This window comes from Psammomys obesus, unplaced genomic scaffold (assembly GCF_907164565.1).
Source record: "Psammomys obesus unplaced genomic scaffold, mPsaObe1.curated_primary_1811, whole genome shotgun sequence".
NCBI classification, from domain to species: Eukaryota; Metazoa; Chordata; class Mammalia; order Rodentia; family Muridae; genus Psammomys; species Psammomys obesus.
This window is the reverse complement of record NW_026586173.1, coordinates 10164811-10236899: the sequence shown is the minus strand read 5'-3', so window position 1 is coordinate 10236899 and position 72089 is coordinate 10164811. Positions and strand designations below refer to the sequence as shown.

Below are 72089 nucleotides of genomic sequence, written 5' to 3'. Positions count from 1 at the left end.
CGAGTCCCGAGACGGATCCCGAGCCTGGTTTGGGTTTAATTTTTTAGGAAAAAGGGAAAGTGGAGGTCTGGGAAGGGCGCCCCCCGGAGGAGGTGTAAAGGATGGGAATGGTGCCTGGAAAGGGGAGGGGATTGGGTCGACAGGGACTGGAGAAGTTTAAGGAAATTAATTTTTGAAAACAATTTTCAGTATTCTGTTTTTCTCTTAAGCCTTTTCATTTCCTTTCCTCCCCCACATGCTGGAAAAAGAACAGGCCATCTCATTCATATTTTCCACTCCAGAGTTCCCTTTAGTACTTTTTATGTAGTATGAAGTAAGCATTTGAGTGCTTTTTTACACATTTCTTTTTTCTAAGTTACTTTTTAGAGTACTCTGTTGCATATCTGCTTCATTTCTGTTCTTTGGGATGGACTCTGTGATGACCAGATGTTTGCTAAGTTACCGAAATCAGTACTTACTGCTTACATCTTGGCAAAGTTTATTCCTAAGTAGTTCAACTTTAAGAGCTACTTATTTTGGGTCTCTAATTTTGATGATAAAGAAAAAATATCTTTTTGATTGCCTATGAGTATCTAGAGGAACAGGTAATCTAGAGTGACAAGTATTTCTTTTTTTTTTTTTTCTTTCTTACACATTATGTGCATTCAGGTAGTGAAAGGTTGAGGAAACTCCAGATTTTATGCATACAGCTGGAATGCAACTTGTGGAATCCCGATAGACTAAGGATGGACATAAACAATTTCTTTCTGGATTTTTTTATATCTCCAAACAGCAAGGGAAAGAGTAGGGAATGATGGAGTTGAGGCAGGAAACCATCTTTCATTATATTCAGCTGAATGTGACTAAAGGAGCTAGAGCTTGAATGGTACTATAAAAGAAATGTGTTAACTATATTGGTAGTTTACATAATAGCATTTGTCATTCGGTGGTAGGGTAATGTGATGGAGCCTGGTCTTCCTTATACTGCTATTAAAAATATCATGTATGCACTCAGGCTTACATAATTGAGAACAATTTCTGTGTGTTGATGGGAAATTGATGCATGTTTTCCTAATTTAGCAATTTCTAGGTCTGCTGGTTATGTTTTAGAGACAGTTTTGCATAACCACATGGAAAGTCGTGGTATCAGTTATTTCAGAAGTTAGAGAGAAAATCGATTATATGGATTTGTGCATTGTTCCCAAAGACATAATCTTTTGGAGTATTTGAACTAATCTAAGACCAGGTAGGACTCCAAAGCAACCTTAGGACAGTTTACAGGATTATGCTTCAACAACAAAAGTGTTAAGGAGGAAGTAAAAGAAGAGTTAATTTGTTGCTTTTATGACCAGTTGGAATGAATATAGTTGTAGAGCAGGTTGGTTTCAGACATATAATTTGATGGTATATATATATTCATCATAGACTGTATGGTCGGGACTGGCCAGTGGCTTGATTGAATTGCTGGCAGAAAGCTTAATTTCATATTTTGGCTTGAAAAACTGTCTTCAAATATTTATTAAAATTTGAAATTTGTTAATGCATTTTACTGAGCTTTGAGACAAAAATATGTAGATTCCATTCTCTGTATTGTGGTCAAAAAGTGCAATGGGTCAGAAGTAAGGATTTTAAATATCATGGGGATTAGTGGTCTTGGTATGAGAAAAGACTTAAAATAAAAGTTATTAAGTTCATGTTGCATTTTCTTGTTTTGGACTCAGTTATTCTGCACACCAGAAACTGGTAGGGCTAGAGAGGCCTTATTTATAATTACCAGAAGAGGCCATTCTCTAAACCAGACGGAAGCGAGGGTGGGTCCAAAAAGACCTTTACTTTTTGAGAAGAAATCGTATTTTTTGTTTTCTCTTGACCATTTGGCCATCAGATTTCTAGACTGTTAGATTAGCATCTGTGAGGCCTTGGGTTTGATCTTCCAGCAGCCTCAGTCCCCACAAAGTATTCCTTTTCCTTTTTTTTTTTTTTTTTTTTGTGCTTATTATTTTTTTCCTTTAACATAAACCTACTTATCTTCATGCATGGGTCCACCATGCTTTCAGAGTAGTTAACTGGATTGGGGTGTTGTGCAGTACTTTTCTCGGTAGCTAAAGAAGGGTCTTATCAGCTGTGCTAAAGATTATGTATTGCAGACAATAACTTTAAAAGTGCTTTGAAAGCTGAGAAGAGCAATGTATACCTTGTGTTTCAAAGAATAGCAGGAGGCTAATGCAATTTACATTATTTTGAGTTCTAAGTCGTGGCTATTTATGTATTTGTGTTTTAGTCTGTGCTCAATTTACAAACAGTATAAGAGGGGATTATCCTTCCTCCTTAATCCAAAAGTTACAAGAACTCATTTTTTATTTTTAGAATTAAAAATGTTTGTGTATGATTGTTTATGTCTGTGTGTATGTGTGTTGGGGCATGTGGAGTTGAGAGGACAGTTTATTGGAGTCAGTTCTCTCCTTTCACTGTGTAGGTCATAGAATCAAACTCAGGGTGTCAGGCTTAGTGGCAAGTGCCTTTGTGCCCTAAGCATGCTAATTCTATATCATTTTACTCAAGCCATAACACTAATTTTGGTAGCTTCACTTGAGATGAGATTCCACTCAGTTTCTCAACCTTGGCAATATTAACATGAAGAGTTTATTTTTGTTATGTGAGTACAACCTGTATGTGCATGAATGTGTGCATATGTGATGTGTATATATGTGTGCATATATTATATACTTAGTATTTTCAAACTTGAAAATTAAGATTATCTAGGTAGCTATTTTGCTTTCTTTCTTTGTAAGTTTATATTTGATTGTTTGAATTTTTTTTTTTTTTTTGGTAATTACTCGACATACATGTGCAAGGTCAGTCAGATCCCAGAGTATTATTTGTGATCCTTAAACAAACACAAAGAGTCAATCATGATCTTATGTTTAAAAGAACAAATTTTCTGGGTCCCAGTAATATTCCTTGATTCATAGTGTCTGGGAGAGGAGCTTAGGAAACTTCATTTCCAGGTGTTTTCCAAATTAGTAAGTTTATTAAGGTATAGTTTTTATAGTATAACATTTACAAGTTTTAAGCATTTACTTTAAGGAACCTTGATATTTAAGCACAGATGCATCTTGTATGTAGTCTTATATACCAGTCAAGATTATTGAACATTCTAACATCTTAACATTTCCTCGTGCCTTTTCACAACACTGCACTTTAACCTTTTTGCTCCAGGTACCACAGATATAATTTCCGATAGTCATTGATTAGATTTTTAAAAAGTTTTGTTGAGATACGTATTTATTGAGTATATATGTTTTACATATATATTCATTTGAAATAATTTTTATGGGTAGTTTTTAAAGTCTTTTCCTTCTCTTTTTGTATCCGGTGTATATGTGTGTATGTGCATGTGAGTGGCCATCTATGTGTTGCTGCCCATCCATTAAAGTATGACAGAGATCTGTCAGTGGTGGATGCCTTCTTCTGTGGTCTCCACCTTTTATATTTGGTACATAGTCTTTTTGTTTGTGGTTATGCACGTGGCTGTGGGTGCATGTGCCTATTTGCGTGCATGCAAAGGCCAAAGAGGGACATTAGGCGTTGTGATCTATCACTGTCTTTATTACACTGGAACAGGGTCTGAACTGAAGTTCACTTGTCTCTTCCTCTCAATACTGGGGTTAGAGGCATGAGCATCCAAGTCTAGCTTTTGTGTGTGTGAGTGTTGAATTTAGATCCTCATGCTTATGTAGTAAGTGCTCTTATCTACTGACTCACCTCCCCAGTCTATTTGACCTAATTAATCAGTTACTTTTGAGGCTGGGTCTCTGGGAACCTGGAGTACACTATTGACTAGACTAGCTTGCTACCAACCCCTAAGCATCTTGCTGTCTCCACCAATCAGAACTGGGGTTGCAGATGCATGTGGCCACACATGGATTTTATATGTCTTGTGCTTGGGTATTGGGGATCCAAACTGAGGATCTCATACTTAGCATGGCAAATACTTTATTGAGTAAGCGATCTCTCCAGCTCTTTTCTTTATGAAAATTTAAAAGCATAGAAAAAAAAAATTAAGTTAAAAGGTACATTAACAGGAACACAATTCTAGTTACTTTCTAGAATTTGATAAACAGGCTTAGGTTGGACCTCTGGAAATCTGATTAACTTTTTTGCCATTAAAAAGCAATTTTTTTATAGTGTCTGATCTTCGTAAAGTCTTGTAATAGCAATTTGATAGTTTATAAGCCTTTTCATTGATTTAACAAATACTGCTTATGGAAGTCTTATGCACAATGAAATCTAAGATACCTATGGCTCCAAAGCCTTGTGTTTATTTCTGTGTTTGTATTTTTGCTTCTGGAATCCCTTTGTGTTCCTCATTTTTTGAGGTAGTGTGGGTGGGAGTGTCTGACTGTGTGATCTGGGCAGGCTTGGAACTCATTATATAGACCAACCAAGCTGGCCTCATCCACTCAAGAGATCGACCTGCCTCTGCCTTCCCCTGGAGTTAAAGGTGAGCACACCATACCCAGCTTCTCCTCCTGTCTTTAAAGTCACCCAGTTTCCTACTCTTAAGGCCACCTATGTTACTAGTTTCTTATATGTTAGGCTGAAGGACATTTTAAAATATGGAATTAAAAATCATAGAGACTTCCACCCTATGACATCTATTCTCTCTTGCCTTGTTTTCCTCAACTAGTGTATCTTAGATTATCAGTGTGTAAAGATCATTCTTATTTTGTATTGCTTTGTAAATCCATTATATGATGTTTTAGTCTATGTGTGCTGTGATAACAGTAAGATTGAATCGGTTATATAAAGAACAGAAACTCAATTCTTACAGTTTTGGAGACTGGGAAGGTCACGATCCAGATGCCAACAGGTTCATTAGCTGGTTATAGCCCAGTCTTTTAAGTTGGTGCCTTAGATGTAGCTTCTTAAGACAAGTGCCCTGTCTTTGTGGTGGAAGGAGTTCAGAGTAAATAGCTCTCCTGTACCTCTTCTCAGTAATACTTCTATTTTTTTTTTGAAATTATAAAACAGTTACGTCATTTTCCCTCTTCTCTCCAACCCTTCCCTTGCACTGCTCTCCATTCTCTCTCAGATTCATGGCTTCTTTTTTCTTTAATTTGTTATCTCTCTCTCTCTCTCTCTCTCTCTCTCTCTCTCTCACACACACACACACACCTAAATATAGAAATACAACTTGCTCCATCTCTATAATGTTATATATATGTATATATATATATGTATGTATGTATGTAATCTTAGGCTGATAGCTTGGAATTGTATAACCAATTGGGATTCTCTTTGTTGGAGAAGAAGACCATTTCTCCTGCTCTCAGCATTCCCCTATTGCCCATAGTTCCTTACTAGGGTGGAGGGTCTGTGAGCTTTCCCCGTTGGTTAGCATGACCATTGGTGTTATTGTTTAGGTGTTGTTAAGGCAGCCATGTTGATGAGACTTCATGGGTGTAGCCTCTGATATTTCTAGATGATGCAGCCTCCCAGCAAACTTCCTGTTCTTCTAGCTCTTCTTACTCCTTCTTCTAGCTCTTCTTCCTGTTCTTCTAGCTCTTTTTACTCCTTCTTCCAAAATGGTCCCTGAGCCTTAGGCTCAGGAATTGTGTTGTAGTTGTATCAGCTGGGACTGGGAATCACAATTTTTTATTTTTCATATTTTGATTGATTGGTCATTTTCTGTGATAATATTTGTTGCAAGGAAAAGTTTCTTTGATGAGAGGTGAGAACTACACTTACTTGTAGGTATAAGGGTCAATATTTAGAATGTAGTTAGGAATTTTGCTGGTTTTGTAAGGTGACAGTTGTAGGTTCTCCTCGAAGATTCATGACTTCACTAGTCCTGGGTTGTTGGCTAGTACCAGGCATGGTTTCCCTCTTGATAAGAGGGTCTTGAAAGAGTCCAATTAGAGAACTGTTAGTTACCACCAAGGTGTGCTTCCCATTAATGCACCCTTAGGGTTATCACGCCCATGCTTGGCTTTGTTGTGGTTCATAGTTAGCATAGCTGGGTAGGACTATTGGTTGCTTCCTTCCTTTGGAAGCTGACATGGCATCTTCTGGTACCATGAAAGCTAGGTCTCATAAAGGAAGCTTTCTTTCATGTCATTTCTGTCTCAGGTTCTCTAGGTCCTGTGTCTGAAGTGAACTATGTCTTCAGCAGTAGGGACTTAACATTCCACTTCTAGGGCAGCAATATTGTATAATATTTTGTAAGTTCCTTGGGTAGCCCTGGCAACAACTTAAAGGGGGCATCTCATGCTTTTTGTTTTTGTTTTGTTTTAAGATAGTCTATGGCTCTTGAGGAGCATTTTGAGTCCAGATGGGAAATTTAAATAAATTTCATTTAAACAGTATTATGTATATGTAGACTTACGTGCTATATTTAATTTTAGGGAGATAGGTAATATGATTCCTTGTGTCTCTTTCAGATAGCTTAACTATTTGCCTTCCCCCTCCTTTTGTATTAATGTTTATTCCCCTCCCTAATTAAAGCCCTATGTTTTCCCCATTTCCCCCTTGAACTCACTTATACCCTGCTATTATCCTCCTTCCCCCTTTACTTCCTTGGTTTCTGCAGTTACTCTGGATTGTACTCTGGATTGTACGCTCCTCTCTAAAGACTTGGAACTAAGAATTGCAGAGGAGAGAGAACCTGTAGTCATTTGTTTTTCTCTGTCTGGGTTACATCACTCAATCTGATGGCTTCTAATTCCATACATTTACCTGCAGATTTCATGATTTAATTATTCTTTACAGATTAATGGTGTGTACATGCCACATTTTTATTTGTTAGTTGAAGGACAATTAGGTTGTTTCGATTTCCTAGCTATTGTGAATAGAGAGTGCAAAGAATTTGGCTGAGCCAAGTATCTGTGGAGTAGTATGTTGAGTCCTTTGGGCATATGCTGGGGAGTGCTGGGTCATGGAGTGCTGGGTCATGTAGTAGACTTATTTTTAACTTTTTTGAGGGTTCCTTCATATTCATTTCCAGAGTGACTGAAACAGTTTGCAGTCCTACTGACAGTGAATGTGGGCTCCCTTTTCCACACCTGCCCATGCCCTCCAGCATTTGATTTTGTTGTTGTTGTTGATCTTTGTCTTTCAGACTGTGATAAGATGAAATTTCAAAGTTGTTTTGATTTCTTTAATTGATAGGGGTATTTGATAGTTGAGATAATTAATACTTATTTTGTATGCATGTTTTTTGTTTTTGTTTTTGGCCTCCATATATGTATGTGAACCATGTGAATTCCTAGCACCCATGGAGGTCAGATTCTTTAACTAGAATTACTCACGGTTGTGAACCATGAAAATCCAGGTTCTGTGTAACTTTTTGCATTTGATGCAACATACTATTAGTTAAAAAAACTGGTGTAGTCGTTTATCTGTACTGTGTTAATGTTTATTACTGTTATGTTGATGTTAAGTTAGTTTGGGATTTTGAACTACAGGTTCATTAATTTGATTTTATATATATATAGCTTGTCTCTTCTATTTGTGTGCTTGGCTATGGGAAATTGAAGATAATGCTTTGATAGAAACAGCCATGATTAAGATTTTAGGTTATAAAATCTGACCTGGATTCACATTTCAAGTGTCTGTGAATGCCTAACTGAATGCTTGTTAAGTGAAGTAGGAAAATCTAACATGATGCCTGATAAGTAGGAATCATTCAGATAACTACCTTATGAAATATAGTATATATCACAGTGGGCTGCTCCACCATAAGTTCCTAATCTTGTCTTATTGACTTTTGTATCCCCAGATCTGACTTGTACTTAGTAAATAATTTGTCATGTGATTTAAAGGCCTGCAATGTATACATATACATAGTTTCTTGAATATATTACTGAAGTGTTTTTTATTAAAATTTGAACTGTTGCATTTTAAACTAAGGCTCCCCCCCTTGCCCTTTTTAAGGAGTAGTGACGTTGTGTGTGTGTGTGTGTGTGTGTGTGTGTGTGTGTGTGTGTGTGTGTATGCTGTGCCCAGATTGCCTTTTTCAGACTGGAGGAGAGGACTCTTTTAGGGGTAGATAAGAGGAAAGGGATGGTTATTTTGTTACATGCTGAGAAATCATAGTAGTATCAGATTATGAAGCTAGAGGGATAGACAATTTAAAACAAAGTCCTTAATAAAGAATTCTAAAAGAATGTCAATGATGAGAATCATCTGGGTAGTTATCAGTGGAAGATTAGATAACGGCATCAAGTTGGGGCTCAAGTGATTGGAGAGGTCATTTGTCTTTCCCAGGACTAAGATAGAATTAGAAGAATCATAAGGGAGACAAAGGTTGGTTGGGAGATATAAGGGAGGATGGTAATACAGACAGAATATTTGAGCCCTTTGACTGAATGGTTCTGAGTAGGTACCATTTCCTGAAATGGACAGTTTAAAACTTGAGCTAGAGAGGCTTAGAAACATTTAAGTGTGTGTGGCATTTCCTATGTTATTGGTAACAGGTCACCTAAGATAGAAATGAGTGTGTTAAGATTACTCTTCATTTGTGCCTTAAATTTTTATGTTTTGCAAGTAACCATATTTTCATTCTTGAAAAAAGTGGAATAAATGATTTGGTGAAATTTTCATGTTCTGATTTAGGCTAAGGTCCCTAGGTTTGTTTATTAAAGTTTTTTTTTTTTTAATTAAAATTTGAACTGGTGCATTTTAAACTAAGCCCCCCCCCCCATTGCCCCTTTTCATTAGGAGTGACATTTTGTACTTTATAAAAGTTTTTTTTTTAATTACCATTTTTTTTTTTAAAAACTTTATTTTATGTGCATTGTTGAGAGGGTGTCAGATCCACTGGAACTGGTGTTACAGACAGTTGTAAGCATCTATGTGTGTTTTGGGAATCGAACATAGGGTCATCTAGAAAAACAGCCAGTGCTCATAATTGTTGAGCCATCTCTCTAGCCAGACAATTTGTATTCTTTATATATAAAAATAAAAAAAGCCAGAAGAAGAAAACAGGAAATAACCTAGGAACCTGCCACAGAGGGCCTCTGAAAGCCTCTGCCCTGCAGACTATCAGAGCAGATGCTGAGCCTGATGGCCAACTGTCGTGCAGAGTGAATTGAATTTTATGTAAGAAGTGGGAAATAGCAAGAGCTGGAGAGGACAAGAACTCCACAAGGAGAGCAACAGAACAAGAAAATTTGAACACAGGGAACTTCCCAGAGACTCATACTCCAACCAAGGACTATTCATGGAGATAACCTAGAACCCCTGCACAGATGTAGCCCATGGCAGTTCAGTGTCCAAGTGGGTTACATAGTAATGGGAAGAGGGACTGCCTCTGACATAATCTGATTGGCCTGCTCTTTGATCACCTCCCCCTGAGAGGGGAGCAGCCTTACCAGGCCACAGTAGAGGACAATGCAGCCACTTCTGATAGTCTAAGATCAGAAAGAAGGAGAGGAAGACCTCCCCTATCAGTGGACTTGGGGAGGGGCATGCATGTAGAAAGGGAGTAGGGTGGGATCGGTAGGGGAGGAGGGAGGGGCTTATGAATAAATGTAATAAATGTAAAATGACTAAAGTGTAATTAATAATAATAACATACTATAAATAAATAAATATTAAGAAAAAAATTGTCTTAAGGTTACAAAAGTCTCTTGAAAATTTTTTTATATTTTGTCAAGTTTAGAGAATAAATTTTTGAGTGAGATTATTTATGTTAAGAGGAAAAATGTCTTTATAATTTTATCTATGCTTTTAATTGATACTGTTGTTCAAAAAGTAACTAGAATACCATACCATTAGCTATACCATTCTGAACTATGATGTGATTTCTATAAGGAAAAACTGTCCAGTAACTAATGTGTTTCTAATCATTGACATTCTAAACCATTTTAAATAATAATTATAAAAGTTTAGTAAATAGACTTTTATGACTAGGTTAAATAAATTAACTAGGAGCAGGGAAAACAAGTAACTTCAATCATTGTAGATTAATTCATGTTTATTCTTAGTCATTGTAATTAGTGGTATTATGCCCTGTTTTCCTGTTGGAAATATTTCCAGTGTGTAACTCACTTGGAGGTTCATTAATTCACTAGGTGAGAGAAAGGGACCAGAAATTTGTTTTTAAGTATATTAGGTGATTCTGATGAACAGCCAGGGCTGATAATCTTCCTTCTGTTATGAGGTAATATATGTGAAAATATTCTGTAAATGCGCTATGTGAAAGGTATTTATTTACTGTAGTCTTTTTTAGCGATAAAGCTATTAGTATATTTTAAATATGTATGTGGCATCCCAGTGTTAAAATTGCTTACCATTTTGCTATTTCTGGACATCTTGTAGCTTCAGTATTTTAAATTATAAATAATATTTTTAAGAGAATGTTTTATAAACTTATTTCATTTCCCCAGTTATTGTTATGGGTGTTTATTAGGACTTTAAGCGTGTAATTATGTTTCTTATAATTATTGGGAAGAGCTGTTTGTTATATATAACCTAATTATTTTTCCCTGCTTTTAGAACATGCAGGACTTGTAAAGACTGTTATTTGGTTTATTTGGTTATATGCTATGCATTATATGCAACATGGATTATTAAACAATATATTACTTTTAAAACTACATGTAACTTTTTATGTTTTTGTGCTCTGTGGAAATATCTACGTACTTTTTGTTCTTTTTTTCCCCTATATGTGTGTGTGTATAATATACACATATATATGTGTATATATGTGTGTGTGTGTATGTATATAATCAAAGAGCTACCAAACCCATTTAGGCTATTAACTGAAGATGTTTAGAATATACAACTGAGAAGAGTGAATTGATTTCTCTAGTTTAAGTTTGGAGAAATGAAAACTTGGCACAAGTGGATGGAAGTGGTGAAAGCATATAGAAACTAGTCATCCCATTCAACCAAGGACCATGTATGGATATAACCTAGAACCTCTGCTCAGATGTAGCCTGTGGTAGCTCAGTAACCAATTGGTTTCCCATAGTGAGGGGAACAAGGACTATTTCTAACTGGAACTCAATGGCTGGCTCTTTGACCTCCCCACCCCCCAAGGGAGGAGCAGTCCTGTTAGGCCACAGAGGAGAGCTTTGCAGCCAGTCCTGAAGATACCTGATAAAACAGGATCGGATGAATGGGGAGGAGGTCCCCCCATCAGTGGACTTGGAAAGGGGCACAGTGGAGATGAGGGAGGGAGGGTGGGATTGGGAGGGAATGAGGGAGTGTTACACGGCTGAGATACAGAGTTAATAAAATGTAACTGATAAGAAAAAAATAAATAAAAAGAAACTAGTCATCCTTGTCTTGGCATTTTTTGTTAGACAGCAAAAGTTAGTTGAATACAGAATAATCAAGGAGATGATCACTCACCCCGTGAGACAAAAGATAAGTAGAATCACTTAGCTGGTGACTGGAACCACATACAACAAACACCACTTCAGTTTCTGTTACAGCATTGTGGTAAACTGCCGGAAGCTCAGTGTATAGTGATAGCCTCTTTCTTGAAAATTCAATATAACTTTAGATTTTCTGAAGTGGTATAGGCCCTCTAATTAGGAAAGTTAAATTTTGGTTAACATGTAGAAATAATATCATACTCATTAGAATATAGCATGAAGTGATTGTTCACTTTAGTACTGGCAAAGATTAAAGGAAATGTCAATTGAACACTTGTTTTGTATTTGATAAAAAAAGTTTTTTTTTTAAAGATAGGATCTCAGTAACTCCGGTTTTCTTTAAACATGTTACATACCAGAGGTTAACATGAAGTACTGATTATGCAGCTACTTAATGCTGCAATTTCTGACACACACCACCATAAAAGCTCAGTTAAGTATATCTTATTTTAATCTGTGTTGAACATATTTTAGTAGAGGTTGGGGTCATTGCTCTTTTGATTGAAGGTTGGGTATTCTAAGTATAGTTGGTTACTGTAGAGCATGTTTAACAAGTTAGAATCAAGCTCAGATAAACAAAGGACCTTTGTTCCTGTAACTTCTTAATTGATTTTACTGTTTTGTTTTTTTCTAACTAACATATCTGTGTTAAGAGTATTGTAAACCTAAAGCTCTGCTTTAATAAATTAATTTACCTGTCATGGAACTTAAATTGCTTATAAAATGGGTGTCTAAGGTTATTATTAAAAATACTACAGTATTTTGTATTTTGGGCTCTACTGGTAGGATTTTAATTGTCTATTTCTAGGCAGAAGACTAGGTGTATGTTTTCATCTAAAGCTTCCTAGGAACTCCATATCCTCTCAAGCTAAAGTTAAAAGGCCATGGACCTTAACAATAGAGTTTGATGTTTTGATATATTAAGTTATTTTGATTGCTTCAATACAAAGTAGGTTTTTCAAATCTTTATTTGTAGAGTTAGCTTATAATTTTATAGAAAACTTTATAGTTTGTTAAGAATTGAGCTAATAATTTTGTGTGAAAAAAAATTAAGTCACTTTTCAGTTAACTGCATTAGTATGCTAGGTCTCCCATACCCCTCCCCCCCAAAAAAAATTAGATGTTTGTTTTCTCACAGGAATGCAGTAGGGAAGCAATACAAAAATATACAGTTTATTTACTTAAACATTTTCATGTTCAGAATACTACAGTAAAGTACAGAGTGCTTGTATATTGTATGAAGAAAAGATACAATGATGACTTATCAAAATGGAATAAAGCTAATCCCTAAACTTTTGGGATATGTACCTGATAATCTTCTGATACTTTCATGAAATCTCAGAATTGGAAGATAAATTATTTAGTCTTATCATGGAAGCAGCTCACCCTGCAGTCTTCACTAGGTGGTTCCTTAACCATGAACTGTCCAACACAGTAGTAACATATATGGCTGTTGAACACTTTATATGAGGTTAGTTTGAATTAAGATATGGATTATGATATGAAATCCATATTTTTACATAAGATACCTTGTTAATTTTATATTGATTGTATTTGGAGACAATATTTTGAACATCTTGCATTGGTGCAATATGTTGTTACAATTAATTTTAGTTGTTTCTTTTTGCTTTTCCCCCCTATATTAATTAATCACTTTACAGCCTGATCCAAGCCCCCTCCTTCCTCTCCTCTCAATTCCACCCCTCACGCTCCACTCTCTCCATTCTCCCCTCTTCTTCTCTGAGCTGGGGAGGGTCCCCATTGATACCAGCCTACCTTGGCACATCAAGTTGCAGCAGGACTAAGTCCATCTTCTCCCACTGAGGCCAGATAAGGCAACTCAGTTAGGGGAAAGAAATTCAAAGGCAGGCAACAGAAACAGAGAGAGGCCCACTGCAGTTCTTAGGGGATCCACATGATGACCAGGCTGCACGCCTTCTATGTATGTGGAGGCGGCCTAGGTCTAGCCCATGCATGCTCTTTAGTTGGTTATTCAGTCTCTATGAACCCCATATGCCTAGGTCAGTTGACTCTGTAGGGCCTTGTGTAGTGTCTTTGACCCCTTCAGCTCCCCCAATCCTTCCTCCCACTCTTCCCCAAGACTCCCCAAGTTCCTCCTAATGTTTGGATGTGGGTCTCTGCATCTGTTTTCATCAGCTTATGGATGAAGCCTTTCAGAAGATAGTTATGCTAGGTCTTGTCTCAGTCATAGCAGAGTATCATTAATAGTGTCAGGGGTTGGCTTTCTCCCATTGGATGGGTCTCAAGTTGAACCAGTCACTGGCTGACCATTCTGTTGCACTTGCTTTTAAAATATTTTATTTGGGAGTATTTAAGCCTCTATTTCCCTTTAATCAACCCTTTAACCCTAGATAAGAGAGAGAAGGTTAATGGAGAGAGGTGATCTAGACCCTTTTACTTCTCCTGACTGTTTAGGGTTAATGGGTTCATTTTGGGATTATATCAATCTTAGTCAACAGCAAATGCAACAAGCGGTTTCCTCCAAGTCCCTGCATTGAAGTGTTTCTCTCCTTCTCTCTCCTCCAAGCCACCACACCATCCGCCTCTGGTCTCTCCAAACTGCTACCCCTTCTCTTTCTGGGATCTTGGATATATATCCCTCAGAGTCCTTAGACCATGCCCCTCTCCATGCTGTATGAGGCAGGCTGATACCATCTGGCAAAGGCCATATCCTGTAGGAGGCAGTTACCAGCTGTAGACAAACTAAAGCCCAAACTAAAATATCACACTTGTGATTAAAACAAAAACGTTGGGGCTGGAGGGATGGCTCAGTGGTTAAAAGCTCTGCCTGCTCTTCCAGAGGTCTTGAGTTCAATTGTCAGTAACCACATGGTGGCTCCTAACCATCTATACCCTCTACTGCCCTCTTCTGGCATGCAGATGTACATGTAGTTAGAGCATTCAAAATAAATAAATCTTAAAAAAAAACAAAAAAAGTAATTGCATAACATAACTGAGGTTTTTGTTTTTTTTTAAAAAAAACTTCCATTTTGCCATTTCCTCGATCTCTGCTCCATTTTTACTCCTATACTTCCTGTAGGCAGGAAAAATTTTGGGTCAAAGGTTTTATGGGTGGGTTGGTGTTCTCCTTCCTCCACTGAAAGTCTCACCTAGCTACAGGAGGTGGTGACTTGAGGCTCCGTATCACCTCTGCTAGGAGTCTCGGCTAGGTTCACCCCATAAACTCTCTGGAGGCCTCCCTCCTCCCACAGGTGTCCCCCCTCACCAATTTTCATTCTTTCTCTCCTCCCACACCTGTTCCCTACTCCCATTCCCCTGCTCACTTCCTTTTCCACCCAGTTTCCTCCTTGCATCTACTTCAGATGTCTATTTTATTTCCTCTTCTGAGTGAGATTCAAGCATCCTCCCTTGAGCTCCTTGGGTTCTTTGGGTATGTGGATTGTAGCACAGTTATCCTGTACTTTATAGCTAATATTCACTTATAAGTGAGTACATACCATGAATGTCTTTCTGGATCTGGGTTATCTCTCTCGGGATGATATTTTCTACTTTCATCCATTTGCCTGCAAATTTCATCATTGCCTTGTTTTTGATAGCCGAGTATTTCATTGTGTAAATGTACATTTTCCTTGTCAATTCTTTGGTTGAGGGACATCTAGGTTTTCTCTGTTTCTGGCTATTATGAATAAAACTATTATGAACATAGTTGAGCAAGTGTGGTGGTATGGTGGAACATATCTTGGCTATATGCCCAGGAGTGGTATAACTGGGTCTTGAGGTAGAACTGTTGCCAGTTTACTTATTTTCTTTTGCTTTTCTAATGTGGCTACTAGAAAATTTAAAATTACTTAGTGGATTGCATATATTTCTGGTAGAGTGATCCATCTGTCCTGTATTAGAACCTCACTATTCTCTGAGAAAGTTGTACTGCCACTGTTACATGGCTGGATGCTGGTATTAGAGGTTCTCATTTGCTTCTTAGATTACATGGTAATTTTTAAATATTATATAATCCTCTCGAGGCAATCTTCTGGCTTTTCTGAGGTTTTTGTAGTTTGTTTTCCATTTCTAGTATTTATGAGGTGGAGAACCAGAGCTCTTGTGCCATTGCTGTAACTACTTCTCTCTGCTCTTAGCCTTTCTTGGGGCTATGTTCTAGATAAGTATGCTAATGGATTTTAAAGTCAAATAACTTACTAGGGCAATTTTATTTCCTTATTGCTCTATGTTGTCAACTAAGATATTTTCATGTTCTTGGGCTGCTTTAGTTAGGCTTACTCATTCCCCCCCCCCCCCCCTTAAGTTAGGAGAACTTACTGAAAACATCAAGTGTGTCTGCCATTCCTGTTTCTTAAGTTCTGACCTTCATTAAAACTTTGTCTTTCAGATTACAGTTCGGGATGAGAGAAAAGGCACATGTTTTTGGCTCCACATATTTCCATATTAAATTTTATTTTGGAGTCTTAAGGGTCTTAAAAAGTAATTTTTAGCTTTCTTAGCTTTTGTCACTTATAGGTGTCATATGTGTACCTTCAATATTTTCATAAGGTATGAAATAATATGAGTTAATTGAGGTTTTTAGACTGTTAGACACTTGGGATGGGTAATTCTGCTGTAGATGTTATACAACTAAGCTGCTGTTTACCTGTCTCATTTTATTCATATTACAGCTTTTTATTTATCTACTTACATTCTCATTATGGTTAATCTTAAGGTTCTTCTTTTGTAGTCTAATGAGTTTGTAAAAAATGTCTGATTTATCTGTTAAAAAGTAAACCTATGATGGCTTTTCATGTATATAGTTTCATTTTCTTTCATTGTGAATTTTTAAAAATGAAGATGCTTCTGATTCCTTGGCAATAACTTGGGAGATAGCAGAAAAAAGAATTGGCATTAAGCCCATCTAGCAAAACAACATTGGCGTTAAAATTGGAGTACTGCTTTCTTTATAGATTGTTTTTATTATTTTTTATTATTTTACATTTATTTCTTCATTGTAGGTGTTGGCATACTTGTGGAGGTCAGAGGGCAACTGCAGGAGTTGGTTTTTATTATGTCATGTGGGTTTGAGGAATTGAGCTAACATCTTTAAAGCACCTTTAAAGAGCTGTCCAGCTGTTTGGCTGTTAATTAACTTTAAAAAAATTCTGTAATGATGATAGCTTATGGTTCCATTTCTTTGGTCTGACTCAAATCCACCAATGCACATGCATATACACACTTCTAAGTTTTTAAGCTCTTACAAAACCTTTTCAGCTAGTAGCAGCATTAATATTCTTACCAGGAATTTATGAGAGCTAGTGTTTTCTGTGTACTCATTTAGTAGATTTATAGAGGCATTTCATTTTATTTTCTTTTTTATTCAGGCAAGTTCTTTTTATGTAATCCTGGGATTTGCTTATAGGCAATGCTGGCTCATTATCCTCTTACCTCTGTCTTTGGAGAACAAAGTCAACCATACAACATATGTGTAGTGAAAAACAGTATATTTTAGATGCTGAGTACACACACTACCAGTGAGTTACATTCTCAAACTCAGCTATCATTTTAAGGGCCTTATGGGTCCTGGAACTTGTGTTTCTTTTAAATTTTAAAAAGAGGAGTCCCTTCTATAGTTTACTCATTTCACATCCTTTTAATTATCTCATTGCCTTCTCTATTTGTGGTCCCTTAAATCCGCTGTTCTTGCCAGCTGGCTTGAGCCTTGTCCTTTTGTCCTTTACAGAGAATAAGAGTTTCAGATAAATCCTAACTTGGTTATTATAATTGTTATTATAGATCAGGTTACAGGCTGCTATTGGACGAAAAAAAATCACCTGGCTTCAAGTTTACATTCAAAGACTTGTGGTCTTCAGTCTTAATTTTTGTTTGTTTGTTTTGCTTTGACATGCATACTAAGCTCTCCAACACCAACTTACTTCTTATTCAGCCTTGTTAACTTTTTATTTTAAGATCTCAAAGCTGTTGCTCAAGCTGTTCTTAAAGTCACTGTAGCCTTGGCAGACTTTCAACTTGTATTCTTTTTGCCTTAACCACCTGAGTAGTTAGTTGTGCCACCAGTCCGGACTCCTTTGCTCTCACTCCCTGTTCTTGCTGCTGTTTTTACATATTTATTTGTCTCTAGTCTTTTAAGATTGAAAGGTGGTTTTATTCCAGATGTTAGGGAATATCCTTTTTTTCACTGTGTAAACATCTTTGTACTTACTTAACCTTCTCCTTTAGTCACGTATTTTCTTTATCTTTTTCTATAGTTTTTAAACAAGTAGAAATAATACTTTTCATTTTTAATGCCCAAAGTCCTCTCTTGACTCTATGTCTTCTTCTACCTTTGTTTAGGTGATGATGGTGGGATTCCGGTATTAGTTCTTGGCTAGTTTTCTACTATATACTGCAATTAGACCCATACCTTTCAAACAACAACTTAAAATGTTAATATCTGCCCATCTTTATAATTTTTGGTTTTATATAGTCCACTGCCTGCTAGATATCCGTCTTCTCTGAAGTCCAGTTGCCACATTAAATTCAAACAATATCTGCATTTACTGATTTGTACAACTATTCATTTAATTTCTCAAACCTGAAATCAGAAATCCAAGACTTAATACCCCTCCTACAGGTTGATTATAGAAATCTGTCAGTTTAGCACTTTGGTATATAGTCCAGTATACCATCTAATAGAAATTTAATGCAAGTTGGGGCTGGAAGAGTACTCAGTGGTTAAGAGTACTTTGCTGCTTTTTCAGAGGACTGTTCACTTCCCAGCACCCACACTGGGCAGTTCACAACCCCAGGGGATTTGATGCCCTCGTCTGCCTACTCTGGGTGCTCATGTGCATGTGACATATATACACACACACAGACACATAAATACACACGAATAAGAATAAAAATGATCATTAGTACATCAGTTCATCAGTTATATCTGTAATCCTATCATTAGTTTGAAGTGTGTAGAAACAGCAGAAATGAGAAAGAACCTGCTTCAACATTGTGGAAATCAAGAACTGACTTGCCATAGTTGTCTGACATGAGAGCCATGGCATCCACATGTTTGTATTCACATACAGAAGTAAATTTACTTTTAAAAAAATTGCCCATTGTAATAAAAACTAGCTGGAGATATGCTCTATAATCTCTTAATATTTTAGTGTTCATGTTATATTAAGTTTAGTATGTAGGTATTTTTAAACCATTTATATAAAAATATTTACACCATTTTAATAGTGGATGAAGTTCTTCAGCATTTTCTCTTTGGCTGTATAACCATCGAAATTTGACTAAGCAAATGCCTGAGGGTTATAGTTAATGTGTATTATGTAATTCTAGGGACAGTAAATAGTAGACAAGGAAATTTCTGTGGCATCTTCTTTTGTAAGCTGTGATTAGCTTTCATAGTTAATAAGTTGATTATTTTTTAATGGAGGTTTCATTATGCTACCTGGGCTGGCCTTGAGTCAAGTGCCCAGCTGTTTCTTCTGTGTACTTTCCTTAGGGCCTGGGACTACAGCTGTGCACCTTTGCCTGCCCTCCCCCTGCCCCATAGTTAGAATTGGTTTAAACTTTTGGAAGTAAACTTAATTATTTTTTGTCATTGTGTAAAACTATGTAATTACATATATGCTAAAATCCAAAGATTGAGTTTAAAACCATATGGGAAAGACCAAATGTTTATCTATGATATTTAAAGTTATTGGTGTAACCTTTACGTCTTTGTAACCTTCTATTTTTTCTTACTGCAATGACAAAGGGAGAAATAGAATATGTATGTATGGCAAGAAAACAATTCTCCAAGATTTTTAATTATCTGGTAGAGCTTATTTAAAATACCTTGTTTTTTTAAGTATTTTTGATTTCTAGAAACCATCGAATTCAACACAGAACTATACAGTATATTTTATTTCTTTCAATCAGCAAAGTAGTTTGCTTTCTCTCAAATAAGAAATTTGATATAGAAATTGTATCTATTAACTAAAATATTCTGTAAATACAAGCCATTGTAAGAGATCAGTGCTGCTTTTTATGTAAGTAGCTTGAAATCAGTGGGTACCTTTATGACCCAAGATCATTTTAGTGGGAATCTAGGTGAAACCATACATTTGTTTATATTTTCTTTTCATTTTAAAATTTTTAATTTTTTAATTTATTCCAATTTATTCACTTTGTATCCCAGTTGTAGCTCCCTCCCTCAGCCCCTCCCAATCCTGCCCTCCCTCCCTCTTCTCCTCCCATGTGCCTTCCCCAGTCCACTGATAGGGGAGGTCCTTCTTCCCTTCCGTCTCACCCTAGCCCATCAGGTCTCATTAGGGCTGTCTGCATTGTCTTCCTCTGTGGCCTGGTAAGGCTGCCCCTACCTCCGGGGGGAGGTGCTCAAAGATCCAGCCACTGAGTTCATGTCAGAGACAGTCCCTGTTCCCCCTACTTGGGAACCCACTTGGACACTGAGCTGCCATGGGCTATATCTGTGTAGGGGTTCTAGGTTATCTCCATGAATGGTCCTTGTTTGGAGTATCAGTCTCAGAAAAGACCCCTGTGCCCAGATTTTTTGGTTCTGTTGCTCTCCTTGTGGAGCTCCAGTCCCCTCAAGGTCTTTCTATTTTTTATGTTTTCATAATTCTAAATGTCATAATTACATCACTCATACATAGAAATAAAGTTTTCATACCCTGAGATTATTCTTCATTCTGTGACTATTTTATTTGTGCAGGAAATGAATTAGTGGGTGGTTAAGACTTTCAGAGTTAGACACTATAGGTTGTTTTTTAAAATTCAGGGTGAGGAAAGATTCTTAGAAAATAAAAGTGTATCTCCCTTTGATTAACAGTTATATTGCTAGTATATTTGGTGCTAGGTTAGCTCCAGACTTTAGGTTTTGTATTTTCTAGGATACTTGCATGCAAATTTTGGGAAAATTTGTTTGGCTACAGTAACTACTCTATCCTTTCAGTCATTTCGGTTTTCCTCCTGTGGTAGTGATGGAGCTTTCTCAGCCATGTCAACCTAATGTTTTATAGTGTTCTAGAGCTTTGCCCTGGAACCTCTTGATGATGATGATGATGGTGATGCTGATTATCATCATGATAATCATTATTACCTATCGTTTCTCTTTGGGATTAAAATTGCTTTCCAGTATTATTCATATACAGATAACTTATTTTCAGCATCAATTAACCCTGAAATTTTTGTAGTCATATGCTTAAAGTTTTCTACTGGACACCTCTTCTCAAACTTAACATGTTAATAAAGATGTTGATTTTTGGCTTTCCCAGCCCAGTTTTCGTCTTTCACTGCATAGTGTATTCATCAAGTTGCTCAAGTCAAAGCCAATAGTTATCCTTGGTTTCTTCTTTTTAACCGATGTTGTCTAATTTATTACCAGTATTCTCCCAACTCTTTTAAAAACATATTTCAAATCCTTAAAATTTCTCATTGCTTCCTAGTAGTAGCTTACTTTAATCTACTTTCTTGGATTATAGCAGTAGTCTTACTCCACTTCATTTAGCAGTGAAGCCGCCTTTTTTTTTTTTTTAACCTTTATTAATTACACTTTAGTCACTTTGTATCCCCCCATAAGCCCCCCTCCTACCTTCCCTATCCCACCTTTCCTCCCCCTTCTTCAGTGAAGCTATCTTTAAATGCTAATCAGGTCGCTAGCCTGTGCAAAACCCTCCAGTGGTTTGTCCTTACGTCTAAAATAATATTCAAGTTTTTTACTTTGGATGAGCCCCACATGATCTGGTTCCTGTCTGCCTTCCTGACCTCATTTCCTACCCTTTTGTCTCTTCCTTTGTTATATAGATCACATATCTTTTCTCTTGTTCCTGAAAGTACCAGATTTATTCCTAGTTTAGGGTCCTTCCTGTTGGTCTGGAATACTCCCTACCTTTTCTTAATTCAACCCTAAAACAGTATTGATAAAAGAATAATGACAATGAATAAGACATAGGTACATATGCTGATACGCTTTATGCCTTCTGTCTGGTGGGTTCCTTAAAATGGCAAAAGAAAAGGCTAGTTGCTGAAGATTTTTTAACTCTCCGCTTGCTTCCTCCGCAGGTGTGTGAGCATGCATGTGACAGTTCTTGAAATTTTGCTTTTACTTTTTAATTATTTTAAGTATAAACTTAAGAATACTATCCTTAATGACCTCAAATTGTTTGAAGTAGGTTGTGCAAGTGTAAACTTGTGTTTTTTCACAGGAAATTTATCCTAATGTTATGTTTTCTTCTTTATGCTCCCTAAGTTGGTGTTCAGTTTTCACAGCCTACCTACAGTTTATCTAATTCCACGTATGTTATGGCATATCATCTTTAGCTACAATCTACATGTCTTTTAACTCTGGATTCACAGAATTTCAAATGCAGCAATGTATGAAAAGATTTTAACAAAAATGTTTGTGTTTGGGATAAATTAGGATATTGACTGACAAAAGTCTGAAATTCGTAGTATACTTTCCTGAAACTTTATATGTCTACATTTTCCCCAGCATTTCTTGTAAGATTTCAGCTATACAATATAATAATATTTATTACAAGATAGGAAAGCTTTTTATATTTTAGAGGGAAATAAAAGCTACTGAAAATACAAGAATATTACTTTGACATGCATAGGAAAGAGTCTATCTTTAATTTGTTGAGTTACATGTAAGTAACTTGTATTTTTCTGTATTTTTCTGTGTTCCAATGGATCCGCTACTCCTGTTTGGACTGAATGTGCTATTACAATTTGTGGAATTCCTCACTCGTTGTCTTCTATGAATTTGTTCTGTTGGAATCTGGAACACTGGAATGATGGAAATGTTTCCATTAAATAAAAAGTAGCTGTGAGTATACTACGTAATTTATACAAAACATTGTTTAAGTTAAGTCTGAGTTAAGTTAAATTTAACTTGTAATTAGATGAAATATGACCTTTAAGGAAATTTAAATTTGAAACAGTTTTAGCTATACTCATAATAGGCTTTCAGATACTTAGCTTTAAAATACTATATTCGGGTCAGCCTCCTAATTATAATCAAAATTAGCTTTTAATTTAATTGGCAAGCTTGGCTTACCAACATTTGGTTTAGAACTTAGTTTATAATAATGGGAAAGGATGTAAGTTGTGGTATAGCTATAAATGTGATAACAGTGAAGAGTACAGACTGCTTAAATCCAGATGTATTGGAGTAATGTTTTGATTTTACAAGTTGTTTCACCATTAGAATTTAAATGTGTCAGAAATTTAGAAGATGTGTGTGCCTCTTGGGAGTATTTTGCCACTATATTTAAGTATGAGTAAGACTATTTCTAAAGTAAAATTAGCCAGTAAGTCTATATTCCCTCAGATAATGTAACAATGAACAGTAATTTTTACCAGTGGGTCAATTAAGAATCAGACTCACATTATCAATTTTAGAATTTAATTTTCAAAAACTACTCATGAAATGATGGTTCAGGTCATCAAAGAATGAAAATTCCATACAGCTGACATAATTACAGTTTACTTTAAATCCTGGATAACTTTCTTTACATGAAGATGGAAGTAGCAAGGTCATGGGTAACCTTGAAGTGACACAAGTGGGCCTGAGATTACAGCTTGAAAGACATGTGCCTATTGATATTTGTTATGGAAATCTTCAGGATTTATGAAAAAGAGTTGCTTCAAGCACAAATTTTAATTTTATTTCATGAGTCATAAGATCAATTTAAGGAAACCCCTAGTGTAGAAACTAGTCAGTGTGAACAAAGGTTTTTAGTATACACTTAAGTTCATAGTTGAAACTGGTGTTATTTTGTTGCTTTTTTTGGTTGGTTAGTTCTTGTTACTAATTTACTCTCAAAGTGAAATTTTTGCTCTGAAACAGGCTTCATTAATTCCTCATTCTTGGATTTTAATAATTAATCATTTTATTTTTAATTCATGTTCACACTTATTTTGTACTTTCTGCAATTAATGCTTTTATTGGTGATAATGTAAACTATTTGATTTGCTATGAATAATAGTTTGTATAATTAAAAATATAGGCTAATGAGGGGATTTGTAATGTTACAGAATATCATTGATACATGAGTTACATGGTTCTTCTTACCTTCCTCAGCAACCGAAGAACCTTGAGGGCTATGTGGGATTTGCCAACCTTCCAAATCAAGTGTACAGAAAATCGGTGAAAAGAGGATTTGAATTCACACTTATGGTAGTAGGTAAGATGATTTCTTACTAATGTGGAATTTTGGTCTTTTTAATCAACTTTGGATAAATTTAAGAAATAATACCTTAAGTGACTTTAGTGAATTATATTGTATTTTATCTTACGTGGAAACATTTAAATAATTAGCTTATTGCATAGGGTTTGGATCTCCTCTGTCTCCTTTCTTTACCCTAACCCCTTTGGTAGAACCTGAAAATTGAGAAATCATGGGCAGTAGAGGTAGAGTAGAATAACAACAATGATCTTTCCAAGTGGTATTGCTAAGAAAGGAAAAGCCACCAAGTGGCTATTTACTATTGGAGGGTATGCTTGTTCTCTGGCTAATCACCTTCAGTGAAGTTGTGTCACATGAGCCTTTAAGTTCACAAGTATTTGCTTTGAATTTTGAAAATAAAGGGGCATTAAAAGCTAATAGTGCAAATGATTACCTTTAGAATTGTGTTCATTGTGGGTGGATGTCAAGGAAATGTTATTCTCCTTGCTTTCTAACTTGGTCTGTGAGCACTTTGCTCTGCTCTATAATCCATTTGAAAATACTGTTAAGGGTTATTTTGAGTATAGGTTGGTTAATGTCATCATTATATATAAAGAAACAGCCTGTACTTTTACCCTGGGTAAAATTAGTAATCTTCAATGATTTTCTTATGCTTAAGTGGTTTTTTTTACTGGCTACAGGCTGATTTAAAACCCTAAAATCACAAGTATGAAGGAACTTTGTTATATTTTTCTACTATTTGTTTTAAGAAGGTGAAAGCAGAATAATGGATGAACAAATCTTGTCAAAGTTGAGTCCATGCTGGACTTATGCAGTGTATGTTGTTTTGCTAATCATGTTTCTTACACAGTTTTTATTTTGATACTAAGTTAATAGAATTAACTCATACTTTTTATTGAGGTGAACAGTGTTTTCTCTCTTGGTTACATTTTTTTCCCTATTGGTTAATTTATTTTTCTTTTTGGAAGTTGCATTCATTATAACAGTTCATGTGGTTAAAACACTAAATACTGTTGGTGTAATAATTTGAGTGAAAATGTCCCTCATCTGAACATTTGATTCCCATTTGGTGATATGGCACTGTTTGGGGGAGATTTTGGAGTTGTGGCTTTACTGGAGGAAGAATTTGCAGGCTTTGAGAAGTTTACAGCTTTATATTACTCCCAGTTTGCTCTGTAAGCTTCATACATGTGGTTAAGGATGTGAGCTCTCAGTTTCCTGCTTTAGTTGCCCTGCCTCCCTGCCATGATGGGTTCTTATCCCTCAGGAACTGTGAGCCCAAACAAACTCTTTATTCTGAAAGTTGCCTTGGTCATATGGTTTTAGTACAGCAACAGAACAGTAACTAAGACAGTTGGTTAATTTGATTGATTCTGGTTGGATAGAAGTGTAGACACAGCACTTGAGCATAGGTGAGTCTAGATATGTGGGTAGAGTCAAGTCTACCTCTTCTTTTGTAGGTTGGCAACCTGGTAATTAAATATGAAGAAACACTGCATCTTTTTAGAGATGTCGGTAATCTTAAATGCTAAACTACAGACAATGTGGGTCACTAAGTGCTATGGCTTGAATAGGTGTGGCCTACATAGGCTCATGTGTTTGAATGCTTGGCCCATAGGGAGTTGCACTATTAGAAGGTATGGATTCATTGGAGGAAGTATGTCACTGTGGGGGTAGGCGTTAAGGTCTTAGATATCCTGTCAAGTTCTGTCCAGAGTGGAACACAGTTCTTTTCCGCTGCGTTTGCAACAAGATGTAGAACTCTCAGCACCTTCTCTAGCACCATGTTTGCCTGCATGCTGTTATGCTTCCAACCATGATAATAATGGACTGAACCCCTGAAACTATAAGCCATCACCAATTAAATGTTTTCCTTTATGAGAGTTACCATGGTCATGGTGTCTCTTCACAGCAATAAAACCTTAACTAAGACACTAATGGAACTCTTAAAAGTTCTTTGTATTAGAATTTTAGTTTAAAGAGCTTTTGAACGTGTTCTTTATAGAATAATGTCTGGTCATTTGAATAAAATGTCCCTCAGTCTCAGGCATTTGGTCTCTACTTTGTGTTGCTGTTTGAGGAAGTTAGTTAGCGGTGTGGCTTTGCTGGAGAAAGTATGTAATGGGTGGCAGGCTTTGAGAGCTTAAGGTCTCACCCTATGCCCAGTTGGTTCTCAATTTCATGTTTGCAGTTCAAAATGTGAGCTCTCAGCTTGCTGTTCCAGCCAAGCTTGCTGCCATGTTTTCCCTGCTGTCATAAGACTCAGCTTGCCTTTTTTTTTTTTTTTTTAAGGGTGGGGGAACAACCCAACCCAGAACTACTTGCCCAGAGGTGGCACTGTTCACAGTGGGCTGGGGCCTCCCACATCAATCATTAATCAAGAAAGTGCTTCACGGACTTGATGGCTTTTTCTCAGTTGAAGTTCCCTTCTCTCAGATGACAACACTCTGCCTGTCCATCCCACCTAACCAGCACAACATCAAGGCCATATGGTTGACATAAAATTTGTAATTTTTCCAGTTTTTTTTTTTTTTTTGTTGTTGGGGGTTGTCTAGGGATAGGGTCTGGGGTCTGAGGAGGCTAAATCATCTGATACTGATTATTATTTTTTTGTTAGAGGAAATACTAATTCTATTAATGCATCTTATTTATGAGCTTTACTGATGAATCTTTTAATGAAATGCAGCTTGTTTGGTGTTCTTTCCACAGGGTCTCTAGTATCTGAGGCTGGCCATGAACTCACTCTGTAGCTGTTCTAGTTTTGCTTATTGGCTTGCTCCCCATGGCTTGTTTAGATTATTTTCTTATACAGCTAAGGTCCACCTGCCAGGGTTGGTACAGTGGACCGTATCCTCCTACATCAATCATTAATGAAGAAACTGCTTCACAGACTGGCCTGTGGGACAGCCTGATGAAGACATTTTCTCAATTGAAATTCTTCTCTCTTACCCATGACCCTAGCTTGTGTCAAGTTGACAAAAACTGATGAGGACAGTAGCAGAGTCTGGTGTTGAATTGGCCCTTCTACTTATGCCTGTTCAATCCTTGGATTAGAATTGTGCCCAGCTAAAATACGATTTTTTGTTCCTCTTTATCATAAGGTCTTAACTGAGGATAAAGAAAAACAGGTTTAATATCTTGTTTTCCACTGCGCTTTGAATGTTGTTTCAATTATATTTGTATAGGTATCTGTGTAGGGACTAAAGCTTTTTCATCTATATAGGTGTTGTGCCTAACTACCTCTAAATAAATATCTGCACATACTGATTCTAATGCTGTTGAGGCTAACAACATTTTTTTTTGTAAGTCCTAGAAACAGCATTATGTTTTTAAGTCATAGAAAGCTGAAACTATCCTTAATTTAATAATCTCTTAAAAATTACAAGATGTTTCTAATGAGTTAGGTCTTTGTTTTTGAGATATAAAACCAGAACCATTTTACTGCTAAACAATTCTTGGATAGATATAAATGAGAACTTTCTTTACAAAATATTTTTACTTTTTTGGGGAAAAAAAACTTGATTCAATAACCTTTTTAGAAATGCTTTGTTGAGCCTTTCACTTGAATATCTTTTTATGTCACAGGTATGGCATGCATTTTGTGGTTACTCTTTAAAAGTATATTATAATTTTAATGATAAGATAATATACTAAAATATGTGCACCTAAAGAAGATAAAAAAGAGGACCCAGGGTAAGATGATCAATCCTCACTTAGAAAGACATGGGATGGACATGGGAAGTAGGAGAAAACAAGAAACAGGACAGGAACCTACCGCAGTGGGCTTCTTGAAAGACTCTACCTAGCAGCGTATCAAAGCAAATGCTGAGACTCATAACCAAACCTTCAGTAGAGTGCAGGGAATCATATGATAAAAGGGGGAGTTAGTATGACCTGGAGAGGACAGGAGCTCCACAAGGACAAAATATATCAGGGCACGGGGGTCCTCTATGAGACTGTTTCTCCAGCCAAGGACCATGTATGGATATAACCTAGAACCCCTGCTCGGATGTAGCCCATGGTAGCTCAGTATCCAAGTGGGTTTTCCTAGTAAGGGAAACAGGAACTATTTCTGACATGAACTCAGTGACTGGCTCCTTCACCTCCTCCCGCCCCCTCAAGGGAGGAACAGCTTTGCTAGGTCACAGAGGAGGACATTACAGCCAGTCCTGAAGATACCTGATAAGTTAGGGTCAGATGGAAGGGGAGGAGGACCTCCCCTATTAGTGGACTTGGAAAGGGACAGGGAGGAGATGAGGGAGGGAGGGTAGGATTGCGAGGGAATGAAGGAGGGGGCTATGGCTGGGATACAAAGTAAATAACCTGTGATTAATATTAAAAAAAATAAAAATTAATAAAAAAATAAACTACAAAAAAGATAAAATGAATATAAAAAGATACGGTGTTTCCAGATAACAAGAGAAGTATAGTAAGGAGTATAATAAGAATCATATAAAAATTTAAAAGTTTAAAGCTACCTTTTGGGGTAAGATATGCAGAATTTTGAGAATAGAATTGAAGTAGGGAGTGAAGGGGTAGTTCAACTGGAAAAAGCCAGTTGTAATAGTCAGAGATCTCTAGAGGAACAGACTACTGCAACAATATACATTACGAGAGGATTTACTAGATTTGCTTAGCTGGGTTGTTCAACAATAGCTTTATGCGTGCTGAATAGGCAGAGAACCTGGTAATTGATCTATCTAAAAAGCTGGATGCTTCAGCAATCCTAGTCTGGTGCTGAAGGCCTGCTGCTGTGTTCTAGTGTCAGTGAAGGATTGCAGCTACCTCATGGTAGAAGCACTTACCAGCAGATAACTAAGGAGTGCGGGCAAAAGCATTTTCTCCAGACTTCTTTCTATCTGGGCTATTCCAGGGAAGTATTGCTCACCTTGGAGCACCTCATGTCTTCCACCTTGGTTAATTCTTCTGGGAATTACTCTCAGTTGCCCAGAGCCCTATGTCTTCCTTGATTTCAGATCCAATCAAATTGACAATCAAGGTTAACAATCATACTACTTTTAAAAATCATTTATGTGTCAGGCACATACTTATGCATGTTAAGTCACAATTCTATAGTAACCACAGGAATTCGTTTCACAGAGGAAATTGAGGTATTATATTAACTTACTGCTCATGATTGCAAATTCAGTCTGCTTCTGTTATTAACATCCATACAGAGGCTCTTGTAAGAATAATGTGTATATGTTAATACTCAGTTGAGTACATTGAAACCAGTAAGTATACCTAGAGAATTTTTTTTTTTTAATCAGAAAAGCCTGGGGAGCATTTGGCATAAAATTGTCTCTGTAGCACTAGATAGTAAGCACAGAGCTAGACTAATATCAAATGTCAGGTAAACCCTTAAAAGAAATGACATAATTCATTTGGTCAGGTCATGCTGCCCTTTTTTTTTTTTTTTTTTTTTTTTTTTTTCTTATTTTTTTATTCACTTTGCATCCTTGTTGTAGCCCCATCCCCATCCTCCCTTCCCAACCCACCCTTGCTCCCTCCCTCTTCCCCTTTTCCTCAGAAAAAGGAAACTTCCTTTCCTGTCCACCCTAGCTCATCAAGTCACATCAGGACTGAGCATGTCTTCTTCCCCTGTGGCCTGGCAAAGCAGTTCTGCCAGGGGAAAGTGATCAAAGAGCTGGCAAGTGAGTCCATGTTCATTGTAGTCCTTTCTTCCCTTACTAGAAGACCCACATGAGGCCTAAGCTACCTATCTGCTACATCTTTGTAGGGACCCTAGGTTTTGTTCCTACATGGTCCTTGGTTGCTGCTTCAGTCTCAGCAAACTCTTCTGGACCCTGGTTATTTGTCTCTGTTGGTCTTCTTGTAGAGCTCCTGTTACTTCTAGGTCCTTTTCTCATTCTTCCTACTTTTCTATTTTCCTACTAATAGCCCAGTGTTTGGCTCTGAGTCTTATCATTTGTTTTGAGGCGCTGCTAGATAGCACCTCTCAGAGGACAACTCTGTCAGGCTCCTGTCTGCAAGTTTAGCAGAGCATCAGGGGTTGGTACTCTGCCATAGGGTGGGTCTTTTTGGTTGGGCATCTCCTCAGTCTCTGCTTTATGTGCTCTACTAGGGAATTCTTGATTGTAAATCTTTGCTTAAAAATTAATATTAGGTTGGATGTGGTGATGCAGCTGGGAGGAAAAGGCAGGCAGATTTCTGAGTTTGAGACTAGCCCAGGCTACACAATGAGTTACTGTCTCAAATAAGCAAAGCAAAAGCAAAACACCACCAACAAGAACCAATGTCAGGTTAGTCACATAATGAAACGATGTGTTTGGTGAGAAGTGCCTCATTCTTGATGGCTGTGGGGTCAAATATATCTCTATTCACAGTCCCCTGAACAAGGTGCTGGGTGTTAAGGCTTCCACTATGCTGAGTTCTTTGCCTCACTAAATCATGTTTAGTAGTGAATCGCATATCTGGTTCCCCCCTAAAAAAGGTCCTGAAAATAAATATATATCTCACCTGTTTATCAGATACATTCCTTGTGTAATACCTATGTATTATGAAATATATGTATATATATTATTACATATATATGTTATGTAAAGAATGTATCTGATAAAGCTATTAATTGCATGTCAGTCTTAAGTCTTTTTTATTAGTATATTTTCATGACTTAGTTTTAAGATCCAGAACTAGGGATGAAAAAGAAGGGAAGGGATGAAAAAGATATCAGGGATGATAGAGAATGATAGGGCAACTAATAAGTTAAATGATTAATTAATCTTTAGTTGGACTTTAGTTGAATTTCTTTAAATATAGACATTGGGGAAATGCATGTTATACCCCTATTCTGCAGTGAAGTATAGATTTCTGGGCAGAGTCGGTCAGATTTAGTTAATTTGAAAGACGGTTCATTATTTGCTCAGAAACAGAATTTAGCTATCTAACTTGAGTTAACTGGTAGTTTTGATGTCTTCATTAGTATCCATTCCCATTGGCTATCTTCACATGTTGGCATAATCTGACATAGTGTCTTCTATATACTAGAATTTCTTTTTAAAAAATTATATTGTGTGTATGCAAACGCTGTGTGTATAGAGATAGGAGGACAACTCTGTAGAATCAGTTCTGTCCACCTTTGCATGGGTTCTGGAGATTGAATTCAAATCGCTTAATTATTCTTAAGAAAGAAAAACTTTATAGTATACAAGAACCTATTTTGTTAAATTGTCATATATTTTCATTATTATAAATAACCAAAGCAACAAAAAAGCTACTCAAAACAGATAAAATTATAGAGAAAAATTAATTTTCTGTTATCTAAAACCTGAAGGATCTGTCATTTTTTTCCTCTGTGATATTTAAACACTTTCACCATAAACAAAAGTCCCAAGATCACAGTAACTCACAATGGTCCTACATAGCTGAAGAATTCATAAGCACTATAAAGTGTTTTTTTTTTTTTAAAGAAATCACAGAACTGTCCTCCAAAGTGACTATACTCTTATGCATTCCCAGAAGCAATGAATAACAGTTTCTATCAGTTCCTATTACTCTACATATTTTTCAGCATTTGATTTTGTCCGTGTTCTTAATTTGAAACATATAATAGTCGAGCTGTATCTTAATGTTTTCATTTCCATTTCCTTAATGACAAATAAAATAGTCTGCCTTAATATGCTTCCTTGCTACTTGCATGTCTTATTTGGTAATGAATCTGTTAAAGTATTAGGTCCATTTTAAAATCATCCCCCCACTCATTTTTAAAATGTCTTTATATATTTCTGGATAATAATGTTTCAGTCCTTTATCAGGTGGGAGTTCGTGTGTGTGTTGTGTGTGTGTGTGTGTGTGTGTGTGTGTGTGTGTGTTGTTTTTCATTCTGTTTACATTGTCTTTCACAGAACTGAAATGTTTGACTTTAACAAATTCTACCTTATCAGTGATTTCTTTTCACAAGCTCTACCTTTCATATTCTATCTAAGAAGTCTTTGCTGTATCTGAAGTATCTATGTTTACTCCTAAATTTTCTCCTTAGGAGTTTCTAGTTTTCAGATAGGACTATGATCCATTTGCAGTTAATGTTTTTTCATGAAAGCTGTGATACATGTGGAGATTCACTTTTTAGATGGTGAATAGCCAGATGCAACAACATGCAGTTGTTTTAGTACCATTTGTGGAAATAACTTTTTTACTTTGAAATATGCCTTTATTCCTATGGAAGATTGCCTGACTGTCTTAGTCTTTCTGGGTTGTCTGTTCTGCATTAATCTGTTTTACCTATGTATGAGCATATGTGCACATAGATATAAGGTATGTACATAAAAATACATAATTGAACACATTGTTCCTACTATTTTGAGCAAAGTATTGATGTGTTAGGTCTATTAGTAATAAGGAAAAAAATAAGGATAAGAAAACTAAAACTAACTAAAGATAACTAAAACTAAAAGTTGCTGGGCATAATGTTGCATTTAGGAGTTTGAGACTAGCCTGCTCTACAGAGTAAGTTCCTGAGCAGCAAAAGCTATATAATGATACCTTATCTCAAAAACAAACAAACAAACAACCCCCCAAAAACAAATAACAAAAAGAAAAACGAAAGTTCATTTGTTTATTTTTTCTTTAGCTTCTCCTTTTATGTTCATATTCCAAGTCTCTGATATGACTCATACAGTGTATTATTTTCCAGTTCCATCTATTTTCATTTCATAGGCATTTGTAGTTTTAAGAGGATTAAACTAGAATGCACATGTCCTTCGGGTGTGGGCATGTTGTCACAATTGACGTATTACTTCTCTTAAGGCTGAACATTATTTCACTTTGTATGTGCCACAGTTTCTTTAAATATATGCTGATTGGCTGTTGTGAATTATGCTCCAGTGAACACGAGAGTGCAGATACCTCTTCTGATGTTGGGTTACTGGTTACGTAGTCATTTTAGTTTTAATTTTCTTTTTTGCATCTGTGTATGTATCTGATGGTTTTCTTGTATGTGTGGTTTCATGCTCCACCTCAGGGCCACTGGTGCCACCTGGCTCTTCTATTTGTCTGCTCAGTATCCTACTTTTCATAATTGTTTGGCAAATAATTTATCCAATGAGCCATTTCTCTAATGCCTTATTTTTAAAATTTTAAGGAGTTCTTTACTTTTTTTTTTTTTTTTTTAAACAATGTCTATACCACTTTATATTTACATCAATGCTGAATGGTTTCCTTTTTCCAATTCCTGGCCAACACTTGTTACCTCTTATCTTTTTGAGTAACAGGTATGATTTGATTGTGCTTTTAATTTGTGTTTCTCTGTTGGTTAGTGAGACTGAGTGTGTTAGTCAGGGCTTTCTAGAGGAATAGAACTATATAGATTGGCCTACACTGTATTGTCTGGGTAGCCTAACAATGGTTGTGTCTACACCAGAGAAGCTGAGAACTTGCCATCTGCTCAGTTTATGAGACGGAAATGTTGAAGGCTTGTAGGATTACCGGAGAACCACTTGTCTGCAGGCTCTTGGAATCTCCCAAGAAGCTGGGTTCTGTTATTAGTGAAGAAATGTAGAAGTATCAGCAGGTGCAGCAGCAGTAGGCTAGATGTACTTGCCAACAGGGTAAATGAACTCACCAATGAAATCTGAAGGGAGTGAAGCATGAAACATTTTCTCTTGTCCTTTTGTCTATCACAGAAAAGTCCTACCCACATTTATAGTGTGTCTGCCAACTTTAATTAGCCCGATCAAGAAGATCATTTGAATGAGTGTGAGGGAGTGCTTTATCTAGTCCCCGAATCCAAGCCCAGGGCAAATTGAAAACTAAGATTAGCCATCACACTGAGCACTCCTCACATACGTCACATATGTGGCCATTTGTAAGTCTTATGTTTTAAGACAGGCCTCCACCATGTAACCCAGGATGGCCCGGAACTCTGTTTAGTTTAGGATGGTCTTGAACTTATCATCCTGCTTGTGCTTCCTGAGTGCTGAGAATACAAGTGTCCGTGTGGATTGTATGTTTTTCTTTGAGAAATTTTTGTTATGTCCTTTGCCGAATTTTAATTGCTGGTTGTTATTTTGTTGTTGAGTGTTGAGAGTCCCTCAACTATTCTGCATGGCAACCCCCTTGTACATGGTTTCCTCATATTTTGTCCTATTTTGATCCCCCATGCAATGTTGCTCTCCTTGTGGGGTTCCTGTCCTCTCCAGCTCTTACTATTTCCCACTTCTTACATAAGATACTATGCTCTCTGCCCAACAGTTGGCCATAAGTCTCAGCATCTGCTTTGATAGTCTGCAGGGCAGAGCCTTTCAGAGGCCCTCTGTGGCAGGTTTCTAGGGTGTTTCCTGTTTTCTTCTGATGTCCATCCTTTTTGCCTTTCAGGATGGGGATTGAGCATTTTAATCAGGGTCCTCTCTCTTGATTAGTTTCTTTAGATGTACAGATTTTAGTAGGTTTATCCTATGTTATATGTCTCTGAGTGAGTATATACCGTGTGTGTCTTTCTGCTTCTGGGACAGCTCACTTAGAATGATCCCTTCTAGGTCCTACCATTTGCCTGCGAATTTCATGATTTCCTAATTTTTCATTGCAGAGTAATACTCCATTGTGTAGATGTACCACAATTTCTGCATCCATTCTTCAGTTGAGGGGCACCTGGGCTGTTTCCAGCTTCTGGCTATTACGAATAAAGCTGCTACAAACATGGTTGAGCAAATGTCCTTATTGTGTACTTGAGCCTCTTTTGGATATATGCCTAGGAGTGGTATGGCTGGATCTATTCCTAGTTGTCTGAGAAAGCGCCAGATTGCTTTCCAGAGTGGTTGTACAAGTTTACATTCCCGTTATTCTTATAGTTTCCCTTTTGACTTTTGGTTGTATGAGAATATGTTGATTAATTTCTAAATATGTGTCAATTTTTTGGTTCATTTTTAGTTTATGTGTTTGTTCATGTGTTCGTGTGTGCATGCATATGGAGGCCAGAAGTTGATACTAGGTGTCTTCCTCAGTGGGTTTGCCTCCTTGTTGTTTTAGACAGGATCTCACTGAATCTAGAGCTAATAAGGCTAGACTGACTTATTAGTCAGTCACTAATCCCCAGGGATTCTCATGTCTCTGCCTACCCAATGTTAGGGTTACAGGTTAGGACAGATACATCCTGCTTTTACATGAATACTGAAGTTTGATCCCAGTATTGTAAAGCTCTTTACTCACTGAGCTGTCTCTATGCACTAGTTTTATTTCATTATGATTTTTTAAAATTTATTTATTTATTATGTAAACAGTGTTCTGCCTGCCAGAAGAGGGCACCAGATCTTAAAATAGATTGTTGTGAGTCACCACGTGGTTGCTGGGAATTGAGCTCAGGAACTCTGGAAGAGCAGCCAGTGCTGTGCTCTTAACCTCTGAGCCATCTCTCTAGCCTGAGAAAATGTTTTTATTTCAGCTTTTTTTTTTTAAATGTCTGATTATTATTACTCTTGAAGACTTATTTTTGACTGGACTTAGACTTAGAAGTAGAAGCTCTCAATGAGGACAGCTTACATCTTTTGGTATTCTGTTCCTGGAGTTTTTCTTTGGCTTCCTTCAGTCTGTTGGTCAAAAGTTTATCATATTCTGCAGCTTCCTTGTTTTTATTAGTGCGTTTATTCAGAGCAGTTTGCTGACATTTATGTTGCCTTCTCTAGAGGGATTGGGTTTTCAGATCCTGCTAGCCTTTTTAGTCCTCAACTGATGCGGAACAGTAGTATCTGTCAGGCTAGGGATATGCCTCTCTCTCTCTCTCTCTCTCTCTCTCTCTCTCTCTCTTTCTCTCTCTCTTTCTTAACAACAACCAAGCTGAGAACTCTTAGATTGGAAAACTTAAATTGGAGTCCATAAAGCATTTACAAACAGACTTGTGCTTCCTCTTTTAGTTCTCCTTGGTCTATAACAAGAATGCCCCTTACTCATCAGCAGGTGCACTCTGCTGTGGATCAAGATGCCTTCATTCATGAGAAAACTTGTTTCCACCACTGATTCAGACCAACATAACCCTTCCACTCTTCACCTAGAGCATCAGTAGCCACTTCTGTACATGTGCTTCTCATAGAATATATGGAGCTTGCGTTCATTGGCCACATGAATGAGTTTCTTACAGCCTGAATACCTAGGAGGAGATAGAAAAAAAGAACTTATCTCTGTTTTTTTTTTTAAAAGACATATGAAGACTTTTAGTTATGCTTGAGATGAATGTGTTATTATTCTACAGAGTTCAATGTATTATCTACATTGTTAGGTCTACTTTGTTCATAATATAGTTCTATCTTAATGTTTCCTTAGTGGTATCTGTTTATTTATAAGTGTTATATCTTTGTAAATTGATACTTTTATCAGCATACAAAATTATTTTTTTATCGTCCTGACAGTTTTTGACTTAATAGCGTGACTATTCTATCTATTTTGGGTGGAGTGTGTTTCAACCTGTTTGTATTCTTAGGTCTAAAGTGACCCCCTTTATAGATACCATGCAATTAATTGTACAATGCTCTTTATCCACTTGACTCTAGAAAATTCACATGTAAATATTAGTGAAGAACTTGCACCATTCTGCAATTTCTTCTCTGGATATCTTATAATTCTAAAGATCTTAGCTCTTTTTTGAGCTATTATGAACAGAACTCACCCTACTTATATAAATGTTATTTATTTAAAACTTGCCTGTTATTATATATTAAGTAGTAAAAGTAAATGCATTAATTGATATATTAATCATCATGTTTCATAATATATTTTAACCTTGTATGATGCTTAACTTAAAGGTGTTTATGTTATGGTAAAAATGAACTGTATGTTTGGTACTATGTATTAGACATAAATAACTTGAAGAATATGTGACCATAGTAGAAATCATGCCATAGTGTCTCTCTGTTTTTGGGCATGTGCATGGAAGTATAGGTGCCCATTGAAGCTAGAGACATTGGATCCCCAGGAGCAGGAGAAATAGACAGTTGTGAGCTGCCTGACATAGGTGCAGGGAACCTAATTTGGCTCCTTTGCAAAAGCAATATGTGTTCTTAACCATTATCATTCATTATTGTCCATAATAAGAATTAGTGTTTTTACTTTTTATTTCACTGAAGTGGTAATATGTAAGGTGGCTGATATATTGATATGATTTTTTTTCCCTTAATGTGACTGCCTTTGGTCACTAAAATACGTTTCTGTTAAAAGTGTCAGTCACGATATTAAATATGGTACTTTTATTTTTGGTTGTGAGCCTAGCCTTTAATGGCTGAGCCCCAGATATATTACTTTTAAAGAAGATGGGTGGTAAATTATTACACATTTATCTTTTAAAGATGCACCCTTTGACAGTGTGCATCTTATTTGGTCAGAATCTTACTTTTCCTGAGTCTGTGAAGATAAAAACAACATAAGAAGGGTTCGTTTTGGTTCATAACGTTTTGTAGCAGGGAAGGGCTGGTATCAGAAGCTTGAGGCAGCTGGTCACATTGCACCCAGTTCAAAAAGCTGAGAAAGTTGATTTCTTGCTCTCAGCTAGCTTCTTTTTATATAATCCTCAGGAGTAATGTCTTTCCTCTCCCCCTATTCAGACCATTTGAGGTGGTTGTTTCCATCTCTGTTGCCCAAATCAAAATAATCTCTTACATGCATGCCCAGCGGCTAACGTAATCTAAAGAAGCTGCAAGTTTGTCTAGGTAATTCCAGATTCTATCAAGCTGAATGCCCTAGTCATCACTCAGTATAAAACTGAGAACAAAAATATTTTTTCTGAGGCCTGCTTTTTTCTGAAGAGAAATGGGGGAGCAGTAAATCTGGGGGAGAGGGGAGACAAGGAACTTGGAGTAGTGGAGGGGAGGGAGGCTGTGATTGGGATGTACTATATGAGAGAAGAATAAATAAAAGGAAAAGAATTAAAAGAGTTTTTCCTAATAAGGAGTCTTAATGTTTTTAATTGTGAACCTGTCCTTTTGACTGTTGGACCTTTTCTTTACCCATAATATGGAGTCTTTATAGTATATTTTCAAATGTCACTGACTAGTGAAGTACCACATTATTATATTCATTATATAAAACAGCTAAGTTTGACCTTTTTTTTTTCTTCTTCTTCTTCTTCTATCTCTTTTAGGTGAATCTGGACTGGGAAAGTCAACATTAATCAATTCATTGTTCCTCACAGACTTGTATTCTCCAGAGTATCCAGGGCCTTCTCATAGAATCAAAAAGACTGTACAGGTATATGTGTTACTGTTAATTAATAATAAACTAGAATTATATTGGCATACAACCAGTTTGTGGTATAATTGCTTTTTGGTGTCTAGAAATAGATTCATATTTGACTATAAGTGGAAAATGGTAAGCGTGACTTCATTAAAATAATATATCTGATCAGGGGAATTATCTTGACTAGATCCTTCCATAATTTCCCTCTTAACCCTCCTAGAAATTTCATTATGATGTAGTAGTAGCCTTAGAGTTGTGTTGTCTGTCATGATATTCACTTTGCACATATGGCCAAGCTAGAACCAATAAAATTAAATTAAACTTAGAAAGCAATTTCTCAGTTGCATCAGACACATCACAAGTGCTTCATTGTCACAAGTGCTGTTTCCTACAGTCATACAACATTTCCACTATAACAGTGAGTTAATACTGTATGTTAACTAAATGGCAGTAGTAATTATATAAGACTACCAAGATATGTGTGGTTCAATCTATCTCCTCTTAATAGGCATGTGGATGAGCTGAGATCTTAATAAATGTAGTTTGTGGTAGTACTGGTTTCTGCATTTCTAACAGGATCCCAAGTGGCAGAACACTTACTTTATAAGCAAAGCCTAGACTCTAGACAAGAGATTTTCAACCCTCCAAATCTTTAATACAGTTCCTCATCTTGTGGTTACCCCAACCATAAAATTATTTCATTGCTACTTCATAACTGTAATTTTGCTACTGGTATGAATTGTCATATGAATATCTGATATGTAGGCTATCTGATATGGGATTCCCAAAGGGGTCACAACTCATAGTTTGAGAACATCTGCTCTAGACTAGATCTGTCCTATGCAACACAATAGCCTGTAGCTACATGTCGTTCCTGAACTTTTGCAATATATGTAGTCCAAATTGAGATATCTGCAAGTGTAAAATGTACTCAATATTTCAAACAGTCAGCATGGAGAAAAAGAATGTAACTGTTGTCATTGTTTTTCTATCAACTGTATTTAAAGTGGCTACTTTAAATTAAAAGTGCTCATGCGGATCACTGTATTTTTGTGTGGTAGCACTACTTCAGTTATTAGTTGAAAACTTATTGGTGGGCTAATGACGTAATTACACAGCACATTGTTGAGGCATGTGGACTTAGAGCTAGATTTGAAATAGTAGTGATTATACAAGATGGAAGGACAGAAACATATCACACTGCCAGATGTACTTTAGTCATTTGATTAAGGAGTGGTTTTGTGAAGAAAATATTTTATTTCTCGTTTAGCTTTGTTTGGTTTAGAGAGGGAATAAAATGTAACCTTAACATTACCTGCAGAAAGGTGTTTCTAAGACTGTGAGTTTACATAGCTTATTGTGATTAATATTGAAGATTTTAATCCTAAAAAAGAAAACTTGTCTCTTTTAATGTAGATCTTAATATTCAAGATCATCAAACTTGGAAATTTTTAACAAACTCTACAGAATAGACCTCTAAATCCAGATGTATTTGATATAAAATAGTCTGCTAGATAGTTTCATGGACCTATAAAAACTATTTTTGGTTAGGTAGTTTTGAGTTCTCATTATTGTCCTAACCTATAGATAACTAATTTCCGACCTCCATTAGTAATAAAATCTAACACTTAATGAGTCACTCACCGTTACTGTCTTCCAGATACTACTATAAATGCTGTGAATGTTTATTAATTTACTTGAATCTTAGTCTTATAACTTTATGTGGCAGATGGTAGAAATATCTTATTTTACAAATTAGACATTTGAGACAGAGACTGTGCTGTGCCCTGAGATTATTTAATAAGTAAATGGAAGAGTCAAGTTTCAAATCTAAATTGGTCAAATTACACCTCCTATACACACGTGTACACAAACACTCATGCTGTAGGACCAATACATGCATACTGTCTGGAGTTTTGAAAGACAAATGTCCATGACTTTTGTGACCTGAAGGGTTTTTGGAACATTTCCAGTTGTCAGAAAACGAAAGAAAAGAAAAATATTCTCCTTTATTATGGCCGGAGTGAAACATTAATAAATAATGCCACAATGTTATAGTTTCTTTCCTGAATGTTATTATTTATAGGAGACTTGTGTTTTCAGGGAGAGATTTGTTGACATTCATAGTCTTGGATAATTACTAAGTATTTAAACTTAGAAAGCTGATTGTGAGATCACTGTTCCTCAGTGGTTCTAAGTGAAGGTCTCACTTGAGCACCAAGATTAATTCTTAACCTCCTGGCCTAAGGATCGCTGTTGAGCATTTCCAGATGTGAGCAGACACCAGACATGGTTTTTCCTATATTAGTGGTTCTCAACGTGAGTGTGCTTCATATGGAGACAAGGCCCAATTAATGTATTTTTTCCAAATAGATTACTAAAAATTAATTGATGGGGAAAGTAGACAGTTTGTTCTTCATGTTCTTATTTCAAATATAGATCCCAAGATTGGAGAAAATTTTAACAAATCATATACAATAGTATATGTATGCAATAATTACTCTGTCTATCTATCTATCTATCTATCTATCTATCTATCTATCTATCTATCTATCTACTTATATCTATCTATCTATCTATCTATCTATCTATCTATCTATTTATCTACTTATCTCTATCTATCTATTTATCTACTTATCTTCCTACCTGTCTGTCTGTCTATGTATCTATCTATGTGTCTGTGTATCTATCTATCTATCTAGACCTTTACTTGAATCAGAGGAATAGTGATCTCAGAATCAACTCTCTGTTAGTTTAAACACACACAAACACACACACATATGTATATAATGTGTACACATATATTGGTTTTTTGAGACAGGGTTTCTCTATGTAATAGCCCTGGCTGTCCTGTACTTGCTTTGTAGACCAGGCTGACCTCGAACTCACAGAGATCCACCTACCTCTGCCTCTCAAGTGCTGGGATTAAAGGTGTGTGCTACCAGGCCTGGAAATTTTAAGTTCTTGATTGGCAAATTTATCTTGATTTACTGTAAAATGTTTTCTTGGTGTGTGAAGTAAGTCACTTTAGTAGCTTTATAGTGATCACTTTATAGTGATACGATTAGGTAGCTTGTTTCAATGGGTTATACTCTTAGAATAAAATGTTTCATATTTATTGAAAACTTTTCTTACAGCTAAATGTTTCTATAGATATTATTCTTTTTTTTTTTTTAATTTTTGAACCAGTCAATTGTATAAACATTTGAGTGCTTTACGCACTAGATTTGAGTCTTCAGTAATGATGGGCACAACATTTTCAAGGGTCTGTAGTGGAAACACAGAAAAAATGAAATAACAAAGATGCTGCTCTAAGTAAGGTGCTATTGAGATAGATTTTAGGATTTAGTGAAATGGTATGATGGCAAGAGGCAGTAAGGTTGAGTGGTAAATCAGGCCCTGAAGATCAGTGATAGCTATGCAGGAAAAGACAAGAGTGAATACCATTACATGACTATAAAGGCAGCATTTATTCCCAAGAGACCTATGCTTGCTTGTAATGTACCTCCTGGGTGCTCAGATTACAGGGTTATGCATGCCACCACTCTTTCACTCTTTACATTTTCCAAAATGTAAAGAGGTAATAATTGGAGTGTTTTTTGTCTTTGAGTCAGGTAAATGTATGAGGTTCTCTTCAGAGTTTTGGCATTCCTGCAACTTCTTGAGGAAGTATGGGTGAAGGTGTAAACCCTTGACAGAAAATTTTAACCGCTTTTTCAATATTTTATGCACTTAATTAATAATACATTTTTTTATTTTAATAAATATCTTGTAAACATTAGGTTAAAAAGTTTAATGTACTCAGTACTTATTTTGGTTATAAAGCTGAATAATAGTCATTGAAGACTTGATGTGCCCTTAGACTGAAAAGCAACAATATTAAAATAGAAGAATCTTTGATTTGTTGGATGTAGGGAGTCAAAAGATAACTTAATAAGTAAACAATATGAGATTTAGTTTTACTTAGTTTCTAGAGAAAAACAGAGTAGAAAATGTTCTTTTTTCATTCCTTTGTATCACTTCATTCCTTTGGCATTAAGTTACGCATTTAATCCTAGAGAACTTCGGGTGATGCTTTAAAAATATGCGTATGTGACCTGAATAAGAAGAGTGCATGGGAAAGTGACCATTTGGAGCAGATTGTAAGAAAAGTTTGAGATTCTTGGGCTTAAATTAATTTGTTTTCCATGGTTCCCATGAGGGTACTTGCAAAACCAGATAATATGATAGATTTGGATCCTGTGAATGGCACTAATTTACAAGTGTTTTTTTGATCTTTCCTGTTTGTTGCTGATTTCTTTGTATTTGATCATGTATGGGAACTCAGATTTTCATAAGCCAGAGATGGAAAATATGTGTATAAACAGATTCATCAAAGTACACAAATACTTTCTTATCAAGTCAATAAACAAGTTGAACTTTTCTTAAATGATATTGCAGGTTGAACTTGGAGCCTTGAAAGTGCTAAATAATCACTTTGCCATTTACAGCCCCAGTGCCTAATCTTTTTTAATACCAAAAATGTCTTAAAATTTAAGCTGTCATATTAAGCTTTGTGGTTAATATATACTATTGTTAAAGGAGAAAGGAGAAATAGAATTTGTTAATAAGAAAAGCAGACACTGTTTGAAGTAGATTTATTTTATTACATCTATGTGATGCATATGTATACCATGTGCATGTTCAGAGGTTTAGAGGAGGGTACCAGGTGTCCTGGAACTGGAGTACAGTTAGTTGTAAAGCCACCATGTGGCTGCTAGTAACCAAACCTGGTTTCTTGTCAACACGTACTTTTAACTGCTGAGCCGTCCATTGCTCCAGTCTCTCCTTGTTTCTTTTTAGTGACACAAACCTTTAATGCTTATGAAAGAATGGGGAATGGAGTCAAGATAATTACAGTCATAGATTTGACCAGATTATCCTTTGACCAAAGAACCACAAGAAAATTAAAGTTTGAGCTTCTTAGGCTTTTTTGATAATATAACAATGATGAATAGTTAAAACTCTTTATTGATATTTAGTTTTTAATCTATGTAGAGCTTATACTTACTAATATTTAATCGATACTTTCAAATATTCAGAGTACCAGTAGATTGATGTTCATATTTGGGATACTAAAATTTCACTGATATCCTAAGTCAAGAACAAAGCAGTTTGAGGAATATTGATCTAAAGATAAGTCCCAGGCTTATCTAAGACATAGGAAACATGCCTTTCATAGACATTATTTCTAAATTGCTGGCTTTCTTTTCCCCAATTTCAACAACTTCCTGATAATAAACTACTTTTATTAAAAACCTATTGCTTGCAGTAAACATACAGTGTTCAGTTTGGTAGCTCCATGTGAGCTATTTTAAGTTTATCCACATGAAATAAAACTAAGTATTCAGTTCCTCCATTGCAGCCATCAATATTCCAAGAGGTAAGTAACCACAAAACCAAGAATTGCTCTATTGAACAGTACAGGTGAAAACCAATTTTGTCATCTTAGAAGAGCTATTGGATGTTGTTGCAAGTGACTCTTTTGCCCAAGCACCTTAGCTTCAGTGTCATAGTCTCTTTATTAGCAAATATCTGTTAAAAATGTCAGAGGGAAGTGGAAAAGCATCCTCATTTTCATAATTTTTGAAAGTATATCAAAATTTCTCTACCCAGTGATTATTCAACACAAATTGCTAAAGCTGCTTTTCACAGGCCTGTGATTACATTTTCTCCTTAAATCTGTTAGTCTTAATGCCATTTTAGGCATTTGATGCTCAAAGGTTGAGTACAAGTCTTGACTTCCTTAAGTTACGTTACCAATACATCTAGTGCCTCTGCCCTTGAAACAATGTTTGCTTTCTCTTGGACTCCTGAAAGGTAGTTATTACAAAATATGCTCTGGACAGATGACATATGCCTTTGGCCACACAGCTGGTGCTTGCAGAAAACCCGTAAATTTTTCCAGATCTAGAGCTATAGTTTTTCCTACTTTAGTGCTTCTAAAGACACTTAAAAGGATGAGTTTGCCAAGAATTTGGCATACCATTTACATGTGTGTTTTGTTTTGTTTTGTTTTTTCAAATAATGACCACATTATTTTCCAGAAAGTGTTAGTATTGGGCTATTCTTTTTGTATACTATGTGGAGGTGTCTCTGTATTATTCAGTTGTTAATTCTGTACCAGCTGAGTACTGTTTGGATTTTGGTATTGTTATTCTTATGGCTCATTATCTGCCTCAGTATTTTATAAACATACATGTTCCTCACTCGCTGATGTTTATTTAAAACATCTGATGACCAGAAGCTAGGCAGGAGAGGAAAGGTGGAACTCTGGTCTAAGAGAGGGTCTCTAGAGTCAATGATGCAGGGACTCACCAGGGTGACATGAGAGGAACAGGTGCAGGGACTGAATGAGAGAAGTAATGGGCTACTTGGCGGGTTGTATATTAGAATAGTTGGGTTAATTAAGTTAGTTGAGCTAGCTTGTATGTAGCCCAAGCTAAGGCCTAGCTATTTTAAAAATTATTAAATTTCTGTGTCTTTATTCTAGCCACTGGCAAGTTGAGAAAGTGCAGCTATATGTTAGGGGATAGAAAGATGGCTCAGTTGTTAAAAGTGCTTTCAGTGCTAGCGTGAGAACTGGAGTTGTGATCTGGATCCAAAATCTTTGTAAAGACCTAGTGGGTATGGCAGAGACAGAAGATGCACTTAGCAAAATGACTAGCCAGACTAGCGATGTCAGTGAGCTCTAGGTTCAATTGAGAGACCGTACCTCAGTACATAAGATAGTAATGGAAGGACTCCCAGATCAACCTTGGGCCTCTGTAACCATTCACACACATGTGCAGCTGCACACATGTGAACATTTATGCATACACTGTGCACATTTGACTCTACAAACATAAAACATGTAGGTGGTTAGATTTAATTTGCAAACAGCTTCTGGATTGGTCTTGAGAAACTTGAGTGTCTTTGCCTCTTGTTATAGGAAATGACTCACGCAATATATAGTTAACATATATACCAATGAATCTTACAGGTGGAGCAATCCAAAGTTTTAATCAAAGAAGGTGGTGTTCAGTTGCTGCTGACGATAGTTGATACCCCAGGATTTGGAGATGCAGTGGATAATAGTAATTGGTAAGAAATGTTTGTCCCCATTGTTTTCTAGTATATTTAACGTTTACCTTTTCACGTCTTAAAAAGTAGCCAGGCATGGTGGCACATGTCTTCAATCCATCACTTGGAAGGCAGAGGTGGGTATATAACTGAGATCAAGGGTAGCCTGGCCTATATAGCAAGTTCCAGGCTAGTCAGAACTACACAGTGAGACCATGTATTATAAACAAAAACAAAAATAGAGAACAACAAAAAACCTTAACAGTGAGAATCATTAAGTTTTAAGTGATTTGGACTTGGTTCATATACCAACTTTGCTGTATCTCTTACTTGAAGATATTGCTTCTTAGAGTTTCTGTGTCTTTTTGGTGTTTTGAGGCATGATCTCTTTTGGTTCCAAGATAGTTTAGAATATAAATTCTCCGGCCTCAGCCTTTGATTTCTTCTTCTGTACACTAGAATAATAACTCTTATACACATACACACACACACACACAATATATATATGAATACCTCTATACTAATACATAATTATAATAAATTTAAGCCCTTTTACTGTAGTTGTGTTTGTTATATAAGTTTTGTCACATCCTAACTTACCTAATTTTTTAGACTTTCAGTTTTTCAGTAGATTATAGATGAGGTAAACACTCACGAAACTAGTACAAATTGGTTCTGTATTAGCATTTAGTATTTATTAGTTTCACTTTGAAGTCGAGTTGTTTTCTCGACTCTTAAAATACCCAGTAAATTATGATGTTTTTGTATTGTTTAATCTTTGTTGAAAACTTAAAACTGTCTGATTGCTTTCATATTATAAAGTATTTAGCATTGGAATAGTTATTAATGTAATCTAGTAATTATCAATGCTTTGTTTTGACACAGAATAATTAATATTTTAAATTTGAGAGTTAAAATTAATGAGTCAGGAGATACTTTGTAGTTTTTATTTATTTTTTTTCTTTCTGTGTGTTTTCATGATGTTAATGTATGTATATGATGTATATACATTGAAATGTAGAGTTTGTAGGTATAGGTTAGTGTCTCCTTGCTGTTCTCCAGATCTCCACGATTGATTGATTGATTGATTGATTGATTGATTGATTGATTGATTGAGACAGGGTTTCTCTGTATAACTGCCTAGAATTTGCTTTGTAGAGCAGGCCTCCCAACTCAAAAAATCTGCCTGCCTCTGCTTCTCAAGTGCTGGGATTAATTAAAGGTGTGTGCCACCATGTCCAGCTCCAACTTTAATTTTTGAGACAAGGTAATGCTAATTAATCAGTTTAGCTAGGCTGGTCAGTGAGATTCAGGGATCCATCTGTCTTTAACCCACACTCCTTCAAGCTGGGGTTACAGGCATGTGCCAGTATGCCTGGCTTTTTACACAGGTTCTAAGAATTGGAATACAGGTCCTATTGCTTTACTGGTTGAGCCATCTTCCCACCCCTAATTTATACCTACTTTTGAATCAGTATATAGAAAAATTTGAGATGTTTTCTACTGCTAAGGTTTTTTTTTTTTTAAATCAATTTAAAACTATCCTTTAATTGACAAACAGTTCATTTTTTTGTAGGATTACAACTTAATTGTTCTGTTTATCTGCATTATACAGCTGGCAGCCTGTTATCGACTACATTGATAGTAAATTTGAGGATTACTTAAATGCAGAATCTCGAGTGAACAGACGTCAGATGCCCGATAACAGGGTGCAGTGTTGTTTATACTTCATTGCTCCTTCAGGACATGGGTCAGTACCTTGATTCTTTGCTACGCCATTCTTTTGATTGTGTATAATTATTCATTTGTGTGCATATTTTAGAATAATTGCTTCTGTGGAGTACATGAAACTAGATTGTTTATGGAAGAACCCAGTCACATGTAAAAGTGGCTTATAACAACCTATTTAAGTTCTAGGTATTCGTTTTACTCTGTAATTCCTCACACATAGGCATTTCATCTGCTTCACAAAAAAGTATTTCCAGTCTTAAAATAGTTTTTTGAAGTTTTTGTTTTAACCATACTTTTATAAATGACAGAATTACTAAATTAAAAAGACAGCCATAGCATTTAAGTTTATAAAGATTCTAAGAAATCCCAAGGTAACAAGCTATAAACAAAGTAACTTGCCCTGAATCTAATAGAAAAGGTAATAATAAAAATAATAAAAAGGAAGCTTAAGTTCCAATGCTTTCTTGTATTATTTCTTTCTTTAGTAAATGGTTTCTTACATCTTAACTGTGAAGATTACCTTATTTAGGTCAGCTTTACCCTCAGTTTTATTAAGACTGAAGACATTCATCTGATACTTTCTACTTGACAGTAGATAATCTGTTCTTTAAAAACAGAACAGAACTCTGTACTCTTCTGCTATTTTAGTATGTTGTCACTAGCTATTAATATTTTCATCAGCCTTTATTTATTTACTTATTTATTTATTTGGTGAGAGGACAGGAAGGCTAAATCCAGCTTAATTTAACTATCTAAATATTGTAATTCTATTCTCTCTGCCAAAAGGAACTAAACTATTATATTAATCAAAACTTAGTAGTATTGTCAACCAATACTCAAATTAGAGTAGTATAAATTCATTCATTCTGTTTTGGGTTTCTCTTTCTTTGTCCTACTGTGATGCCTGTGTTCACTCTGGTAGAACAGGGATTCATAGTTATCTAATTGCTGTCTTCTTTATTCTTTTAGATGGGAAGATTATAGAGGTTTCTTTTATTCTTAATATTGTGTAATGGTATTAGAAGTTCATGTATTTATATCGCTAAACCAGGACATCTACTTACAAGACTCAAATTTTTTTCTTTTGTTTTAGAAATGAAACATTCCAGCAGGCTCTGATGGCACATACCTGTAATCCCAGTACTTAGAAAGCTGAAACTAGAGATTACAAATTCAAGACTAGCCTAAGCTGTCTTTTTTGATAGTAAGACCCTATCAAAAGAAAAATAATATTATAAGCAAATAAAAAACCATGGGCTGGGATGTAGCTCAGTTCAAGACCCTGTAGTCATTCCCCAGGACAGCTAATTCTTCACCCCTGTCCACTTTTTAGAAGCCAAAACAAACCCCCAAACTGTCACACACTTACTATATGTACAACTTCTTATCAGCACTTAGGTAGCTCTTTAATTTATGCTTATTAAAAAAAAAAATCTAATTTAACCTTTTTTTTTTCTTTTTTCTTTTTTTCTTTTTTCAAGACAGGGTTTCTATATGTATCTCTGGCTGTCCTGGAACTCACTCTGTAGACCAGCCTGGCCTTGAACTTCTCTGCTTTCTAAGTGCTAGGATTAAAGATGTGCACGACCACCTCCTAGCTCTAGTTTAACTGTTTGTTTGCACAGTTTCTAGAAGTCAGCCCAGTAAGATCATCCACAGTTAATGGAAATTAGTGAGTTTTTATAGCAAATCTTTAGGACTCTTTCCAAATGTTAGTGATTCTCATGAAATTACATTCTTGTCTTTCTTTGTTGTATTATTATCATTATTTATTTATTTATTTATTTATTTATTCATTCATTCATTCATTCATTCATTCATTTATTTATTTATTTTACTAATTACTGTTTATTCACTTTGTATCCCAGCTGTAGCTGTCTCCCTCCTCCCCTCCCAATCCCATCCTCCGTCTCTCTTTTCCCATGTCCCAGCGGCATTTTTTTTTTTGTCTTAAAATTACATGGGAAATAAGAATTGTTTGTTTTTTAAAGAAAAGAAATTGAATCAAATGATATGTATGGCTTTAATACATTTCTTGATTTTTCCCAAGGGAAAATTTTTATTCCTGGGTCTATTCCTAGTTGCTTAGCTTAACTTTTACAGCCGGAGCAAAAATTTTCCTATTGATTTATGATACTAACTGAAACAATATGACAGTGAATTTGATATCAGATTACAAATGACTTGCTGTCTGTAGTCTGAAATTGCATACAGTATGGCAAATGAAGAAAGGCTTTTCTGTACTATATAATCTCAGTTCCTTCTAAAATCACCTACTTGTCTCATTACTAGGTGTTGGCAACTTAAATCTCAGCTTTTATTGCTTCATTTGTCATGTTCACTGTTTAGTAAATGCTATTATTAAAAGCCAGCTTTAAGAGATTAAAATTTTTTTTTAATATTTATTGCTACTTTAAACAAAAACCAGTTACTTAAATAGTTATTTAAATAGAAATATATGTAATTAATATTTGTTCTTTGGCTTGCAATCATGATACAGGCTTTGATGTAAAATAACCTTTTCCTGTAATGTGGGCTTATTTTCTAATATATATATAGGTATTTTTGTTGTTTAAAAACTAGTTTGTGCAGCTGAACATCTCAGTGCATGCATGTCATCCCACCTTCAGGGTTGGCTACATAGTTCAAGATTAGCATGTCCTATATAAGACCCTAACTTAGAAAAAGAAAACAGCCTTTCCCCACTTTGAATTTGTTATCAATGTAAGCTTAGAAAACTAGATAGGTAGAGGGAAAATTTCAACCACCATATAATCAACATCTTGAATTAATGTTTTTTGCTATTAACTTGCTTTGAAAACATTTGATATTTTTATTTGAATTAAAAATGTGTAAGAGTTTTATTGACGTTTTTACCTCTTTAATTTAATTTTTAAACTGATTGCAGTGTTTTTTGTTTCTGATTTTATTTATTATTTATCATACTTCAACTGTATAGACCAGTCTGTCCTGGAATTTTGAGCTCCCACTTTCCTCTGTCTCCCTCGTGCTCTCATCACTGTTGGAGCTCTGAGTTATACTTAAGACATTGACTTTCCTGAGTCCTACCATAGCTATTATAAGTACCTTCCTTTTTAAAAGTTGGGATACTATCTGCTAAAAATGTAGTTTTGAATAATAGAATTAAAGCAGAACTTGTGTGTTGCTTTTAAATATAAAATCCTTGTGTAAGTAAAAAAATTGATGACATTTTGTACTGTTTACTAATAAGATTCACTGAAGTTTTTAGCTGAATTTTGCCTTTATCACTGTTTAAATAGGAGTATTTGTTTACAAATGTGGGATGCTTAATGAAGTGATCATTTATATTTTTTCATGAGCATAAACTGGAAAATGGGCCATAAATATTTGCTTATTCAAGATTGAATAGACCACTGCTGTTGTAAATAATGATTGATGAGAAGCAAACTCAATTTTGATAGTTTGTGCTGACTGTGGTGAGGCAGGTACAGATAGTGTAGATGGTGGAGGTTGTCTTACCATACTCTTTTTTTTCTATTGTGCTTTATGTTCTTTGAATGCCAGAAAATTCCATAGTTTAAGATAAAGAGAATCAAAGTAGGAAGTAAACCCCAATTCTCTGCATCTGTTTTCTTACCTCATGCTTCACCTGTGCTGGAGGTATTAAGTTGGCCTTACTACTATAGAAGAGAATACTTACTACACTGAGCCTCATACCTCTTGATTTTAATAATTTTTTAAAGTACTACTTACTAAGTATGTACCAGCCAATAAAATTATAACAAAATTCAGACTTCCATTTTTCTCATTGTTTTTTTTATACAGTTAAGAAATGTTCCTTAGAATTACATTTTCATTATCTTGACATATTATTGTAGAACATTAATTTTAGTCCCTGGAACATTGTAGGTATACAGACTCAGTCTTCACTCTGGTTTCTAAAGGACATGAGAAAATTATATTTTACTTTTTTTGTCAACAAATATTTGGGAATCTTTAGCACCTTTGCTAGGTGCTAAAACACACACATACACACAGGTGACTGAAAGAAAAGCACTCATCTAAAAGGACTTTTTAGTGTTAGAATGGAAAAGCAAACACAGGGCAGATGTTTTCTAACACAGCACCTGAAGTGCTGTGACTACGTAGACGAGGGCCCTCTTTATCTAGAAAAGGATCTTCAGGGGGTTTGGAGTGTCAGTCATGTCCAAAAGTACTAGGTAAGAAATACTAGTACTAGGTAAGAAAAATAGCCGAGTAGACACTGAAGAGTATTCCAGACAGGGATGGCTACCTATGACACTTTTCAAGTAAAGCATTTTTAAGGAATTGTGAGAAGTTAAAAAACATCCTGGCACACTGGAAGTAGAAGGTAGTTAAGCAGAGAATGTTTGTCTTTACAATCTTAGTGAGACACAGCAACTAAAGAATATGGCTTTTAGTAAGACTGTCAGTCAGAAAATGAATGATTCTGTTGGTGTGGATGGTGTGATGGGAAACCATAAACGCTTATGTGGAGGTCCTGGTGGTCTGAGCTGAAGTGTTGAAAATGGTTATCCATGTCTGTGTTAGTGTAGATGTGTCTTTCATGGAGATCTTAGTAAATCTCAGGAAGTGAAAGGTAGAAGAACAAGCAATCCTGGGTTTTTGAAAATTGTTTGGGTACATTGCACTACCATGCACTGAGAAAGAAAACACAGAAGAGAAGAGAAAAATGGAGATGCAGATTGAGATCTTGATTCTGAGGAACATGGCATATACCAGGAGCATAACTACTGGATTAGACACTGTCTTGAACATCTGAGAGAAGTTTTGACTGGGTATAGATTTGGGAATTGTTGGCCCTTAATGATTGTATTAATGTTAGTAATACAGATCTGTAGGGTTAACAAATGAAGATAACTTAGCAGAGAATTCTGAGGCGTGTACATTTTAAAATTCTGGCTTACAGTGGGAATCCTAAGGATCCTAGAAGAGTTGGTGAGGGAATAATAATGTTAGATGCTGCATACTGAGCAAATTAGTGATGGTAAGTACCACAGTGGAAGTATTGGGTCTTAAAAGTGTAAGTTCCAAAGAATAGCAGCTAGATTATAATAGGCAGAAAGGCATGTTGAAAGTTGACTTTAGCATTTTTTCTGAGAAAGATAATTATTAGCAAGAATTGCATATTACCGAAAGAGTACATTTTTTTTTTTAATGGAAAAAAAATCCACCCATCTTGTAACCTTAGTAAATATAAAGCTGATTCTAGGAAATTCTATTAGGAGCCTTTCTGGTTTTTCCAATTCCTCTTTAGGGCCAAACCCCAATGACCAGGGTGTTTCAAAGGCAGGAGTCAAAAAGCCTTCTTAACCACTTCATTCTTCTTAAAGTCCTGTTCTGCCTGTTGGCTGACCCAGTACATCTTCAGAGTATTTCTGATAAGTAAGTAAAGTAGCTTATTGTATTTAATTAATTGTGGAAGATGTGCAGAATCTGTTCTTTCAAACAGAAGGATTCACTCATATTAAATACTATATATTTCAGACTTAAACCATTGGATATTGAGTTTATGAAACGTTTGCATGAAAAAGTGAATATCATCCCATTAATTGCCAAAGCAGACACACTCACACCAGAGGAATGCCAACAGTTTAAAAAGCAGGTAAGCAAGAATGAATTAACTTGTATTTTACAACTATTCTTGTAAGTAATAGGTTTTATCTTTTAGTATGATCTATTTATCTTTTAGCTTTAGTTTGCTTATCCTCACAAGCATATGCCTTTTCTATTTTATCTTGAATCTTAATTTTGTTTGTATTACTTAATGGTTAAATATATTTAGAAGATAATACATATTGATATACATATACATATACATTAGGGGAGGAAGCATTTAAGCTTCCTCCCCTAAGTTCATGTCCTGTTCTTTTAATAATGTTCTTAGTGATACATTTTCCTCCTTTATTGTATTTGTTTTGTTACATATGGCATTAATGAAATCTAAGGTAAATTTCTGAAAGTGTCTATTCTAATAGTATTTTTTATTTTAGGCCAGTATTTTAAAAACAGCAATTTTGTATTATATTCAAAATAGACTCTAGAGTTTTGTTCTCAGTAAGCCTTATAGGCTTCTTTGTAACAAAATACCTTTTAAAAATGAATTTTACAATACATTGAAATTTGTTACATAAAAAAAAAAAACTTTTGCCTTGAAGTGGTGTTAAATTCGTACAAATTGTGCCATCTTAAACATAGTTTTTTACTACTAATATTTTCATTACATGAGTATTTTCTCGCTTCTTTTTGCCTCTTCCATTCTTTTTCCTCCTTCCCTTTTTCCTTCTTTGAACCCTCTTCCTTTTCCTCCTTTCCTCATTTTCTTTTTGCCCCTTCTCTTCCTCCTTTTTCTCTTATTTTTTTATTGTTGTTATTTAAGATTGATGCTGTTTAACCTGTACTGGACTCAGCATCATGACAATCCACCTATCTTTGCCTCTTAAGTTTCTTCCTTGAATAGTCTGTATCTCTATGTAGATTTATTCTGAGAAGTTAGAGGTGAAAGGATGGATTAGTAATGATGTCTACTTTCAGACTGGCTACATGGCTACTGGTTTACTTCCTTCCTCTTTTCTTTGACCTAACATTGAACCTAAGGTCTTTGGTGCATATACTTTACCTCTGTGTTGTTTTTCTAGGCTCAAAAATTACCGTTTCGTATGCTTAGAGCCATGTTTCTTACCCAAGGAATCATTTGGAGGTTTTTCAAAATAATTGCTGGACATTATCCCTACTAATAAGTTGTGCGAGGAAGGTGGAGCCTTAGCATTTATTTTGAAAATGCTCCCTACATAATTTGAGTGTGTAACCTCTGACCAAGGATCACTGCTGTTAAAGCTAGGCTGCTTTATTTGTTTCTTGTAAGGCAGGGTCTCGCTATGTAGTTCTGACTGTATAGACCAGAATCTGTGGAACTTGTTTTATAGATCAGGCTGCCCTCCAACTAACAAAGATTTGGCAACCTCTGCTGGCTGAGTGCTGGGATTAAAAGCATGACCTATCATGCCAGGCATCATTTATTTTTATTCTTGTTTTCTGAGACAGGCTCTCACTGTGTAAATCTGGTTGTCCAGGAACTCACTATTTAGAACAGGATGGCCTCAAACTCACAGAGCTCCACTTACCTTCTGAGTTCTGAGATTAATGGCATGTGTCACCCAGCCATTGTTTAGTTTTTTAAAGTGGATATATGTCCAGTGGTGAAGGCATGATCCTATTGATGGCCATTGATAATTTAACTTATTTATTTTTGAGATGGGCTCTCTCTCTACAGCCTAGACTAGCAAGGAACTCTTAGTCCTTTTGTTTCAGCTTCCCAGGTCCTAGTATTACAGGTGTGTATACCATGCAGGACTTACTTCTGTTTCTGTTCAGTAGACTAATCATATAACTCATTTTGTTTAAAGCTCTTTTAATGTTAGGGGCTCTTGCTTTGAGAGCAGCAGTGTAATAAAAAGTAGAGCCAGGGAGGGTTATTATAGGACTGTTAGGAGTTTGAATTGTATGGGTAGGTGACAGTTACTTGGATTTTTGTATTCCCTTCACTTTGAAAATCCTCTTGGATAAGATAATTAAATTGAATAGGTAATTTCTAATATTATTAAGTCTTCAGACTCTTCATTTCTAGTGTGTGTTTTCCCTATACTTGCTTGTCTAGCCTTTGATTTATGGATGTGCGCTTGTTCATATAATGACTCTTTCTGTTAAAGAGGAAACCTTTTTCCTGAGACTGTTGTGTTTTTTACTTGCTCTTGCTACATTTTTTGGGTGACTTTATGTTCTGTTGCTTCAGCTTTTACAATAAGTTATATCAAGAGAAATAATCTCATTCACTTAAAATAAATGATTAAAAGCCATTATAGTAGAGACCAGCTGAATATTCTGTCATTATTAGAATTTATTTTATGATAATTAATCATATGATTGACACTTCTGAAATAATTTAATTAAAAATAATTTAAATTTCATTTTGATACTTACATGTGTATAAGGGTGAAGGTAGGGAGGAAGGTGCACATATCTTGAAATACTTGTGGAGGTTGGAGGATAATTTTGTGGGATTGGTTCTCTATTTCTGCTTTTCTCCTACCTTTATAAGTCTCCTAGGCTTGCATGGCAACCACCTTTACTTTCTGTCCCTGTTCTCTAGCAGTGGGTTTTGGTATTTAAATATGAACAAGAAAGCAGCAGTAACTGAGGTGTCATAAAAATCTAAGAAATATTTAGTAAAAATACTGCTAATGTCATAAGTATATGTGTTGCTCTTTCCCTCTTTCTGTTTTAGATAATGAAAGAAATCCAAGAACATAAAATTAAGATATATGAATTTCCAGAAACAGATGATGAAGAAGAGAATAAGCTGGTTAAGAAGATAAAGGTAGGTCATTTCTCTGTATAGTAAAGTGTTTAAGCCTCCAGTTGTCCTCTAAAACGTCACCAAAAATGTCAATTCTAAAATAGTTCGCTTACAAAAACAAATGTGGCTACTACTTAATGTTTATCAACTTTATACTTACTGTCTGTTAGCAACACATAGAACAGGGCATTGCATGGAGTACGGGGTTGAATACCATCCCAAATAGTTTCTAATTCATTGGTATCATATTTAAATAATTTTTTCTCCTTAAGAAACAAACATGAGCAGGAAGGATATTAATTTTTGTGTGTTTTGATCTTTTAAGAGCCTGATAAAACTTGCTTATTTAATCTTTTTATAAAAGTCAACAAAAACTCCACATCATTTTAATTTTTTGAGGCTTTTTGTATATTTGTTTTGTTTTGTTGTTTTTCTTCTTGAGATAGGATTTCTTTGTGTAGCATGGCCATCTTGGAACTTGCTTTGTAGACCAAGATGGCTTCAAAACTTAGCAATTCACCTGCTTCTGCACCACCACACCTGGCTATTAATATGTGTTTTAATTTATAATTGTTCTGAATATCGAGAGCTAAAGTGGTTTAGTGAATACTGGTCTTATATACATGCATAATTAACTACTGTACAATTGATAGCATATTTATGTATGACCAATGAAGAATTTTAGACGTTTTACAAAATAGCTTTTTCTAAATATTGAGAAGTTATACTTTGCACTAAAATAAATGAATACATATTTTACAAGTGAATATGAGGTTCTGAAGTTAGAGTTTACAAAATAGAATATTTTCTGTATCTCATATTGTTAAGGTTAATAATCAGATAAATTCATAGTCTTATCTTTTTGTTTTTGTTTTCTTTTCTAAATATCAGTGTATTTTTTATTCTGTATATGGGATGATTTTCAGAGTAATTTTTGGCAAATAATTTGACCAATACTATATTTTTATTAAATTTTCAACAAAAAGGCAGTTTTATTAATAATTTGCTTTGCTAATACCATTTGAAAGGCAATTTCCTGAATAATTATTGCTTGGCTGATAAGAGTGAATTTAGATAAGAGTGAATTTAGTAAATATTCAAGTAATTTTTTGTTAATATGTTGAATATTACAAATTATTTGTTATTGAATCATGTACTATAGAGATGTGTTTACAGTAACACTTTGTTTTATAGGACCGTTTACCTCTTGCTGTGGTAGGTAGCAATACTATCATTGAAGTTAATGGCAAAAGAGTCAGAGGAAGGCAGTATCCTTGGGGTGTGGCTGAAGGTAAGGTTCTTTTCAGTGGATAACTTAATGTAAGGTCTCATAGAGGTACTAAAATGCTGAAAATCACTTAAAGTAAGTAATATAAAATACACAGTGCTAAAAGTACTAAAAATTACTTTAATATAAAATACACAATGTGTGATACACTCTAGGCTTTCAAGGATAGTGTTTAACACTGTTTCATTTTTTTAAAGTAATTTATTTAATTTTATTTTATGTTTGAAGGTGTCAGATCCCTTGGAATTGGTGGTACAGACAGTTGTGAGCTGCCATGTGGGGTGCTGGGAATTGAACCCAGGTTTTTTTAAAGAGCAGACAGTGCTCATAACCGCTAAGCCATCTTGTTTCATTTTTTGTAGTGTTTGTTTTCCTGAAGTATAATTCTGTTTCTCAGATGTATTAGGTAAGTCAGGGAAGTAGATATTAAATCTTCAAGTTGTAATACTTCTCAGTTAGTTGTCATTGCCCCACTCATTTGTGCCTGTGCAACCACCAAACCACTTTCTTTGTCTTGTTTGAAAGCATGCTTTGTAGTTGAGTGGTTTTTTCCATTGGTCTAAGATTATTCCCTAGGATCTAATAAATCTTTGGAAATGGAGCAGTTTGGAGAGAGCCAGCCACAATCATGACCTTTTCTTTCCTTAAGGAAAATGTCACCTGTTTTCATTATCTTTACTAGTATTGGCATTCAATGACAGTAAACTCTGAGTGATGACATGAAACCTCAGAAATCCTATCAGCAATAGAAATATTTTCATAAGTGTGTGTTTATTAATTTACTAAATATTCAGTGTTTTATTGTACTAAGTTGGAGTCGCTGTTTGATATATGTGTTGATGTTTTAAATAATTGTGTAATTTTTGTAAAATCATGCCAAGTTACTGTCCTTATTTGTGATTTTTGCTCAAAGACCCTCAACTTTGTTCCGAGGCAACCTGCAATTATTGACTTAATACTTTAGAACTTTTATGTCCTTTAGAAGTATGCTCTGAAATGATTGCTTTATTTATGTAATTATTTTTTCCTATTCCATTGCTATCTCCTGACACTAACATTTTGTGTTCCTTTTGATGATACCTTTTTTTTTTTAAAATAAAGAATATTAAAGTTCTTGACTAGCTTTTTCATTTTGATTATGTCAAGGAGGTTTTTGTATTTTCTCCCTCAACCACAACACTAAGGTTTTTTAATGTATCACATAATAAATATATTCTATACTATTGATAAGGAGAAAGTGCATGTTTCTTTCAAATTGTCACTGTTTATTTTCAGAGAGCTCATTTATTACATGTCTATCACTGAGGATTAAGCTACACCAAGAACGGCCAAGGATAAAAATGCTTGTTGTGAAAGTGTGAGGACAGCAGTTCTGATGAGAAAGTTTGAAAAGCATGGCATTCCGCTTGTATGTAATCTTAGTACTCTGCTGGTGGAGACATAGGATCCCCAAGGAAGCCAGCTATCTGAATGAACACGCTGCAGGTTCATCAACAGACCCTCTGTAAATAAAATTGAGAGTCATGGAGAAAACAGTTGATATCGGCCTTTCCTTTACAGATACATGCACTTTTGCCTACAGGCACACACATGTGCACAAAGAAAAATGGAATAGAAAAGTAATGTTTTTAACATGTTAGTTTAATAATAGCGTACATTTGCCTATTGTTTCTTGAAGTTCTGTTTTAGTATTAACCCTTAATAAAAATTGGATCTAGGCATTTTACATATTCTCTCCTTGGTTTTATTTCCATATTCCTGTGAAAAGATAAGCATTACCAAAATTAACATCTGTGGTGTATTTTCTTTTATTTCTTTTTTTACAGTTGAAAATGGTGAACATTGTGATTTTACGATTCTAAGAAATATGTTGATAAGGTAAGTATGAACAATAAGGAAAACAGCAAAAGGTTTTTAGCATCCTAAAAAAAGTTAAAGTTTGGAAGACTTTGTGCTTCTGTAATTGAAGCTACTTTATATTGGCATCGTCACTCTCCTATTGAAATTTAAATAATGCATGAGAATAATTTTGATTGTTTATACAAGATTTTAATCATTAGAAAGAAAAAACAGGAAATAAGGTGAGGAATACAAAGGAAAATCAGTTTTATACTTTATCACTATACTCTGTGTTGAGGTTTAATTTCTGGAATAGCTTTCAGAAATAGGATAGAAAAGACAAAAGCTGGCCTTCAGTGTTGAGGGTATACAAGTTAGTTGCTGGTAAATGGAACATTTTAACGTACTGGAACATTGTAAGCAACCACTCTTCCTACTATCTTCTTAAACTACATTTCCAGATACTGAAGGAGAAGCAACCTTGTGAGAGTAGGACATTGAGAATATTTTGATTATAGAAATCCAAGGACTTAAATTAAAAAAAAAAAAATAACACCAGAGAAGAAACTGAAAAATTGTAGTGGAGCTAGAGAAAATAGGAACAGAGGCCATCAAAATGAACTGGAGTGTTTCCATGTTGATCTATATTATGTTCCTTTCTTTTCCTATTTTTCCTTTTTCATTTTGTTTTCCTCAGAACCTTGCCATATACCCTCTTCAAGTCTTGGTTTGGGATGTATATCTTAAGTTGATACATTTATTTTCACACTACTGTTCACTTTCTCAGTACACTGGAATTTCATTTTATCTGTAGAATTTGGAATACATATTTGATAATTGGAAATCATGGAATATCAAGGTCATTCTCATAATGAAGGGGATGATTTACAAAATTCAAACTGCACTCTCAGAAGGTATACAATCAATGAAAGTTTGACATCAATTCAGCATCTTTTTCAAGGGAACAGGAAGTAGATGATAAAATGGAGATAATGAGTAGGGTTACTTGGTTTCACATTAAGAACATATCAAGTGTGTGTGAAAGGGAACTTTTCATAACAGTTTGAGAATATGTGCTTTAGGTTCTATTAAAGCAATTGTTCTCATTCATTTGGTTCTTATGGAACAACTTAAAAGAATGCCTCAGTAGGGCATGGTAGTACACACCTTTAATCTCAGTGCTGGCTAGGCAGAGGCACATAGACATCAGTGAGTAAGGGGACAGCCTAGTATACATAATGAGTTTCAAACCATCTAAGGCTACATATTGAGATCCTTTCTCAAAACTAGCAGACAAACACAATGTCTCATGACAGCCTTTTTGTGAGGACTGTTTAGTTAAATGAATCATTGTATTCTATCTGTGTTGTGGTAAATATAAAAGGTATGGCCTAATAAATAATTATTATTAGGCTATAATTATAAGTATTATCTAACTATCAGTCAAATAAAGACATAGATATCTGTTGTATTTTATAAAATAGCCTTTATCAGGGGCATTGCAGATATTAACCCTTTAACTATTTCCCAGGCCTACCTCCCATCCTTGGTCCCAAAATATTTACTAGTGTTCTCCATCTCCTCCATCCACATTGATACTGGCCATGTGCTCCTTTCCCATATTAACCCATGGCGCTGGTTTGTTTACTTCTCCTCCAGTCCTGTCTTTTTTCTCCTTCCTCATGGTTCCTCGACCCTAGCCTGTTAACCCCAAAATCTACCCCCCTTTCTTCTGCCAAATCCCACGTTTAACATTTTTTTTTATCAACCAGTCAGCTTTAAATTAGGTGGAACAGGGTTTATACAATAAGTACAGGTGTACATGAGAATGTGCTCATCTGGGCAGGGACAAGATCTTGGGGGCCATAATTAACATTAAAATATAGAGCACCAGTCCAACCCACAACACATCTGGATTTAAAATCTACAGTGTTTGATACCATTGTATTAAATCACTTTTTCTTTTGTATTTCAAAGTATATAATCAGTAGCTACCTACATATCTAAAAGAGTGTAGAGGGGCCTAGAAGCTACTCAAATGTGCATAGCTCAGAGTTGGTAAGGACAACTCCCTAGTATAAGTATTGCAGAACAAAGTGACCATGCTTGCAAGATTTAATAAGCACATCAGCAAGACATTTTATCTATATATGAAAATATAAATACCATTATTAAGCAGGAGAAATGCTCAGTGATTAAGATCACTGGCTGTTTTTGCAAAGGACCTGAGTTCATTTCCTGTCCACATGGTAACTCACAACTCCCTAACTCCTGCGAATCCAGTGCACTCTTCGGTTGTCATAGTAAAAGGCACACAAGTGGTGCATAGACATACATGTGGACAAAATACCCATACACATAATAATATAATTGTTATTACCTGTTGCCTGTTTCTATAAATCTGTCTTAAGTAATTGAAATCTTAGAGGCTAAAATTAACAATCATAATTGCTTCTAAGAGAGAGGTAAATTTAAAGAAGTGTTATTTTGCTAAGTAAGAACTGGCTGCTATAGGCAAACCAAGGAAAGCAGTTCAAAAAGAAAGATGAAACACTGTTTTGAGGATGAAGTCATAGATGGCACAGAAATCACACAGAGAATGTACATAAGGAGCTAAGAGAACATTGATACCCACAATGAAAACTTAGAAATACAAATTTCCTGAAACTAGAGAAAACTTTTACTGGTTATCCAGGTGAAGAAGTGGATTGAAAAAAAAAAAAACACAAACAGACAAAAATGTTTTTTATATTCGTCCTCTAAATGTCAGAATTAGACAGTGACAGACAATATTTTAGTGACAAAGATAACTATGCTAAATGACACTAATACAAAGAGTTCAATAATATTTTTATTTATAAATTTGTTTCTTAATGATATAATGATTAAATGAGATTTAAATTACAAAATATGCTGCATTGGTTTTGGTTTTTTTTTTTTTTTATTTTTAATTTTAATGAATGCAGTTTTAGATAGTCACATGCTGCCCAGCCTGGCCTTGAAATTTGTATGTAGCTAAGGTGGCCTTGTATAACCAGTCTTGCTGTCTTAACTTTCTAAATGTTCGGATTACAGCTGTGCACTAACACATCCTGCTAAAAATATTGTTTCATGTTAGCATCATAAAATTATCCTTATTTTCCATCTGGAGAATGGAGAAACTCACACAGTGATATGTTCTTAATACTGTTTATCTTATGTTACATTTTTTAAAAGTTCCTACTCTATATTTATCTGTAGCAAGAATACAAAAGAAATATATCTTTATGTTAAAGAAGGGCTCACAATATAGTTAAAGACATAATTTGGTATCATTATGACTGATGCCAGTTCCACAAGATTTAACAAATTAGCATGAGCTGTTCCATTTCACCTGTCAGGTGCTCTAGGAATTGGGAACTGCCCATCTGACTACAATAGAAGCACTAGAGGCTTAGGTGTAACTGTTGTGGCTAGAAGAGAAAACTAGTGCACTGATAGACAGAATTTAAAAGGTTTCCAGTAAACAGGACTGGAAAACCAAACAATAATAGGACAAGTAAATTTTGAGAACTGCATGGGAATGTCAGGTAGCAGAAGATGAACCAGATAATTGAGTTTATGATGTGGAATAAGGTACTGCATATTAAATGGGATTTGGATGTAAGGAAGGAAAAAACACTACATTTTATTTTTGTCTACCAAAGGCAATTGTGGTAAAATGGTAGATACAAGAAATTAAAAGTGTAATGGGGAATGAGAAAATGGAGGATTATTACTCAGTCTTTATCCTTTCAGATCATTAAAGAATCATGTCATTTCCTATAAATTGTTTGCTTTATCACCTATATCACAGCGTATTCACTGGACAGCTTTGATAAACAGAAAGTTAACTCTAAATTAAGATTCCATAGTTGGTGAACAACCTGATCCGTTATTTTAAGGGTTTATAAACTAAGCTGGTGAAACTCAGTATTACCTTGGTAATGTTGCATCAAGGAAAACAGTTTCTGTTAGATTATGAGCCTTATTTTGTAATCCCCTGTTCCTTTTTAATTAAAATTAAACTACCAGAAACAACTATTTCTGTGGTAGAAAGTTTATTATTCATTAGTTTCTTTGAGTGATTAATGCTCTTGAAAGCTCATTTGGAATCTGAATTTCTGTTTTGATCTGTTTTGTCTGTAAATGATGACATCTTAAGATAAATGAATGTTTCTTAATATTTTAATGCTGAAATTGTGTCTTGGTGAAATTTTTATGTGTCAAAGCCTTTAACATAAGCAAACTCTTGCTGTTTGTGACAGAACACATATGCAGGACTTGAAAGATGTTACCAATAATGTACACTATGAGAACTACAGAAGCAGAAAACTAGCAGCAGTTACTTACAACGGAGTGGATAACAACAAGAATAAAGGGCAGCTTACTAAGTATGTATAAAATGATGTTTACATAGTAAATAATTCATTTCCTTCTTGAAATTCTTGTTGCTCATTAGAATATTTGTACAATATTCTTATTTATTATAGCAGAAAATTATGCTGCTAAGTTTTGTCTTGGTAATTTTATCATGTCTTACCATTAATTGTTGGAATGATTATTATTTGTAAAGAACTGTATGTTTTTTGTCATGTGTTTATGTGTTTATAAACATACAGCATGAAACCAAACAGATAAATAAATAGTTTTGAAGAGAAAATATAAGCAGTTTCTTAGGCTGACAAGATAGCTCACCTGGGAGTGCATTTTGGTCTGGTGAAGTTTTTATTATTGTAGCTCAGAGGGTTCATAGTTGGGTTTGATTGATGACTTTTCTCCTGGTAGGCATATCATTGTAGTAGGGATTAAATTTCCAGATGAATACCAGCTAGCTTTTTCCATTGTTAGGAATTACGCTGTTTTAGTAAAGTGGTTGTAATTTCTTTTCTAAGGTTCATGACTTCACGAACCCTGGGTTGTTTGCTAGGTTTCCAGTACTAGGCATGGTTTTTCTATTTGCTAAATAGGTGGTACGTTCAGTAAGAGAGCTGCTGATTACCACCAAGGCATGCATGCCACTACAACACTCTTAGGATTATCATGTTATGTTGGTTGTTGTTTTGATTCATAGGCTTCATAGCTGGATGAACTGTTGGTTGCTTCACTTTTTGAAAGCTTGTATAGCACCTGATACTATAAAAGCTTGTCCTCAGGGAGTAGGCATTCAGGTCAGTTCTAGCTCAGGAACCGCTGGCTTCTGTACCTTAAATATGTCTTTAACAATAGAGACTTGGCTTCCACCTCTGCAGGGCCACCAAGAACGAGAGCAATAGGTTTTATCAACATGAAAAACTTAAAGAGATTTGAGTTATGCAGCTGACATTTGAATCCATGAACTTTAGGATCCATAGAATGAACTAGTTTTTTATTTAATTGTTTAATGTCTAGCATTTCGGAAATATTTCATGTTTAATTCACTGAAATGTTTAAACTTAAGACACTAAGATATTTAAGTGAGTGGATTTTCAACAGCATTAAAGCATTTATAAAGAGCCTAGAAGTAGTCTGCGTAACCTAAGTGGTCTTTTAGGAGATGGATGGTAGTTATATTCAGTATTTCAATTGAGTTATGTAAATAAATGTAGTTGTGACACCAGTAGTTATCTTAGAGAAGTTTATAATACTTGAAATTTTAGTAAAACTAATATGTTCTCTATATACTGACTTCATTAGCTACATTTTTTTTTTTCCTGGTTGAAAATTTTTCTCTAAAAAAAAATAAATCACATGACTTCTTGTCTTTTTCTATGAATAGTTCTTTTTGGTTTTTCTTCTCCAGTTTCTTTCAAATATAACATTGTCTTAGCTCAGGTTTCTATTGCTGTGATAAAACACCATGAGCAAAAGCAACTTGGGGGAGAACAGGGTTCATTTTACTTATGCTTTCATATTATAGTTCATCATTGAAGGAAATCAGGGTAGGCACTCAAATAGGATGGGAACCGTGAGGTAAGAGCTAATGCAGAGGCAAGGGAGGGGTGCTGCTTACTGGCTTGCTTCTTATGGTTTGCTCAATTTGCTGTCTTACAGAACCCAGGACCACCAGTCCAGGGGGTCACTGCCCACTAGGCTGAGCTTCCCCATAAAACAGTAATTAAGAAAATGACCTACAGGCTTGCCTACAGCCTGCTCTTACGGAGGCATTTTCTCAATTAAGGTTTCTTCCTCACAAGCTACCTCTAGCTTGTGTCAAGTCACATAAAAACTAGCCAAAAGAATCCTTTCGAACTGAGGTACACAAGATTTAGAGAAACAGCTTGCTAACAGATTTATTTTTAGGCTTTGTTTTATAGTAATCATTTGTACAGATTGAGAATTAGATAAAATACTAATAGAGAAGATGTAAACTTCTATGGTTATGAGCATGGTTATATATTTTACAACTTCCGAAGGATTCTTTACCTATATTATATAAGACCTGTAATTTGTGTTTAAAATGATGTAAATATTTTTATGCATCCAAATGATAATGGCATCTATATCATCTCATTGTTTTCATCAGCTCATTCAGAGTTTAGTATTGCAGTTTTGATTTATGGACCTTAATGGTTATTCTTCAATGTTGGTGGCAGGAGCCCTCTGGCACAGATGGAAGAAGAACGAAGGGAACATGTAGCCAAGATGAAGAAGATGGAGATGGAGATGGAACAAGTTTTTGAGATGAAGGTCAAAGAGAAAGTTCAAAAACTGAAGGACTCTGAAGCAGAGGTAATCAGTTTAATTAGCAGCCTTGTCAGTATTCCTTTTAATAGTATTTTCACATTTTAAATTATATCTTTATACATTTCCAGAAATAATTTAATATAGTAATATAAAATAAGGAATAAAAGTAAACTCCCCCCCCCCCCCCCCCCCGCCCCCCAGATAGATTTTCTGTGTGTAGCCTTAGCTGTCCTGGACTCACCTTGTAGACCAGGCTAGCCTAGAACTCACAGAGATCACCTGTCTCTGCCTCCCCTAGTGCTGGGATTACAGATGTGTGCCTCCGCACCTGGCTGTAACCATTTTTCTTACAGAAATATATTTCGGTTTGTACCGGCTTCTAAGTGGGAAGACAAAATACAAAATAGTCAAAATGCCCAAAATTAATTATTAGTTATAATGAACAATGAAATACAAAATTAGAAGTCACCTGCCAGTAAATGCCAATAGCAGTACCTTCTGAGGGACTTGTGAAGGAATCTGGGCCAAGTTCCCTTTCCACAAATGCCTGCCTGTTTATTAAATTTGTCTATTCCTGTAACTTCATAGAACCCTACTCCAGTATGCTTAAAACATCCCTGGGATAAAGTCTGTACATCTTTATATTTGCACATGTAAATATATTTTAATATATGCAAGTAAATTATATAAGTATAATTTATTCTTGAATCTATTTTGCTGGAAATACTTGGTATGTAACTGCTAATACTTAGCAGTATAGTATGTCATGAGCAGTACAGAGTTTCTGATGTATTTTATCACTTAGTCCATGCTGTGGACATATAAGATAGGTATTAATGCCTGTCTTCACTACAGATAACAGGAAGGACAAAATATTTTATCACTGCAGATGCATGAGCCAGCATAAAGATAGTGTGTGTGTGTGTGTGTGTGTGTGTGTGTTTTGATTATTGTTGCTGCCCTCGATAACTCAGGAGGTGTATTTTAAACATAATTTATATTCTTTTGTAAGATTTTCTTATTCATTATTTGTGTGGGGTAAAACACGTGTCATGTCATGGAAGGTAACTTGCGGGAGCTAGTTCTCTCCTACCACGTATGTCCTGGGTATTAAACTTGGCATGATTAGGCCTGGTAGGCAGCCACCTTTACCAGCTGAGCATCTATCTGTCTTTCAGGCCTGTTCCTTTTTTAATACTTGAAAATTTTTCAACTTCCTAATTCATCGGAATCAAAGATTCTTGGAAATAACTGATTGTGACCTATACTTTTGCTTAGGAAATCATTTATTTGTAAATTATGAATGTTACTTACTTGTAAAGAATATACAGCTGTGAGCCTACTTCACAGCATGAAAAAAAATTAACTGAATTCATTTCACTTCTATGTGTTTTTTCCTTTATATGACATCTTTCTTTCCCAGAGGAAATTTCTGTTCTGAATTGTATGTTTGTGATTGCTTTGTATTCGTTTATACCAATTCTTTGCTACAAAATTTGCATTCTCTTGTGTTCCATTTTTCTTAGTAAATTGCTGACATGAACTCAGATTTGACTTACCTTGGAAGTGATTTCCTTTTATAGGAATTAAATGAAATCTTTGCAATAGAAATAAACTGTTTTTTTGTGGGTGTACTAAAGAACATTTTATAAAAAATTATATTAAGATTCAAGCCCCAAGTATTAATTTACCAATAAATCTTTAATGCATATAATTCTTGGGTAACTGAATTATTTCGACTAAATCATTGAGCATTTAGTATAGTGCGACTTAATGTGGTTTGTTTGTTAATTGTTGATTGTTTTTTTCAGAAACAGATTGGCTAGTGCTGCAATGAAGTTATTTTTCTGAGCATCTATTGATGTGAGCTCTTTGATTCTGTAGTTAACCAGCTGTCAGCCAGCAGTTTTTACAGCTTTAGTTCTCAGCCTTGGAAGGACCACCAGCATTAGAATAACTGGGATCTGCCTGTTGAAAATCTGATTTCTACATATAGTACTTGAAGGTTCTAATCCACTGTATCTAGAGTAAAGTTTAGGATTCTGTAAAATTTGTATAAAGAATAATGTTGAAGAATCACTTTTTTACAGGAATTGGAGGACGTTATCTACTACCAGGATCCATTTGGACATAGGTCCTTCACTACTTTCTGTAGCCGCTGGCTCAGGTTTCTGAACCTGGAATTAGGAGACTTAGGATTAAGTTTTTTATATTGTCACCCTTTGGTCTGTAATTCACAGCCGTTTTTGTTTTTAAGTAGAGGAATAATGTTTTTTCTCTTCAACCTCCATCATACTTGTGAACAGTTGTCTATTATAAAATATAGACAAATATAAGTTTGTTATTTATAAACATGGTTATTTTATGTATTTTTAAGGTAATTTCTTTGAAGTCATTGGCTTTTAGGGTGGCAGTTTCCCCAGTTGGAATAATCTCAAGCAGTGCTTTTCAGGTGGCACACTGGCATTATGACATAGGCACACATTCTTGACACTAGAGTATCTACCCTAAGTTTTTTTATCTATGATTCTGATTTAGCTTCAGCGGCGCCATGAGCAAATGAAAAAGAATTTAGAAGCACAGCACAAAGAATTAGAGGAAAAACGTCGTCAGTTTGAAGAAGAGAAGGCAAACTGGGAAGCTCAACAACGTATTTTAGAGCAACAGAACTCTTCAAGGTAACTAATATCAGGATGCCCAAGAAATACATCTATTGACATTTTAAAGCACTTATCGAAAAAAATTTAAAATCTGTAATCTATTATGTATTTTTATATTAGTTTCTTTTCTATTGCTGTAATAGGACATCATGACCAACTTTTGGAAGAATTTATTTAGGATTTAAATTTTTGAGGACTCCTTAGAGTTTGTCCATGACCATTGTGGCAGGAGCATGATGGCAGCAGGCAAACATGGCACTAGAGCAGCAGCTGAGAGCTTACATCATGATTCACAAACAAGAGCTAGAGAGACCTAACTGGGAATGACATGAACTTTTGAAACTTCAAAGTCTGTGACATACCTCTTTTTAATAAGGCCACATCACCTAATCCTTCCCAAATAGTTAGACCAACTGGTGCTAAGTATTCAAATAAGAATATGGGGCGGAGGCATTTTCATTAAAACCATCACAGTCCCCAAGCATAGCTGTTTTCATGGGTAAATGTTTTTATATTTGGTGTACTGTCATAGTGTTTTTCTCAGTCCAGATGTTTTCCATGCTGAATTTGTAAAATTATGATTTAGCAGCATCATAACAGTCTCTGCAGTTAATAGGAATTGATTTCTTACCTCCTCACCTCAGGTGTTAGATATAATGATGGTTTGGGGGTGCTGGGATTGAACCTGAGGCACAAAGTAGACACAACTCCTGCCTTGCACAAACTAGGCAGGAGCTATACTCCCCAGCCCTTAGGTACTTTATATCTTTAGAATAAATACTCTACTGATAAATAAGAGATCTCTGGTTTGTAATATAGTTAATCATTTCCCCCTCTTCATTTATGTAAAACTCAATAGTGTTTGTACATTGGTTTTCTTCTTTTGATAATTAGTGCGTTTAAAATGGAAATGGAATATCCCTTGGAGGAGTCTCTTTAACACGTTCTCCTACCGAGGCACTCACACATAAGCTGTTTCTGCAGTACCTTACTTCCTCTGAGCTTTCTGCCAAAAGAAGAAACTACATTTGTCAAAGATATATCTAACAATGCAGTGGCAGGAGAAAGGGCACTAGAGTGACTTTTTACATTTTCTACAATTTAATTTTAGGGGGGAAATGTCTAGTAAATGAAAATGAATAAAATGGAGCGTCACTGTGTCCTTTACTGCTTGTTTTGGAATTTTGTTGGACACTTGATTGTCTTAAGAATATACTTTTATAGATAAATATTGGTTCATTGTTTACTTCTAAATAATTTAGTTTCTTTTTCTTTTCAATTAAAATATATTGTTTAATATTACAGTATAGTTGTATTTGGGTAAGCGATTGCTTTCATTTGTTTTTAACATTTACAGTGTCACTCACCTTCATTATTTTCTTTTAATCATGTAGAACCTTGGAAAAGAACAAGAAGAAAGGCAAGATCTTTTAAACTCTTGACCACCAGTTATGTATTAGTTGCCAATATGCCAGCTTGGACATCAGTGTTTGTTGGATCCGTTTGACCAATTTGCACCAATTTTATCCATAATGATGGATTTAACAGCATGACAAAAATTATTTTTTGTTGTTCTCGAAGGAGATTAAGATGCCTTGAATTGTCTAGGATATTATGTACTTAGAAATTAACAGCTCTAAGTACTACCTTTCCACATTTTTTCTTTTTTCTTTTTTTAAATTAAAAAGATGTCTTCAGTTTAATGCAAGAAAACATTTTACTGTTGTACAATCATGTTCTGGTGGTTTGATTGTTTACAGAATATTCTAAAATAAAAGGACTCTGGAAGGTTTTCATTGAGGATAAATTGCCATAATATGATGCAAACTATGCTTCTCTATGATAATTATAATACAGAGGTTCCATTCGATGCAGCCTATACAATAATGTATTTAGTCTAACACAGTGGACCCTATTTTTGACACTTCCATTGTTTAAAAGTACACATGGAAAAAAACCTATATGCTTACAGTGCACCTAGAGCTTTTTATAACAGCCTTTTTTTGTTGTTGTTGTTTGTTTTGGATTCTTTAAATATATATATATATATATTATTCTCATTTAGTGCCCCTTTAGCCAGAATCTCATTACTGCTTCATTTTTTTTGTAATAACATTTAATTTAGATATTTTCCACATATTGGCCCTGCTAAAATAGAATATAGCATCTTTCATATGATAGGAAGCAACGAGGAAACTTTCCTTTAACTCCCTTTTTACACTCTATGGTAAGTAGCAGGAGGAGAAATGCATTTGTAGATCATTTCTAGGCAAATTGTGAAGCTAACAACCAACCTGTTTCTACCTATACTCAGTCTTTTGTTTTACTAGAAATGGGGAATCATGGCCTCTTGAAGAAAAAAAAGTCACCATTCTTCATTTAGCTGTATCCATATATTGCATACCTGTATTTTTTTGTTTGTATTGTAAAAAAAAAATCACATAATAAACAATGTTGTGACGTAACAAAGTGGTAGTGTCTTGCATATTTGTAGTAGATTGACAGGTTGGGAAGAAGCTTGAATGTCCTCTGAAGATCTGCTGCATGTCCATCTTGGTAAGCAGGTGCATGTGCCAGTTCTTAGAGGGCTGCACCATCAGCTATTACTAGTGCTCATTAATAAGTTACCTCTTTATGTTATATTCTTTTTTCAGTTTTTTAAAAAATGTATTTATTATCATTTATTACAATTTATGTATCTTGGCTGTGGCCCCTTCCCTGGTCTCCTCCTAATCCCACCCTTCCTCCCTCTTCTCCCTTTATACCCCTCCCCTAGTCCACCTATAGGGGAGGTCCTTCTCCCCTTCTATTTGACCCTAGCCTATCAGGTCTCATCAGGACTGGCTGCATTGTCTTCCTCTGTGACCTGGGAAGGCTGTACCCCACCAGTGGAAGGTGATCAGAGAGCTTGTCACTGAGTTCATGACAGAGAAACTCCTGTTCCCTTTATTGGGGACCCCACTTAGATACTGAGTCTATAGGCTACATCTGAGGCTCGGTTTTATGTCCTTGGTAGGGTATCAGTGTCTGCAGGGCCCCAAGGCTCAGGGTTTTTGTTTGTTTGTTTGTTTGTTTGTTTTTTGTTTGGTTTTTTTGGTTGTTTTGTTTTGTTTTGTTTTGTTTGGCTCTGTTGGTCTGCTTTTGGAGCTCCTGTCCCTTCTGGTCTTTTTATCGTTCCATTCCCTCATAAGACTTCCTGCACGCTGCCCAAAGTTTGGCAATGAGAGTTACATCTAAACATGTTTCCCACTCATTCTTAGATTATGTGTGCCTTGAAAACTTCCTGAAACTGTTGGTTTGGGTTTTTTGTTTGTTTGTTTTCAAAAGTGTAGTGCATTTTTTTTACTAAAGTTAAAAATACTTGTGCTTAGCTTTTTAAATTAATGACTAAAGCAGAAGTAAATGTTCCTCTAATTAGCTAGTATTTTTTGTTTGTTTAATTTAGAACCTGAAAGACTTAAGTCAGAGCCCTTGAAAGATGTTTATTGCTTTTCAGAGATATTTATTTCTGGATTTTAAAACATTAATTAGAAAAACTATTCATATTACAGAATCATTATCCAAAAATTCACACCAAGGTGGCTATTTTAAAAGTAGAAATTGCAGGATATTCACACATCATTATAAAAACCCCATAAACATTTACCTTTAGGTGGCCATCGTTAATTTGCAGTTACCTTATGTATTTTGTTTAATATTGGAAAACATAACATTCTATGTGTAGCTTTTTGAAAATAAGTGATATGACCAGATAGTGATGTCTGCTCATGGTGGTGCATACCCGTATTCCCAGCTTTGAGGAAGCAGAGGCAGGACGACTGCTTCAAGTGTGAAGCCAGCCTGGATTACATGATGAGTTCCAGGCCAGCCTGGGCTAAATAGTTTTTGTGTGCGTGTCCAAAATAAGTGAATTTAAAAATTTGAAGTATGTGTGCTAAGGTAGAATAATTATAAGGGTTTTTGTTAGTAATGTGTTTTGTTTGGTTTTTCCTAGTGGGAAATAAACAGTCTTTAGGCCCCCTGCCTCAAGCAGGGGCTGTTGCTTCTGCATGTGGTTGTCATATGTTCTGTGTGTTAGGAAGGTATGGAAGAAGACCCCTTCACTCACCATCTAATAAAAGAACCCCAAAGGTTTTTTGAATCTTGATCATTAACTCTTGAGTTTGATTGCTGTTTTCTGTGTGTGTGTGTGTGTGTGAGAGAGAGAGAGAGAGAGAGAGAGAGAGACAGAGAGAGAGAGAGAGAGAGATTTTCTTTCTGCTATCAGATAAGGCAAGTGCACTTGTAGTGCCTGAACATCTGGGAGTAGAATTTTACTGCCACCTAATGGAAGTGGGGTCTAATTGTTTCTAGTTTCACAGTTAACATGACACGTGGGCATATAACTTCTATAGCTCAGATTGCAATCCTGAAAGCTAAAGAGGGGTCGGGGCTTTGCCTCTCAGGCTCGTTGGCTGGGTGTCACCCCCTCATCTGTGCACTCTCATTCTGATCCAGGAGTGGAAGTGAGGTTGAAGAAAGGAAAAACAGTACAAAATTACTGTGAACACAGAAGTAAATGAAACATAAGTTTAGCGCTCAGCATGCCACTTGGGAGCCATTGATCTGAGTTGTGTTGATAGTATTTGAGGACACTGTCTTCCTTTTTATTTGAAGTGAAAATGTTTGGCACTCTAAAAGCCTTGCTAAGTAAGCAGAAGT

The 72089-nt window shown here is 35.4% G+C and overlaps 1 protein-coding gene across 1 annotated transcript; it reads left to right on the top strand.

The window, feature by feature from the left end:
• The first annotated feature begins 22429 nt into the window (after positions 1-22429).
• Positions 22430-69857, top strand: Septin7 (septin 7). Its single transcript, XM_055601254.1, has 13 exons — positions 22430-22512; positions 23379-23527; positions 37611-37717; positions 44727-44827; positions 46422-46556; positions 52049-52166; positions 54846-54938; positions 56112-56208; positions 58032-58083; positions 62331-62456; positions 64638-64773; positions 67267-67406; positions 68783-69857. Exons 1-13 carry the CDS (start codon positions 22430-22432, stop codon positions 68820-68822), a joined length of 1377 nt encoding a protein of 458 aa, XP_055457229.1. The 3' UTR covers positions 68823-69857.
• Positions 69858-72089: the final 2232 nt, after the last annotated feature.

Coding starts and splice junctions, on each gene's coding strand:
- Septin7 (XM_055601254.1), top strand. CDS start 22,430: ATGGGAAAGGATGTAAGTTGTGGTATAGCTATAAATGTGATAACAGTG. Junction 23,528..37,610: donor ATTCACACTTATGGTAGTAG/GTAAGATGATTT, acceptor TATCTCTTTTAG/GTGAATCTGGACTGGGAAAG. Junction 44,828..46,421: donor GCAGTGGATAATAGTAATTG/GTAAGAAATGTT, acceptor TGCATTATACAG/CTGGCAGCCTGTTATCGACT.